This window comes from Arvicola amphibius, chromosome 1 (genome assembly GCF_903992535.2).
Source record: "Arvicola amphibius chromosome 1, mArvAmp1.2, whole genome shotgun sequence".
NCBI classification, from domain to species: Eukaryota; Metazoa; Chordata; class Mammalia; order Rodentia; family Cricetidae; genus Arvicola; species Arvicola amphibius.
In genome coordinates this window covers 15,054,629-15,126,017 of record NC_052047.1, presented here as the reverse complement: position 1 = coordinate 15,126,017, position 71,389 = coordinate 15,054,629, and the positions used below count along the sequence as shown (strand labels likewise).

Below are 71,389 nucleotides of genomic sequence, written 5' to 3'. Positions count from 1 at the left end.
GAGGTCAACATGGGAGAGGCCAATCACTTGTCACTGACTATGTCCTTTCATATGCATGTAAAATGTAGCAAATTCTATTTTGTTGGGACTGAATACAGAGATTTGAAATGGGGCTCCTCAGCAATGGTAGGGCTAGTACTTAGATGAGGCAGTTGAAGAAAACATGGACAGTTGTTCCTGCTAGACTCATGGGTCTAATGGACTTTTAGTTGATGTGGGAGTCCCCTCTGTGTACTGTGATTACCATTAATAAATAAAGAAACTGCTTTGGACCTATAGCAAGGCAGAACTTAGGTAGGCAGGAAAAGCTGGACTAAATACTGGGAGAAAGAAAAACAGAGTCAGGGAGATGGCATGGAGACGCCACCAGAGTCAGACATGCTGGAAACTTTAGCCGGTAAGCCACTGCCACGTGGCAATACAAAGAATGCTAGAAATGGGTTAACTTAACATTTAAGAGTTAGCCAATAAGAAGCCAGAGCTAATGGGCCAAGCAGTGATTTAATTAATACAGTTTCTGTGTGATTATTTCGGTTCTGGGTGGCTGGGAGGAACCAGCAGCTCCTCCTATATTTAGTTAAGAAGAAACTCTAGATGAGCTAAAAGCTCTTGTTTAGAACCTTGCAAGCTTTAGTTGATTCTCTTGTGCTTTGCAGGAAAAGGAAGGCCTCAGGACCTCATATCTCAGTATTGTGCTACTCTCTTGAGAGGCTTTCTCAGTTGGCCTTCTCAACTCCATTAGCAGAACAGCAGTGAGGTTTGACCTCCAGAATTTATGACATTCTCCTGAATGACTGTGATTGTTTCCCAGCCTTCCCTTCATGATCCTAATAAAAAGATTTCCCTGAAGCTGTAATTGCTCTCTTAGCTTCTATGTCAGTTTAACACAGAAATTAGAAACTCAGTAGTCGGACAGAGGAGAGTGAGGTTCTGTAGTGACCTGGATGGTGCATGAATGCATGATCCACTGAATGGTAGACAGACTAGAATTCCTCCCTTTTATCCTCTTTTCTTCTTGCTCCTCCTCCTCTGTTCTTCCTCTTTTCTCCTTCCCTTCTTCTTTTGTATATAGGGTCTCACTATGTAGCCCTGCCTGGCCTGGAACTCACAGAGCTCCACCTGCCTCTGTTTCCTGGGTGTTGGGATTAAGGGTGTGTGTGTGTGTGTGTGTGTGTGTGTGTGTGTGTGACCTAGCACAACCTCAGATTAAAATTCATTTAAAACATTTCAATGACTACATGTACTATTGGACAGTGTGTTTCAATGATGTTAAATAGGGAGTTATCATAAAGGGCCTTCTGAATGTCCTCTTTCCTTGTCTTAACTTGCATCAAATATCTTGGCCTACATCTGATGTATTGGTGGGGTAGACCTGATATTTTATGTTACATCTGTTCATGATTGAGTTAGATTAGGAGACTGAAAAGTATCAATATTAGTTCACCTGAATTGTCACAGTAATGACAATGGCTGGTATGCTGTTACACAGTACTTTTGCAAAAGGCTATTTTTTCATGGTTACTATTATTTTATTATAAGCTCTCCTGAGTGGTAACCTAGTCTAAAGCCAGAAAATACAGCCTAGGACACAAAGTCAAAGCAGTGCATTTCAATGTTCCCTAGAGGAGGAAGTCACTAAACACTGTGAGAATTTAATATGGCTGCTTATTTCCTCTTGAACCTAGTGATATTTTAATACTCATCAGCAATATTTATGAATAACCAATTTAATTTATTCATTTAAGTGATTTAAGCTTTCTCTACAATAGATTTGTGTCACCTTAACTCATAAAGAAGCTGTATTTTTGCTGCACATGATGGGACACACCTTTAATCTTGGCACTCAGGAGGCAGAGGTAGGAGGATTCCAGAGAGTTTGAAAGGCTGTATAGGGAGTTAAAGGCCAGGCAGGGTTTCCTAGCCATGAAGACCTGTCTCAAACAAACAAGTTATAGTTTTAAAAATAAAATAAACCTATGGTATGTTAATTTAATTCAGTAGAAAACAAAATTACGCTATTAGACAATAGTTTAGGAACATATCTGCTGTATTTCAATAAGGGTCTTGTCAAATAAAGAAACAGAAGTTTGTGATATTTAATTTTACATATTCGCAATAATTTAAAAAAGTTGTAACTCAAGATCATATAGGAGCATCCTCTTGACTAAAACAGAAAGGTACACATGCCTTTTGTATGAAATGTAGATGACAGAGAAGATGGGAGATTCAGAATCTTTGCAACTTGGGGGTCTTTAGCTGTGGTGTGCAATTCTTCCGTTCAGCCCCTCGCTCGTGAAGACTTCCATTTTAGAACACAGCGTCCGTTACACAGCAGACGTGTACGTGCAAGGGTTTGTTTAACTTAAAGAGATATAACATCTTACAAGTTCTCCAAACAAAGATGGCTGGTTCAAAGTTCCCTGGCCAGTGGTAAGTACACTGAAGCAATCAGCACGGCTCTGGTGATGCCCTGTTAAAGTGTCACTATGCGTGGGCTTCAGGGTTTGCTCAGGGAAGCCGCGATAACCTTGACTCTCTTTCACAGGATTCCAGGTGGATTAGTCTGAGACCCACATTCTTACGTTTTTCCAGCTGCAATGTTTGCCTGGAGGTAATGCAATTCGACTTCAGGTTACTTTGGTTCATACTGCTGGTTTCTTTGTCGGATGATCTTGTGTGTGCTTTTCTTGATGCTCCATTAATTTCTTTTCTTCTTAGAGCTCAGTTTTATTCAGTGCATTCCACTTGATGTACGATAGTCTAAGCCAATTGGTAGGGAGCATTGTAAACAGCAGGGTTACGTCTGTGACTTGATGAGGTTCGGCTTCTTCTTAGGTGACTTCTTAGTTGCTGAAATAGAAATAGACCTTACATTTAAATTTCCTTCATACCTTTTCATAGAATGACAACTCATCTGTTTCTAGTGCTGAATAATATATCCATTATATGGATATATTATAGTTTTTCCCCATCTACATTTAAAAGACAGCTTGGAGCTGGGCATGATGGCTCCCACATATAATCTCAGGATTTGGGAGGCAGAGGCAGGAAGATTGTCATGGGTTTGAATCTCCTAGTCTATGGAGTAAGACCATATATATAAACAAACAAACAAACAAAAAACAGTATCTTAGTTGTTTCCAGGCTTGACATTTAGGACTAAATCTTTATAAAGTTAGTGTTTCCTTATTGCTAAACCTTAAGGTTCAGAAACACAATTTTTTTGTTTGTTTATTTTACTGAGCAAGATCTTGCAATGTAGTCCTGACTATTTTGTGCCTCATAGTGTAAACTATGCTGGTCTCAAACCAACAGAGAGCCACTTGCTTCTGCCTCCTGAGGGCTGGAATTAAAGGCATGTACCACCTTGTCTGGCTTATTACATGGTTTTAGTAGTAATTCTATATGTTTCCCCCCTCCAAATTCTTTTATTTTTTTGGCAGTGACTTTTTAGGACCAAAAAGTTAATTTTATTGAAACTCAGTTTGTAATTTCTTTTATTTATAAGATTGTGCCTTTTGTGTAACATTTAAAATGTCATCACCAAACTGGAGCCATTTAGATTTTTTTCCTGTTATATTATTTCATAGCCATTCCATAGTTTTATGTTTCAATTCATATCTAGGATACACTTAAGGTTAATTTTTATGGAACTTATTGTTTTTGCCTGACTCATGCTTTTAGCATGTGGTTGTCCTGTTTTTAATGTGTTGAAACCAGTACCTTTTTCTCTTTGTGTTGTTCTTAGTCTTTTTCCAAAGATTCTTGACTGTATTCACTCGGGTGTATTTCCAGGCCTCTGTCCTGTTCCTGCAAATTCTCTGGTTAGTGCCTCATAGTCCCAGCCACTCTTGCTTCTAGTAAATCTTAGAGTGGTTTCAGTTTTCTGACTTTGTTCAATGTCGTTTGCTTACTGTGGCTCTTTTGCCTCTTCCTATAAACTTTGGAGTCAGCTCACCAATTGTTGCAAAATGACAAGTAGACTATTTATTAGTGACTGTACTGACTCTATTAACCATTTTGAATGCAACCAAATCAAGACAGTGCCAAGTTTTTCTATATCTGTATATTTGGTAAGTTTTCTGATTTCTTTCATAAATCTTATAATTTTCCTTATATAAATGTTACAGAAAATCTCTTGTTAAGATTCTTATGTTGATACAGCTGCAGCACATCCTTACCCCTAAGGCTCAGGAAAAATCATGGAGGGGGAAGAAAAGCCTGTAAGAACCAGGATGCTTGTTGCTAGATAGTATTCCCTAGAGATAACACGGAAGACGCACCTATGGCAACTCAACAATAAACTTGCCTGAATAAGATCAGTATGATGACAGCACCAGTTGACATGACAACAGGAATGGAAGAAATTCTACAAGATCCCACACGTTGATGACAGGTGGCCAGTGGTTGTTGAGAAGGAGAGAATCAATTTCCTATAGAAACAAACTTCCAGATAGGTTGTCCAATTGCTGGACATACGTACATGCAGACAATGCTTAGTAGGTTTCAGTGCACACACACACACACACACATACACACACACACACACACACACACACACACCAATAATAAAGAAGAGGCCATGAATTTGGGAGGAGGAACAAGAGAAGTAAGAGGATGGATGGGGGCTGAGAATAATGTAGACGCAGTGTTCATTTATGAAGTTCTCAAAAAGTTTACAAAGAAAAAATTATTTTCTTTCTCCTTCCTTCCTTCTTTCCTTCCTTCCTTCCTTTCGTCCTTCCTTCCTTCCTTCCTTTTTTTTTTTTTGAGACAGGGTTTTTTTTTTGTCTAATCTTGGCTAGCCTGGAACTCACTATGTAGGCCGGACTGGCCTTGAACTCACAGAGATCTCTGCCCTCCTCTGCCTCCCAAGTGCGGGAATTAAAGGAATATTCCACTGTGCCTGGTTAAAACCAAAATTCTTATTATAGATTTGTGCCTATAGAAATCTCGTTTGGAGTGGAAGCTAATGTAAATGGCATCATCTTTTAAATTTTAAATTCTATTGTCAATTGTTTATATGTAGGAAAGTAATTAATCCTTACATCCTAAAAACTTTTGTAATTGTTTATAGTGTGAAAAGAGTTTTTCTTGATTCTTTAAGTTTACACAAAAAAGTCAAGATATTTTAACTGATTTTGCAGTTTGTACTGATTTCTCCTTTCCTATTGTATTGTGCTAGGTTTCCAGTAAAATAATGAAAGGAACATGAACAGCCTAGTTTCTGAACATGTTCTTTTTCTTTCATAACACAAATTCATTGCTTTTCTGAACCTGTTGAAGTAGAGATTTTCACTTTATTACGCTCCTGGTATGCTTTCAGTGCTTTTAGATGTATCAAAAAAAAAATGATACCCTCAGTTTATAGCTGAGGACATTGGGGCACAAAGTTACTTTGTCCAATGACAAAGGCTCATTCCTGGTTGAGGGAAGCTCAAACCCAGCATTCCAAGCGTTGGTCACTTCGCTATCTTAATCCAGAAGTCAGTGTGAAACTTAATTCTCCGAATTAGTCACTGTCTCATATTAGTGAGAGACCGCTTTATTGCAATTATCACTAGAGCTTTCCAGAGCTGCAAACTGTCACCCACGTTATAGAACGATAGGGACTCCTTGTTGACTCATACACAACTGCTGGACTCAGCAGCTCTCCTCTCCCTAATCCAGGCTAGTCCTTGAAAGGCATTTGTGTGTGTGGACTTTCTGTAATTCATTTGCCCAGAGTATACTTTTCAATGGACATAGTTCACTCTTTGTCAATGAGTGTTGTGGAGGGTATTTGCCATCTGCTTGGACTTTGCAAATTTTCGGTGATAAAGGATTCCAGCACAACTCTCAGGTCAGCGGCCTTTGGTGGTGGATAAGCTGGTGTTGAGAATGACTGAATGAATTCATTCTGTAATACGTCCAGTGATATCTGCTGGAAACTTCTTGTACTTTGGAGGCATTTGCAACCATCAGAGATGACTGTTAAGTGTAAAATGTAAAGACTATTTTTATACAATACGAAAATTTAAAAGCACTCTGAATGAATGGAAGTGTCTATTGCTTGTAACCGGCGCTCATATCCTCCTGTCTTGCATTATAGGTTTTGTGTGTATGTGTATTTCCCCTCTCATCTTTGCTTTTAGTTTATAAAATCCTTGAAGGAGTTAATCCACTGTGTGTGTGTGTGTGTGTGTGTGTGTGTATTTCATAAAAGCTTGAAACTGTTTCTCTACAGCACAAACTGGAGAACATTTTTTGGACTAACTCTTTGCCCAAATCAAACAACTGTACCTATCAATCATATTCTTTGCACATGATATTTACTTTTAGGATCAAGTCATGTAGACACAATCACCAAAATAGACTCATGTTATTGGTTAATATGAAGTGACTTGCCTTGTTAACTGGGTTAATTGATTGATACTAAGCAGATTTATCTTCTGGTGATTCATAAGGCCTACAGAAAAAGATGGAAGCTCATTGGATTTCCTATCCAGGTTAATTTGGTTTTAATTGTGTGAACAATAGGTACAATCAGTTAATTATACCTAAGTGAGCTCTCACAATGGTTAAATATAGTTGTCTCCATTGCGTACTGTTGGCGATAGACAAAGTAATGTAGGCTCTCTACTGTCTCCAAGGTCCACACGAGATAATGGAATCTGTTTTGCATACCAGGTTCCCCACATCTGCATCCATACTCTTGCAGTTTTCTTATTGTCCCACATCTGCTTCTTTTCTTCAGGCTTTGTTTCCCGTCCTCCATGCCAAGTCCTCTAACCTGCAGAACTGAGGGTTCCATCTTCAGCGCTCAACTCTTCATTGTGTGTACACTTTTCCTGAGTGACCAGGACATTTCTAATAGAAAATTCTCCTTTCTTCTCTTAAATGTGGATTGTTTTGAGTAATGAGAATAATAAAATGTTGAATGAGAAGAATAAAATGTCGAAATTGTACTCAGTTTTCTGAGACCTCGATACAGTGGGTTTCTGATCACTTAGACTATAGAACTTTCTCATTTCCTTGTGTGGGTAACCTGTAAGACAGTGTGGCCACTGGGGTACTGCTTTGCTTTGTTACAGATACACAATGTTATTTCTTCTGAACACTTTTGAAATAAGACCCAATGCTGGTCTCAGTCTGCTTTTTTAAATAGCAGGGATGAGGAGGCTGGTTAAAATGTACTGAATGTTTGGTCTGGGGAGATGGCATAGTAGGCAACAGCACTTGTTGTGCAAGAGAGAAAACCTGGATTCAAATCCCCAGCACTGGGGACGGGATAGAAGGAAGGATCACTGGGCTTGCAGGCTGCCAGCCTAACTCCAGGTTCAGTGAGAGTCCCTGTCTCAAAGGAACAAAGTCAAGAATGATAGAGCAGGACATCTGATGCCCTCCTAGGCCTCTGTAGTGCATGCACACGTGTGCATATCTACACACATGATGTGTGCATGTACCACACACATGCACCACATGTATATACTACACATAGACACAAGAATCTTTTTTAGTTTTAAAATTTTCATGGCAGCATGTGCTGATATTCTTCACACTCCATATGCACCGCCACCTAGTGAATCCTTGTACATGTTCCATTAGAATTGTCCCTAAGAATCAGGCAAGCGCCATGGCACAGTGACAGAGTGATTTACTAATTCTCACCTAGTGAGTAATGATAGAGCTGCCATTTGAACTTGGGAAGTCCTTTCCCATGTCCGTGCTTAGCAAATGAGTAAGAGGTCTCAGGCAGCAGTGACGAGAGAGGATGAAGATGTGTGGCAAGTACAGGAGATGGCGCATGGTCACTTGAGTGAGCAAGGTGAATGAAGACAGGATGTGCACAGCAGTTCTGTGGGGTGGCCTCGCACCTGCCCCAGAAAGTCTCTCAATCTGCAGAAAGGCAGCTCCTTCCTCCCAGCGCTGAGCACCCTGTTTTACTCCTGCTCGCCCCCTTCACTGCACTTGCCTTGTATTTACCACCACAGGCCACGCTGCTTTTGTGGTAGGGAGCAGTTCTGGACCTGAGCGGCCAACGTCTTCCAACATTCCACAGATGTTTCACTTAACGTGCTTAGTTTGAACGGTAATCCTCAGTGCAACCAGAGTGAAACAGGCTGCAACAAGCTCAAGCCCCATCTTCTTATGTGGCAAGCGTGTGTGGGCTTGTCACCTGGGGTTAAAATTTGGAAAGGCTATTCTTTCTGTATATCTATTAGCAGTGACAACCCAATAAAGGGAAAGGTATACTTAACACTTATAACAAAGTGTTCCATGACTGCTCTTCATAAAAACTGAAAAAAAAAGGTATTTCATATGCACATATGTGTGCATGTGTGTATTTGTGTGGGCATGCATGCCGCGGGAGGGGGGCTGTCAGACAACTCGAGGAGTCACTTCTTCCCTCACGTGAATCCCAGGGATCGAGTGCAGGCTGTTAGGCTTTGTGGCAGGCACCTTTACCCACAGCACCCTCTCAATATTCCCTATGACTGCTCTAGAAAGAGTAGAGTTATATAAAGGAGTGAATTCTATTTTGGATCCATAGTGAGACCCCTCCCCCCCGCAAAAAAAAAGTAGACGCAGCAACTTTAAAGAAATTAAATTCATTATTGGCTAACAGACAAAAACGTAGAAATTGTACCAAAAGTGTAGCTCAGGGGTAGAACATTTTTACTACATTCGCAAGTCCCTGGATTTAATTTCCAGCACAGCAAAATAGTAAGTAAAGTTATACTTATTAATTGGACAACCTCTGGTATGTTGATGTGAGTATGCACTGTATAACTTTAAAATCATATTTATTTACTTGGAATTTTTCTTATTTAAGATTCTTTGTACATATGTGGTTATGTGCTGTGAATACAGGTGCTCATGAAGGCCAGGTATTTGGATCCCATTGGAGCTAGGGTTATGGGAGCTGCCTCGTTGGATGCTAGGAACCAAATTTGACCCCTCTGCAAGAGCAGTTTATGCTCTTAGCTGCTGAGCATCTCTCCAGCCCCACACACAGTATAATGTTTAAGTTCAAATATATCTATCTTTTCAAAGGTTTTTCATTTATTATGGTGAGAACTTTAAAAATCCCCTTTTATCTTTGAAAAATCTATCCTAAGCAAGTTGGTCATATATTTATGGGTTTATATGTATAAATAACAGCATCAGGTCAAGAAGAGGAGACTGCGAATTTAGTAGGTGTTAGGAGGACACAGGAAGGGTAGGAGAGGGAATGAAGAGATGATCTGATTATATATTTTCTTTTTTCTTTTCTATTTATTTTCATTGAGCTCTACATTTTTCTCTTCTCCCCTCCCTGCCTCTCCCCTCTCCTTCTACCCTCTCCCATGGTCCCCATGCTCCCAATTTACTCAGGAGATATTGTCTTTTTCTACTTCCCATGTAGATTAGGTCTGTCTCTCTTAGGGTTCTCATTGTTGTCTAGGTTCTCTGGGATTGTAATTGGTGGGCTGGTTTTCTTTGCTTTATGTTTAAAACCCACTTATGAGTGAGTATATGTGATAATTGTCTTTCTGGGTCTGGGTTACCTCACTCAAAATGATGCTTTCTAGCTCCATCTGTTTGCCTGCAAAATGATCTGCTTGTATTTTAATTGCATGAAAAAAAATCTGTCCATGTTGTTTTCTTTAACATCAATGTGCTGTGCTATTGCACAGCAGATCTTCCTGTTCCTATCTAACTTTAATGTGACAGCCATTGATCTGCCTTGCCTGGCTCTTACCTTTCTGCATCTCTCCCCATCTCCTGCACCTGCCATTCTACTCCATGAGATCAGCTTTCCAAGAGTCCACACATGAGCAGATCATGGAGCACCCGACGGCTTGTGCCTTAAAGTTCCTTCCATGGTTTCTCAAAAGACAGGACTTCATCTTTGGCTGAATACTGTGGAGTCACAGATACACTAGTGCTTCGTTGCCTGGGCTGTAACCAGTGTCTTTTTTTTTTTCCTCCTTCAGATTCTGTTGTATCTTCTACCAACTGCGTGGCTTCTTCCTGGGAATTTTACAGAGAAGGTTCAAAGCCATCTGTGACATCCAGGGACTCTGAGAACAAAGAATAAACAAATCACCGGACACAGGGTTCACCTGCATACCTTTTGGAAGAAGAAACACATCGCCTTTCCTCGGGAATTTTCCCATCGACAGCCAGGGATGTAACTTTGCTGATGCCATACTTCTGAGGGACTATCAGAGAACAGTCATACTGTTGGTTTTGAAATACCAGGAACCGAATTCAGAGCCCTGTGCATGCCAGGCAACTGTTCTACCGCTGAACTATACCCCAGGACCCTAATTTATAATCTGTTCTGTTCACTGGTTTGGGTCTTAGACATGTTACTAAATCTCTCTCATTCTATCTCAGCCTTAGCTTTATAAAACAAGACAATGATGATGTCCTGAAATAAAGTCCTCAGGGGGGAACGGGTGCACTGATGTGCGTAAGTACTGTTACGAGCGACACAGTTAGGCATTTTACTAATTTTTGTTAAATACATTACAATCCTTGGCATTGTTCCCGCCACACATACTCTGTGGGAGCTGTGAACCCCCAGATCCTTAATTTCTTGTAAATAACTTGTTTTCCCCTGATCTGAGTACCTACAGCTGCTCTGAGCACAAGACCCTCAGGAGTTCCTGATAGCAGGGGAATGGTTTCTGGTGTGTTTGGCTGGGGCATGGCTATCTATCCCTATATAAGCTGCCCCTGGACACAATAAAGGGGGCATTCTTGGGGCATTCTGGCATCAAGGGTGACCCCTGCCTCTCTCTGTCTATCTCAGTGTGTTTCAATCTCCAGCCCCTTGCCTGGCTCGCGAACTGTATGGTAGCACATAGAGCGCAGATGGGCGTCATGTGCTGCAATACTCAATGCTCTGTGGAGTTACTGGGGTCACTGTACTTCCCAAGGAGCGCAAAGGCTCTTGGGATGCAAGCATTCACACTCTTCCAAATGCAAAAACTAATAGAATAGATAGGACAATAGTTAAAGACATAAGATAGTTACAATTTAATAAACCATACAAATTGGAGAGCTATAACTAAGGATGGAAACAAAATGATGACTACACTAACAATCTAGGACTCGAGGAGAGAAGAACTAAAGATGTGTTTCAAAGATGGGAAGATTTGCACAGACTACATGGGAAAGCCGTCCTGTCAGCAGAGCTTGTGGTCTGGAAATGAACACACAGACTGGGGGAAAGGAGGTCACCTCAGAGCACCTTATACATTGCTTACCTAATGGGGTGTTTTTACATCTTGTTGACTTGCAAAAAAAGTTACAATATGGTGAACGATGGAATTTGTCTATGAGAGAGAAAGAAAGCATTATGCCATAGAGATCGTTTCTTCATCTCTTTTTTTTTTATCCATATCCTCATCAATTCCAGCAACAGTTGGAGCATGTATGGTGTGTCAGCCCCGCGCTAGCCAGCAGGGACAGTCTGAGCATGTGTGGTGTGTCAGCCCCATGCTAGCCAGCAGGGGTGCTGCAGTGACAAGCCAGTGCTGCTTCCTGGGACTTTATAAATTAGTGCAATCAGATTACAGACACTGTGAGTGCCAAGGAAAGAGACTTGGCGTTTACTTAATGAGTAATGGGGAATCATCAAGGCATGTTTTTAAAAAAGTGGCATTTTAGGGTTTTTCAGTTGATAAGGACTAGAGATGTGGACATCGTTTCTGAGCTGAGGGGCTTGGAAGTGAGAGCTTGAATCGGAACAGGCCAGTGTCCTGTGTGTAAGGATAAATAGGGGGTTGGAATAGAACCATTTAACTAAGTAAAAGTATATGGTGGATCAAAATCTTTAGGTGAAGTCACTCCAAAGCTATGGAGAATTAAGGTATCATATGCCAAATACCTCTTCCCCTCCATGCTCAGGGATATTTTGAAAGATGGGGTAGAAAGATCCTAAAAGTCAAAAGGAGTAGACGTTTCCAGCAAAACAGCATTTTTCAGACGTGAGTGAAGTTGTACAAAGGATCTCCCAGCAGCTGGGACTGAATGCAAAGGCTTGCACAAGGTCAAGACATGTATGGGGGAGGGCTCATGAAGCCTCACCTCTACCAGAAGATCTATTGATTGAGGGAGGCTTGAGTATGCAGGTGCTGGAACACTAACCATGATCCTATAGATGGTCCCACATATATGCACATGTGGGCAGCACTAAGAGGACACAGTGGGATTTAGGGGAGTGGGAGATAGCAAGAGAGAACACAAAGTTCAGAGAGAAAAAATGGGGTGGGATAGAGAAGAAATGGCAGGGGAGGGAATGGGGAATTAAACTCGTTATGTGTGTGTATTAATATTTGTGTATGTTTGTGTGTGTGATACTGGGGTTGGAACTCAGGGCCTTGCGCATATTCTATGACTATGCTCTATGCTCAACACGTTTTGATCAATTCGATTCTATCCTATTCATTTTACCTACCTAAAAACTACTTTCGCAAGACATGGGTTCACTTCATGATTGTGTGAAAACTGTCCTAAAGCTAGTTGGGAGTTGAAATGTTATTGCAGCATTATAAGTATTTTTGGGAGTAAGGAACTTGTAGAAGAAAAGTCGAGGTGGCTAGAGATTTTAGAGTTATGATTTAAAAACATGTTTGAGTTAACAGAACACACAACTTAATTTAGAATCTTTGGGAATAAGCAGAGCATCCCTCAACACGAGAGTCAGTTAAGTTAGACAGCCACTCCCCGGTGTGTGGATAACCAAGGACATTAGAAGTAGCTACATTTGAAACATGTACATTGAGATTTAAAACAAGTAAATATGTAAAGATATAATTAATCGAGTTTTATTACTTAGGGAAAGTATTGTCAACCATATCTGCCTTCCTCATTCTTGCAGGCGCACTTCTGATGTGATGTTTCCCTTGAGTACTTACAGCTTTAAGTGACACTGAGCATGAACCAAAGAGCCACATCTGGGCTGGTGTAGTGTCATAAGTGCCACTTTAATTTTACTGATTAAGGAACAAGGGCACGTATCTGGCGAGGGACCACAAACTTGTTTCTCTCTCAGAAATGGCTTTATATTTAGGGGGCCGAGACACTGGGGAGACAGTCATATTTAAATTTCTGTAGCACCACTTTTTCCTTACTAAGCTAAGCAGACTACCAAAGAATGTGTGTGTCAAACGGTGTTGTTCTGAGATTTAGACTTGGGTGGGGAGGGCAAAGAAGGCACATTGTAGTCCCCAGCATTTGGGTGATGGACGTAGTGGGGCAGAGCACTGAACTAAAGAGATCTCAGTATGCCCAATGGCCAGCATGTTGTTAGCCTCTTTAGTTGGTCAGGGGTGAAGTAAGACAGCTCAGCCTCTACTTTATCTACCCACTTACCTCTACCCTATTCCTCTAATAGTGCAAGTACTCCTTGATGTGAAATTGTTCACAGCTGCATGTGCACAGAGATACATGTGCAGGTATCTCTTCATTGGTCAAGTTAAGCTGGCAATCAATGAATATTCTGAAGGGCTGCTTGACCCTAGGCAAGTGTCAGCCTGAGTTAGGGATGAGCTCAAGACTTGGCTTGTGCATTTGCAGAACTCCTTATAGGCCTAATGTAAAACACAATTTGTAAATTTCAATTGCACGGAAACATTAATGCAGCAACCTTAGTGATTTAAAAAAAAAAGGCAGAGAAAACAATTTTGGAATAGCCCAAGAGAGACTCCAAAGTTTAACGGCCAAAGTTCAGGCCTTCGGCACTGTTTACCAGGGACAACAAACCTTCTGTCCTAGTGGACAGGACTTACATGGTGACATTTGTGGACCCATGGAACCATGGCTTCAGACGTGTTCCATCTTCAGTGGTATTCCATCCACCGTGTGAGGATACTGAGTAACTGCCCCTCTGTATTTTAGGGAAGGTTAGGTATGGTTTGCAGATATTACACCACTATATTTGCCAGGAAGTTTAGACATGGAAATTGATGTGGGTATGCATTAGAGAAAAGGCACACGGAAATTAGAGACTGGTTCATTGTGGAGAATCGGAGCCCACCCTAGAGGAGACTCCAAGGCAGCTGCTAGAGGCTGTAGATGGCGGGGGGGGGGGGGGAACTAAGGAACCATGATGAATCTAGTGAAGGGCTGGGAGGGGCCGAGGGGCACAGAGCAGCTCCTCTTTGAATCTCCCTTTCTGTTTGCTGCTTGTGGTAACACTGTCTTGATTTTCTCCCACTCCCCTGCCCCTGGCCATCTGTCCTTGAATTTTGAATCTTTCTTAAGATTGCATCATGGAGATCTTCTTTACGTGCCATTTTGCTTTCTCTCAGTGGTTTTTTTTTTTTTTTTCATTTTTGAGAATTAGTCTTACTGTGTAGCTAGGTTGGATTAGAACTTGTGATCCTTCTGCTTCAGACCCCTGGATGTTGTAAATACAGATGTATACCACCATACATGGCAATTTCTCCCTTCTTCATGACTCACAAATAGTGCTCATAGGTTAGGCCTTGCCTGGGACCGCTACATCGTTTAATATATAACCATCTAAAAGATATATGGCCTTAGAAGACTCAACTATGCCTGGAATTTAGTACAGACCCTGCCAGTCACCTTGCTACATCATTCTGGTTTTCTGCCAGTGCTTTTTAACCACTGAGTACCAGGAAGATACCCTGATGGAAGAGGTCCTTTCAGGCCTGAGAAGATTCTCAGGGTCACTTGGATAGGGAATTTCATAGTCAGGGTTCTTCAAGCACGGTCTAGCAGAGGAGGAAGATAGACTTTTAGTGGGCACAGATTATTGGTTTTGTTGACATAAAAACAATAAAGCTGAAGAACAAAGGGGATTTTCTAACATCTTGTAGAGACAAGGCTTTCCTGTTAGGTCAAAGGCCAATATTAAATATTTTCATAGCTGTCCATTTCTACCCCACTGAAAGAATTCAAGATCTTGTATTCTGCTGCTGGGATTATCACATGAATTCTCTGGCTACTTTTCCTACATGCGTTTCGGCTTTCTAACCTCTTTCCCACATTGCAGCTGGGGAAATCTTTCTGAGGCATAAATCAGACTAAATCATCGAGCCAACTAAGCCTGATTCAACAGCTTTTGAGTACAAGCTGAAACGCTTACTATGGTTAATCTAGATACAAAGCATCTTCTATATGATCACCTCATCTCACACCAGGCTTCCCATACCCCTGGGTGGACCTTAGGTTTTTCTTTTTCCTCCCATTTTAGTCTTGTTCTGGCTTTCTTTTACCTGAAAGGTTATTTTTCCTTCACTATCCATGCTCAGTAAAAGCTTTTTAGCTCATATGTCTGAGCCCAGGAGAACTTCTCAGGCTCCCAGGCCAATGGTGTTTCCAGGTTGACTATTGTTTTATCCTTAATTATCTGTGTGCTGTAGTTTATCTGTCATCGTCGATAAATCCATTTCCACAGATGATCTTGTGGCTTTCTTTAAGGACATTATCTTTGAAGGAGCTTGTACGAACAAAATAACCATATCCCCATACTCGGCTTGGAAACCCAAATAATTGAAAATTCTGCTTTTCTTTTCTGCTGCCCATCTTACCTTTCATTTTTTTCTTAATGTTCCTGCAGGAAGTTTCACTCATTTCCTAGGTGGGGCCTACATCTTTGATTTGGTGAGAGTTTTGAAAATAACCTCTTTTCATAACCATTTTTACCCCCGCCTCCCAAAATGTTGCTCCACAAGCACAAATTCATCCAGCGAGAGGAATTTCTAAATTTTCTAGTCATTTGAGTTGCACAGGGAGCTGAAGAGGTTGCAGCTCACACATCTTTAGGCGTGAGGTTGCCTTGGTTTAGGACCTCTCCTTTACTATCCTAGCTACGCTGTGTGTTCGTCATGCGCACGCATTGCAATGCTGCCCTATAATTACGTTCCAGGGCGCCCGTCTCATCTGTTGATCAGTGAGCTCCCCGAGGTCAAGAGTGTCTTATTCATTTCTCTTTGTTCTGTCTTATTCAATGCTTCCTCTCAGCCTAGAAAACAGCCTACGTCCCAGTGTTCCTCCAGTATCTGCTGAGCATGCGTAGAGCATGGGGTGACGCTGCTTGAAATTAGAACGAAATTACTTTGTGCCGCGTGCCCCGTCAGCAGGACACAGTGCTTGTTGATGCCGGGGAATGTTTGCTCTTAAATACCAGCATTCCTGATATGCTTACCTTGGCCACTTGCCCATGGAACTGCAGAAAGAAATTTGGACTGATCAATATAGCCATCTATCTGCCTTTAAAGCAATCTGAAAATGCTAACTTATATACTTTTCATACATGGCCATAGAAAGAGTATAGAGCAAAACGACTGAAATACCTATTAAACACATTGAGCTACTTATGCAGCCGGCTGGTGGGAAGGACACTAGAGCTGACACAACAATTAATCAGGCACATCTGGGAAGGAGTGGCCCAGTGTCCTAAGTTACTGATATTTGCTACACATTCTATTTGAATGCATACTTTTGCTATTGCATTATTCACTGATATTGTTTTGCAAAAAACCCCTCCGAATCCAAGTATATTATTTTAATAAAGGGATTTTATGTCAATATCATTGAAAGTCAATTCAATTCAATCATAAAAAGCATAATTCAAGACTTATGTACTCAATAATATTTTACAATAATCTTTCAAACATTTACATTATATAGCTTACTATAATTAAGCCACAGAGGCATGTCTCTTTAATACTCTACAAAATACCATAGATAATTACTTATGTGACATATGAGAAATTTACTAGTGATTTGAGAGCAAATAATACACTTCTCATTGCTATCCTGTTCATAGTTATTTGCAAAACTCATAGACATTTCAGAACTTGAATTTTAAGTTTTAGCTGGATGATAGGTTGGGAAATTTCAGGTGTGAACTGGCCCTGGGAGATTATAAAACAATAAATTCTAGCTAGGCAGTGGTGGTGCAGAGGCAGGCGGATCTCTGCGAGTTCAAGGCCAATTGGTCTACAAAACAAGTTCCAGGACAGTTAGGGCTACACAGAGAAACCCTTTCTCAAAAATCAAACCAGAAACAAAAACACAAACAATAAGTTCCAAAGCTTTATAAATTACCCTTTAATGAAAACATTCTAAATCTGAACCACAAATATTTCAACATAAAAATATTTTAGCTGGCTGGGCAGTGGTGATGCACGCCTTTAATCCCAGTTCTTGAGAGACAGAGGCAGGCGGATTTCTCTGAGTTCGAGGCCACCTTGGCTTACAAGAGCTAGTTTCAGGACAGCTAGGACTGTTAAACAGAGAAAGCCTATCTTAACAAAACCACAAAACCAAAAAAAAGAAAGAAAGAAAAAAAGAATTTTTTAGCTATACAATCTGTTTTTGTCTGTCTGTCTGTCTATCTATCTATCTATCTATCTATCTATCTATCTATCTATCTATCTATCGTTTTTCAAGACAGGATTTCTCTGTGTAGCCCCAGCTGTCTTGGAACTCTCTCTGTCGAACAGGCTGGTCTCAAACTCAGAGAACCTCCTGCCTCTGCCTCCTGAGTATTGAGATTCAGGCATGCACCACCGCCACTCAGCTACAGTTCATGTTTTATAAGAGATTATAAAAGTTTGGTTTTGTGACTTTAAGCTTTTTGGACTGCATTTGGAAAGCTCGTAGACTGTGGACAGAAGCTCAGCAGTGTATTTACTTAAGGCTGAATTTTATCTGCAGCAATAATCATGAGCAGTTACCAGTATTTCTATTTTATATGTTTTACTTGCTGACCTATGAAAAACAGATGACTATGCGGGCATTTGGTACGTTTTTCCTAAATTTGAGAAACATTAAATAGAAGAAAGTGTTTTTAAATACAGTTTAGATAAACTTAGCCATCTTTTAATTTCTTAAAACATATTAAGCTGATTTAGACAGTGAGGAATACTTGAAAAGCAGTGATAATAGCTTAGCTTGAACTAGCTCTCCAGCTTGGAAGGCCTAATTTCAAGTGTCCTTTCTTCTATTTCAGGATACCTTCTTATTCCATAGATTGTCACATAGGAAGCATGGAATCATAAATGGTTCAGTATAAATACATAAATAAAGGAAGGACCTTAGGGATAATTTTATTCCAGTTGATATACATGGTATGGAGACACTAACAGATCTGCTGGTCCAAGGCTGTAGCAAGAAACTGAAACTGAACTGAATTAAGCTGCTGTCAGTAACTAAGACATTGGAAGAAAATAGTCAGGAAAATTGAGTTGCATAGGCATAAATTCCAAGGGGCTCAATCTCGCAAGAAGGAAGGGCACAAAAGTACATTTTTTGCCATTGAGACTCCACTACATATGCAGGGCTTTAATTTATAAATTCAGAGTGCAGCCCCTATCCACCTTAACATTTTTTTCTTTTTCTTTTTTTTAAATAAATTTTTCATTGTAGCAAGAACAATGTCAAAATAATCCAAATAACTGTGTAACCATGTCCTCTTAAATCTTGGAATGCTTTTCTTGGTAGAAACTTTATACCTTGAGGGAAAACATACAGCTTTTGACCATTCACAATTACACAATTCTGGCAGGGCACAGTAATTGAGAACATCGGGTTGTTTTCTGAGCTAGAACTCCACAACAAATACTATTTGGCAATCTTATTTCATTTTATTTTCTGGTTAGATAATCATAACAAACATTAAATATTCTTGTATCATCACTGAATTAATCATTTTCTTTATCTTAGCTGTTCCAATTACATCAAAATGAGAACACCTAAGCCTGAGTAATTTACTAAATCATTTCCTGTTTCCCTCTCAACTGCTGTCTCCTCTCACCCTGTTGTGTCTTGGCTCAAATTTTCTAATCCTATAAATAACAAAAAAAGTGAGTGTTGAAGTGTAACCATAAAGGGAAAAAGGAAGGAAGGGAAAAGAGATGAGGGACAGAGCCAGAGCACCTAGAAGGCTGACAAGGTACCGCCATGACAGGGACATCAGTTAGCCAGCTTACACGATAGATTTGAAGTATTGTTTTCATCCTTAACGACATGTGGAGAAATTTGTCTTCTATAAAATGAAGGGACTGGCAATGTCAGGACAGATGAGCCAGCCTGCATAATATTTCAAAATAACTACTGTTACTTTTTCCTATTAGAGAGCTATTTTAAAAGGGCACTGTCAGGACGACCCAAATCAGAGAAGTCTGGTTGGCGTTTGAGCTTCACCAAGGCCGTGTTGTCATGTTTCAGGTGTGCTGGCTCAAAAGAACTCTTATTTCCACTGATGGGGTGGATCTGTTCTGCCTGAAGTTATAGAGGCGACATTAAACCAAGAGTGAGATATAAGAGGTGATGACTGAATGAGCCAATGAGCCGACTCCCAGTTTTCTTTCTTTTCTTTTCTTTTTGGTTTTTTGAGACAGGATTTCTCTGTGTAGCTTTGGAGCCTGTCCTGAAACAAGCTCTTGTAGACCAGCCTGGCCTCAAACTCACAGAGATCCGCCTGCCTCTGCCTCCCGAGTGCTGGGATTAAAGGCGTGCACCACCATGGCCCAGCCCCAATAGTTCATAGACTTAGGATATAGTGAAGGACTTAGTTATCATATTAAAGCTGGAGTTCATAGTTACTTTGACTTTTCTCTGAGGTATAATAAAACTCTTATTAGTGGAGAACTCTACAGTAATTATCCTGTGAGTTCATTTCTAAAATGACCTAGGATCAGAATACAAATTCTTCCAAAATTTCATCCCCAAGACTGGTTCAGTAGGAGGAAGGAGGAGTGTACACAGATGACATTATCAGAGAATAATCTATAAAGCTATCTATCTCTAAGCATTTATCCTGTTAGATAATTCTGTTCTGCTGCATTTGGTTAGCAGGTATGCACACATGCAGTGAATTAATGTCACTCACTCAACTATAGCAACAAAATTTTGCTTTTAGGAGTGTAGACAAGCATAGAATCAAAGAAGGTGACATTCCTCATGTGGTGCAGCTTGATCTATAAATAGCCTCACATCAAGTCAGTACAACTTTCCATACAACTAGTTACCTACCATATAAGAACATTCTAGATAAATCTGAAAGTTCTGGATGAAAAAATTAGAGCATTCACCAGCATAATTATTACTTATCTAAACCAAAGAAATTAAGTATTATCTATGTACAATGACTCATTGTGGTTAGTCAAGCAAGAAGAAAAGGAAAAATGAAAGCTCACTTCATAAAACATTGAGTATAACACAGTAACAAAGTACAAGTGTTCAGAGCACTTCATACAAAGAAGTATTTGAAACACCAATCTCAACAGTTTTTTAAACTATCAAACATAGCTTCAAAGTGTGATGGAAACTTTCCCAATAATATCTTAAGCGCCTATTCAAACTAGTGCTTGAATCTCAGCCAAAACAATGAAACAAAACAGAGAAAAAAAAAAGGATATGGATAAGAAAAGAAGCCAGGCTGTCTCTGTGTGATTCTAGGTGGAGAAAGACCTGAGGACTCCATCTGAAAATTCTTAGACCTGATCTGTACTTTCAGCAGGGTGCAGGAGAGAAAATTAATCCACAGCCATTGGGTAGTCTGCCTTTATACAGAAAACATGCAAATAAAATGGGGAAAATAGCCCCATTCTCATTTGCCTTAACGAAAAATACCTAGGAGTAAACCTAGTTAGGGAAGTGAGGTTCCTTTACAATATAAAATTTAAAACACTGAAAATATCAATTGAAGAAGACACTAGTAGGAAAAAGCCTTCTAAGTTCATGGCTTGGCTTTGGTGTCCATTGACAGAGAAGACGGAGAAGGAAAACAAGGGATGTGCATAGAGTGGATTCTTTTCTCCAGCTATAAAGAATGAAGCTACATCGTTTTCAAAAGTTTGGCTACAACTGGAGACAGTCATGTTAAGTCAGACTTGGAAAGACACATATGTGTTTTCTCTCATTTGTGGTTCCTAGATTTTATGCAGATGTACAAAATCATGCATGTATATATGACATCAAAGCAGAAATGACATCATCCAGAGGAATAAAGGGGACCAGTGGGAGGGGCATTAAAATGGATGACAGGGAAGTGGAACATATAGGCAGAATAAACTCACATTTTACTATATACCGATACAAAGTGTCCTTATTGAAGTTAGAACAACGTACAATGAATGATGTAGGATTCCCCTTTGTGTGCTGTGAATATGCTTTATTGCCAACGGTTAATAAAGAAGATGCTTCAGCCCTTAGCAGGGCAGAATAAAGCCAGGCAGGAAATCCGAACAGACATGTAGAGAAAGTAGGCAGAGTCAGGGAAACACCATATAGCTGCTGAAAGGGACAGATTCTGGATCCTTACCAGTAGGTTATAGCCTTGGAGTGTGTTCATTTAACATGTAAGAGTTAGTTAATAAGAAGCCTGAGCTAATAGACCAAGCAGTGTTGTAATTAATATAGTTCCTGTGTGATTATTCGGGTCTGAGCAGTTGGGAAACAAACAAGCACCTTCCGTTTACAAATGAAAATGTGTCAATCAAATATCCACACACAGACACACAGACACACAGACACACACACACACACACACACACACACACACACACACAACAGTTCCAAAAGCCACTTAGAATATTTTTTTACTTTTATGTATTTATACCATATGTATAGAATTTTGTTCATTCCCTTTCTTCCCTCTAATCCCTCCTTTGTTCCCACCTTAATCTCTTTCAAATTCATCTTTTTTCTTCAATTATTATTGCTATATATAATATATATAAATGAATACAAAATAATACAACTTGCTGAAAACTTCCTCACTGGCCTGTCCTTGGAGGCTAGCATAGCATAGTCCATTTGCATCTAGGTCTACATTCTAGCCTCCTTCCCTGGCCAGCTGAAAGTCAGTATGTAGTCCTGAATGTGGTTCACCTGTCTCAGGTGAGGCTTTGTGACATATACTCTTAGCTCCAAGAAAACCTTTAGCACAATCTGCATTTCTCAATAATTCTGGTGGATATTTTGGGAGCGTCAAAAGGCAATGATGGAGGATGATTAGTGTTTGAATCGCGATGTGTATTTGCACTTTATTTAAGCTAAAATATCTTGGACGGTTTTTGACTTTCATTGGAAATGTATCTTCATAACTGAATGGGAAATTAAATAGCTCATCTTGTTTCAGTTGTTGACTTTTTGCATAATGATCTTTCACTTTACCTACTTCATTCTTTATAAAACATTTCTGGTCCTGTAGACTAGGTAGGATCTGTATATATCCACCAAAAAAAAAAAAAAAAGTCTTTTTTATATAGAAAAAAGACAGATTTTGTGTCTCAATTTTTCTTTCAAATTCAGCCAAATTTTCTATATTTTAGAATGGATACAGATAATATCACTATTTCTAGAAGGTTTTATGGCAAAATCCTGAGGACATTATTAGATATTGCTATCGTATTTTTCTGGACACGTTTTACTTCCAAGAGGAGATCCGGAAGTACTACAGGATCCTGCAGGATGAAACGTGCAACCTGGACCGAGGCTGGCAGATAAAAGGCAAGGCTGGCTTGAAAGACTTTCTGAGAAGTTTCAGAAGTCAGGAGGGAGAGAGAGAGTGCTGGTTTGAAGGTTATAATTGGAGTGACGAGGAAGTAGAAAACAGTTCCAATGAGATAATCCATCTACTTTGAAACCATCCTATCAAAATGAATGAAAGCAACAAGCATCCAACAAGACAAGGGGAAAACAAGGGCAAAGTATTGAGGCTCAGGTTTCATTCTGAGTGATGTTTGCATTTCAACAGGAGAGGGTTCTTTTTTTTCCACTTCTAAATGATGAATGCACAATTACACTTTCCAAACAAAGGATTTTCCCAACCGCTCTTCATTTTCAAAGTTGTCCCATGAGCACGAGAAAACACTTAAAAATCATCTGAGCCATTTCCTATTTACTCAGAAAATAGATTCTCTAGGCTGTATCCAAAACTCAGTTTCAGTTTTGCATGGATGGTCATGCCAAACTCTCCTGATGATTGACTAACCATAGAGTTTAAAATCTTGTGGAGCAGGACATTTAGAAATAACTAACAGCCATATGGCTTCCTTCCTCTCAGTACAGAATATACATACTGAATTAATGCTGGGATTTTCAGAAGAAAGAGTATAAATTCTTTCTTACCAAATGCAACTGTTCAAGCATTTCTTGTAAGCATAAAAATTAGTGTTAAGGATTAAGTACTTTAATTCTTTGCTGCTAATGATTAATTATTAATTAATGTTTTACATGTATATACACATGTAAAACACCAAATTAATACTGTTAAGAAAAGATTCAGTTGTTATTAATTTATATTTTTAAATTATTGGAACCCCATCAGTTAGTAAATCAACTCAAGCTCTTAGTCCATTATGATGAATTTGACTTTTATTTTTAGATTTTGGTACTTATGATTATACTATAACATAAATGCAAAGTAGATACACAGATTTTTTTTTTACTCAGTTGTCAAATGAAAAATATATGTTCATAGTATACGTGTGAGTAAGAAAACCCTGGATTTGTGAGTTAGCAATACAACTAGATTCAAGGGCTTGCACACTCCTTATTTGTTTATGCTTCCAGACTCACACCAGACAGAGCTAGGTGTGACTGTGGACTTCAGATAAATAATTACCACTCTTTCTAGGAAGCTTAAAGACAAATTTCTAATTTGTCCAAGAAAGGATTACCTTCTTTCTTCAGTCTCTTTCTTTTTTTTTTTTTTTTTTTTTTTTTTTTTTTTTTTTTTTTTTTTTTTGCAGTTTTTGGCTCAACCTCTACCCCTGGTGGAATGAATTCCACAGGCAGGCATTCTTTTACATTCTGTCCATCTGTGTCTTTGGAGATTAGTCTGTTACTGCTTTTCAGGACACCTTTGAGTCATAATGCAAGCAAGGAAACGCTGGTTCCTTCTCCTTCATTATTTGTGTTTGGAATCTCCTGTGTTCGATTATATAATCCGTACACCTTCCTGAAGAAGAGGACTTAAAATGAGGTCACAGAAAGTAGATTTCTTTCATTGTATAACTAGATAAAAAAGGAATGCTTTTCTGGCCACTCAGTAGTCTCTGTACATGTAGGTTCCATGGGGGCTATTTGGATGACAGTGCTAACTAACTCATCCTTTGAGGTGAGTGAGAGAGCTGGTCTGCTATCATTCTCTCGTGTTATGTTGTAAAGACCATCATTACTATCTTTTCTAGTGTCTCTTCTTAAAACTAAAACCCAAGAAAGAGATTCACGTCAGACGGAAATATCCACCCCAGGCCTGTTTCCCACATAGACAGAGCTGGGATGGAGACACAAAACTTCTAAGCATCCACTGAAATTCTTACTGCTCCGGCCTTTTCTCTGCTTACATTGAGGCAATGTGAGCTTTATAGAAGATTATAATTTCGAAAGAATGAGAAAGACATGAAAATCTTATAATCATCACCCCCCCCACCATGCAAATTTTTTATTACCAGCAGTAAAAGCATACTTGGAATGAGCAATACATGTAGTTCAGTACTTAGCTTTTAAAATAAGTCGTGTTCCCATGCGAAGGCCCAAACCAAAATGCTCAAATGGGAGACAAAGAACACAGTAAGGGATAATAGGTTTGAACAGTTTAAACTCTTATGTAAAATTTGATGTTTTACATAACTTTAATGAATTGACAAAGTCTTCTGGGGAAATAGCTCCAGATGGCAAACAGACGCAAGGGATCTAGTCAAACAACTTTTTGGCAAGGATTGTCTGATTTTGTAATAGGGTGAGAACCAATGAGATGTGAGATGAGTCTGGTTAATGGTCTACCGTTATTGGTTAAAGAAGTATATTAGAGCGGCTTTCTCCCCATCAGACTCACCTTTCCTCTCAAGCCCACAAGCCTCTGGCACAATGAAGTGGGTAACCTTCCTCCTCCTTCTCTTTGTCTCCGGCTCTGCTTTTTCCAGGGGCGTGTTTCGCCGAGATGCACGTAAGAATCTTATGCCTTTCTTGTCCACTCTTTACCGAACTTTCCCAGCGATGGAAGCCCTGGAGCTTTAAAGCTTAGCTTTTCCTCCAGGTCTTCTCTCCAGGCTTTGATGCTATTTTGCACCTGAGAACCCTTGTGTGGTTATATTACTAATATACTTTAGACATCTTAGGTGACAACAATGAGGGGATTCTTTTAAAGCTTATTTTTAAATTTCTCTTAATTTTGAAGAAATGCTAGGCAGAGTGACTTAAGTTCTATCGAATACAGCTGAAGTCAGAATTTTTCCCAGTTGCAACGCCCGTTTACTGTACCATGTTATACTAAAAACTAGAAGTGTGTGTTGTAGTTTCTAATTGGAGCTTCCAATTGTATTTCCTTTTATTTCAGGTTGTCTTAGTAGACAGAGACATGACAAAAGCATCGAATCTTAGGTTTGATAGCACAGCTATAAACACTTAAATTTTAAAATAATATTTTGGTGAAAGGACAGTTCTTTTAAATGCAGAAGGAAGGAATCATTGACAGCTTCGGATACACACACACACACACACACACACACACACACACACACACATATATATAGCTATCAAAGGCCAGTGTCTTAAAGCAAAGGAATAGCTTAAGTTGGGGATAGAAGTATGAGAAGCAGCATTATAATTAGTTGTCTTCATCAATATCTCAATATGTTTTGTGGCTTTTCTCTCCCTGTTCCCACAGCCAAGAGTGAGATTGCTCATCGGTACAATGATTTGGGAGAAAAATATTTCAAAGGCCTGTAAGTTAAAATGTTGAAAGTCAATTCGATGTTTCTGGTAGCATTTCAAGTTCTAAAGTGACTTTTCCCACCTTAAGTGTGCCAATTGTAGGGTCACACTGTCTAATAGAAATGTCTCCACTGGAAAGACCTGTGCTGGGCAATATGGCAGCCAGAGGACACATGGTTATTGGATACTTGAAACATGGCAAGTCTAACCAAGGAGCACACATTCAAATGATATTTAGTTTTACTTAAATGTATCTAGCCTCTTGTGGCTAATGGCTGCTTTACTGGAGAGCGAGATTCTGGAGCTCACATCAAACTTATGAGAAATGGAATCTTATTTTTCTTTCTGGAAAGATCTAAGATGTAGCTGCTTGGGCAGCTAACTTGCTAATTATTCTTTACACAGGACAATCCCATGATCTCTTGAGCAGACTAATTTTTCTTTCTGTAGTACCAGGGCCTTACACTCATATGATGCAAGAGGTCTATAATTAAGTCACACCTCCAACCTCAAAATTTTTTTAATGTGGTGAAAAATGAGAAGTTAGCTTATTTTTAAAAGGTCAATAGTATCTTATATCTCCTATTACCAGAGGTATATGGATTAGAAAAGAAATAACTCCAAGGACTTGGGTAATGTCTGGCCTTGACCATGAAATGTACTTAGAACGTAGTTTGTTTGTTTGCCCCATGGTCGTAACTCTACTGACACACATAAGCATGGTACAAATCCATATTCTTTCTGCTTGGAGAGGCACATCTTCCTGGTTAGGCCACAGAGAAGAGCTGCCCGGAATAGGTTTTCTAGCTAGTTGTGAGAAAGACATACAGTGTGCACTTTCACAATTTGCTCTTCAGGGAAGTCAACTGCTCCATGCGAGAGCTTTATTTCTATGTCTGTTCTTCAGAGTCCTGATCACCTTCGCCCAGCATCTCCAGAAATGCCCGTATGAAGAACACATAAAATTAGTGAATGAAGTAACCGACTTTGCAAAGGCGTGTGTTGCCGATGAGTCTGCCGAAAACTGTGACAAGTCACTTGTAAGTGCATTCTGATTTTGAGGACCTCTTTTTCTCTTTTATATGATTCTGAGTGTTTCGAAGGTAAACAGATACTGTCTCCCACACCTAAGGCCCTGAGAACATTGTGGGAGAGGGGGCAGAAAGAATGGAAGAGCCCGAGGACTAGGGATTTTGCTCTGAGATTGTCTCCTAGTAATGTCAGAAGCTACACCCCAAAAAGTCTCACCAACATGACTGCCCAAATGTGAGCTTAACAATGACAATGACAATAGCTGTGCCAAAGTGGATGAAAGACCATGAAGTTAGATGACTTTTCTAACAAACATTAATGAGGAAAGGAAGAATTAGTTAACAAATGAAGTCCCTTGGGGTCATTGTTTGTAGAATAAAGAGGAGATCTACATTTTAATGTAGTAATTACTTATAGTAGATTGTGTTATTCCTCAATTCTAGAGGGAGTCTGCTAAAAACTTGGGCTTGTTCAAACGGAACACAGAACTTCCTGTTCCGTTCCTTCTATAGTCAAATGAGAAGCCGCGTGAACACATGGCTCGAGTATAATTCACACTCTCCTTCCAGAGCTAGTTTCCCTTGATTTTTTTCATCATCGTGACTTTTTCATCCAGCTTTTGGTGCCAGATAGAAGACATGTAGGGTAGCATCCCTTAAGGCTGCTACCTGTCTGCTCCTCTGCTTCATTCACTGTACACAGTACTGTGGCATTTGACTATTATGAAAATTATACAAAAATAGGCAAATCAAAGGAAAGTCAATGAAGGGATTTTTATCATTTTCCTTTTGCTTTATGGTTTTAACATATGATTTCTTTCATTAACAATTTTTTTACACTTACATTTATTTTAAGAGCTATATAAAAGCATAAAATTGTATATGTTTCAAGGAGTCATGCGATGCTTCAACATGGGGACACATCATCTTTATACCTACATACAGGTCCTTATTTTCCTAACCATGTTTTCTCTGTACATTCTATTCTTTGCACTGCTCTTTGGTTATGGAGAAAGTCAGGTGCTGGCAGGAATCTGACATCGTCTGTTTTCCCCCTTAGCACACTCTTTTTGGAGATAAGCTTTGTGCCATCCCAAATCTTGGCGACAACTATGCTGAGCTGGCTGAGTGCTGTGCCAAACAAGAGCCTGAAAGAAACCAATGCTTCCTGAAACACAAGGATGACAAACCCAACCTGCCCCCATTTGTGAGGCCAGAGGCTGAGGTCATGTGCACCTCCTTCCAGGAAAATCCTGCTTCATTTATGGGACAGTAAGTAACCAGAGACCTCTGCTTTAACTAAAAACCTGGGAAACAACTCTTCCAGGAACACCTATGCTAATGGTCATTCAAAGCCCAAATATCCAGCATGGAGCCTGGGAAGATTTTACCACGAGGTGATTTTTAAAAACCTAATATTTGACACCACAAAACTATTCACAATGACAATAAGAAGATCAAGGATATTTTGATCTTGAAGACATGTATGGCCTGTGTGAAAAATCTGAGATTGAGAAGTTGCAAAATATTCTGAAGTGGTATGTGTGTGTGTGTGTGGGGGGGTGTTCATGCCCTCGGGATGAATTTTGTTTTAGTCAGCAACATTACATCACCCAAATTTAACTATTTAGAAAAAAATGCACACGTGAATATTTGCACACAGATACACAAATTCAATCTCCCTTTCCTCACTTAAGAACAACAGAGATAGGCCTTCACTCATGGCCGTACTGAGTGAAATTGGCCCATAACAAATCTTTGGGTTTAGGTTGACTCATCATTTCTGCAGTTGTGTGCTGTGGGAAATGATTGCCTACTCTCTTTTTTTTCCCTACCTCAGCTATCTGCATGCAGTTGCCAGAAGACATCCTTATTTCTATGCCCCCGAGCTCCTTTACTATGCTGAGAAGCAAAGTGCCATCATGACGGAGTGCTGTGCTGAAGCCGACAAAGCCGCCTGCCTGGGACCAAAGGTAATCATCCCTGGGCAGACGCGGGCCGGAAGCACGGTGCATTCCCAGCCTCAGCTTTTGGCCATTTTAGGGCCAGATTTGGGACTTCTGAATCTCTGGATGAAACCTTTTTCTCTCTTAAGTGACCAATGGACTTTTGTTCTCATACCTTTTTTCCTTTAAGACCTAGTAGTGATGGTATGAGAGGGAGTTCTTGTGTTTACTTATCTTCCCATTCTTTATGGTGGCATCTTCTGTTGTATAATAGCATTTGTTAAATTGGACAGCCAGGGCTAGGGTTTTTAAATTTATTTTTATTGTTTTAGTCATTCTATGAGACACTTTCCTGGGGGCAGAATTTAAAGCAGAGAATTTTGCTGGGGCTAGAAGTTGGAATCCATTCCTTTCTTCCATAAATATTTACTATGTTAATCATTTGTTTTTCTTAGGCACTTACCCATTTTATGAAAGCTGATGCAGTAGGGAGTTAGATGAACTAGTTACAAAATTAAAGTTAATACAGATCTATATGTATATGCCCTGGGATATTATTAAAATTAAAAATTATTAAATTAAATTATTAAAATTTTAAATTATTTAAACTATTAAATTATTAAAATTAAAGTCAATACAGAATATATATATATGCCCTGGGATTCAGTACCTCTCTCTGGCATTGTCTATCTAGAAACCTCCACTATGACCTGATTGATTTTCTTTCCCTTAGGAATTAAAAGGGAATATTTGTGAATTTATGTGCAAATTTTTTAAAATTCTCATTTTGATGGAAGGTGTATCTCAGTAGTAGAGTTCTTGCCTGATTTAAACTCCCCACCCAAACAAATGATTTTGGCATAGGGCTGTCTGAACGTTTGAAGTTGTATGCATGTGTGTAGAAATTGTCTTTTCCAAATTTTTTCAACTAGATTTCTTTCTGTAGCTTGATGCTCTGAAGGAGAAAGCGCTGCTCTCATCTGTCCAGCAGAGACTGAAGTGCTCCAGCATGGAGAAATTTGGAGAAAGAGCTTTCAAAGCATGGTACATATTTTTTATACCACAGTTCGCATCTTTATAATGATAATTGTTCAGTCTACAAGACGGTGCATTTATAAGGTACTTTATGAAAGGTGATAGAGGTGAGATCAGAATAACAGTAATAATTCGACAATTTTGTCTCCGTTTTTTGTCTTAAATCGTCAAAGAATTTAGTTTTTTTGTCTAAAAGAAGAAAGGTATTTAAATTCCATTTGCTTTGCTCATAAAGACTGGGAATTTCATTTTAAAACCTTAAAGATATACAATGAAAGTCAGGGTAATTAATTTACTTATCTTATTTCCCCTCGGTCTGAAAGTGACTGTTTTCGTGTCCAGATAATTGAATTCAGCTGTCAGAACTTTCTGACAACGCCAATTCTGTTCCTAATCTCATGTGTTTGCTCCACCCTCTCTTTGCTTTTTGAAAATTATGTAGTTGAACCTGGGAACGTCCTTTAATATATAAGCTTGGTCTTCGAGCATCTCGCCTGCTCGTCAATAATGAATCAACACAATAGGAGAGAAAGTGGAGAAGGCAGACATTGTCCCTGTTTTCAGGACTCTGTCAGCAAGAATCATCCTCACCAAGTCATCCTTACCATGCAAATTCTTGAAGCCAATCAAGTCAATAAATATAGCAACTCCAGCATGAAACAACACACCATTACATGGGTGATGGTTGGTTCTTGCAAAGGAATCTATATCGAAACTATAGAACTGAAAATTGTTTTGAAAATAATGAAGATCTTGGCTTTTTACATCCTGACATGGAGCTTAGAGGTTCTCTGCTGGACCAGTTCCTTGGCAGAAGGATGCATGACAAAAGCTCTCTAATTCTCTAGACATCAGGGATTTTTTCCCCCTCCACAGACCTTTAGAATTCTGAAAGGTGTATCTTAAGACAAAAGAGGATGGACCTTCATTTCCAGATGAGAAAATGCTTTTGTACCATTACATAATTTAACCTCCCAGATCCTTTGATTTAGTATACTGTAACAGTATAAAAGTTAAAGCCTACTTGGGGTCACACTGCTCAGATGTCATCAAGCCAGATAAGGGCCCTTTGGGAATTCCCCTTTGATTTTAACTTTTTGAGGCATTAGCTTTCCTCAGACCGCACCCATTCTTTCAGTAGATGATTCTGCCCAAAGAAAACCTATTATGTCAGAACTAACATTACAAGGACTGGTGAATTTTTATAATTATCTTCATTTCAGTTAGTTTTGAACCTTGTTATAGATGATATCTTTTCACTGCTTTCTTACAAATATAATATGATAGTAATTCTTTGATGGGGAAATTTTCTTTTTAGGGCAGTAGCTCGTTTGAGCCAGAAATTCCCCAAGGCTGAGTTCGCAGAAATTACCAAACTGGCAACAGACCTCACCAAAGTCACAAAGGAGTGCTGCCATGGTGACCTGCTTGAATGCGCAGATGACAGGGTAAAGAGTCCTTGCATGCTAGAGTCAGTGGATGCACCTGGCTGCATCGGTGAACACAGATGGTGTCTGACCTGGGCTCTGGGCTCTGGGCTCTCCTTTACTCTACCAATTTCCTTACTTTGTGGCATTTTCCAGTAAAACAGGCAAACAAACCAAATCAACGCTCCCCCCCTCCCCAAAAAACCCCCAAACCAAACCAAAACAAAAACAGTTTTCTGAATTACTAAATGATCCGAAACTCCTTTGTTCAGCTGCACTCTGAGAACACTTAATTGGAAAGAGAGCAGTGACAAATGTCAGTTTATAAGATATTTTGGGGAGAGAAGTGGGCTGGAGATTGCACAGACTGGAGAGGCTTTTCAAGAAAGGATGCGTTTATTCCTCCATAGTCTTCCTCCTGATTTACTGTCTGTGTTAAATACATAAATATTCTCTGTGATCTCACATTCTCCAAAGTTGTGCCATTATCTTCTTCACTTTCCCCTTCGAAAGATTAAAACAATAACCCGATGCCAGAATTTTCTTCTGCTGTGATAACCCCTAGAAATCTTAAGTCAGATATTGCATGTACGCAAGCAGGGCCTATAACTGTGCCCATTGCTCAGTATTTAATTATGCCTCATATTTTAGTGAGTTCTTTAGTTTTAAAATGCCTACCCATAATTTGGAAGGAGTAAATCGCCCTCAATTTCATGGAAGAAAACGAACCTGAATCGTTATCTCAGTCACAGAAAAAGAACCTGAAATATCTCAGTCATAGAAACATGAAATTAGTAAGTAAATAACTTGTTCCTGACCAGTCAGTCTCTCTTGAATCTGACTGGAATGTTTTAGTCATGACGTCTTGAGTCCACAGGTCTGACGCAGTGCGTGGGTGAGAATGTGTGTACAGAAGCCATTTGGTTGTGTATGTTCCAGAGCATGAGAAGTGTGCTTTCCCCACACAACAGAGGTGTGAAGGGAAGACGTAGCAAAGACCATTTCTCTTAAACATTTGTCTTTCTTTCTCACAGGTGGAACTTGCCAAGTACATGTGTGAAAACCATGCAACTATCTCTAGCAAACTGCAGCCTTGCTGTGACAAACCCCTGCTGCAGAAAGCCCATTGTCTTGCTGAGGTGGAGCATGATGAGATGCCTGCGGATCTGACTCCACTAGCTGCTGACTTCGTTGAGGATAAGGAAGTGTGCAAGAACTATGCCGAAGCCAAAGACGTCTTCCTGGGCACGTGAGTAGATGCCTTTCCTTTCATAGCTTTGTTGTGTTTCGTTTTGTTTCTAAGACAGGGTCTCACTGAGTGGCTCTGACTGTCCTAAAACTCACTATGTAGACCAGGCTAACCTCTCACAGAGATCCACCTGCCTCTGCCTACAGAGTGCTGGGAATATGGTATGTGCCACCTCACCCAGTTCCTTTCATAGTTTTAACAGAGCTGCATGGCTTAGGAAGCCACACCAGGCTTTTCCTTTGGAGTAACCGTGACTTCTGTGGCACTCAGTAAATTTGTTCTCCTTTGCCATTCTCAGCCTTTAAAATTTACCTGAAAAGTAGTTTAGGTAATTTAAAATATTGTTATGAAATCATACATGCATATAGCATAATTTCAATGTTCCTTACTTCATAGGGATATTTCTAGAAATCTTTAGAAATATTTCCTGAATATATAAATTATATGTATCACTTAAGCATAAGTTTAAGCATATTTCTTAAATGTATAATGTATTCAAGCATATTATTTATTATTTTACTATCTACTTACCTATCTATAATTATCCATTTCTGTGATGACAGCATATACATATAAACTCAATATGACACTAGCTGTTTTTGTACTTGGTTGAAAAGACCAGAATGTCACAGTGTGGCAAGACAGAATCCAATTAATAACAGATGACTGTTTTAAAAAACAGCAACAATTAATTTTATCATTTTATTATTAGATTATGACCATATCCTATGCACTAAATAGTGCTTAATAACAGATTTCACTCATATGTAGAAGCAAAAGAAACTTTTAGTATTGTCTGTATTTACACATTTCTTGAGCTATTTTGGAGACATAGTTCAAAACAAAATAGATATACAGTAAAAATAACTATGAATCAAATATTTAATGTGTACCAGTCTCTGTGTGCTTTTATAGAGAGCGCTATGGATTTATCCCAACCCAGCCTGTGAGAGAGATGCTATCCTTCTTCCCATTTGACAATGGAGAAAGTTAATGTCCTGACAGTGTTGATATAGTCCCCATGCAGAACACTAAAATACACTGTAGTGGCAAAGTTGAACCTGGGAAGAGTTATCTCTGGACCCCAAGTTTTTGCTGCTTAGTTTCCTACATGGAGCTCATTCCAATGCAGAGTGCCTGGAATGTGACTCGCTACTGAAATTAGTTGTGTGAGTCTATTGCTTGCTCACATATCTAACTCAGTCTATGCTCCTCTTCACTAGGTTTTTGTATGAATATGCAAGAAGGCACCCCGACTACTCTGTTGCCTTGCTGCTGAGGCTTGCTAAGAAATACGAAGCCACCCTGGAAAAGTGCTGCGCTGAAGCTGACCCTCACGCCTGCTACGGCAAAGTGGTATGTTTCTGTAAGCCCAGAACACAGTGGCGCCTGGCAGCGCTTCCTATAAGGAGGGAGGAAGCGATGCGCTAACGGGAATGGACACGCAGGTCAATCCAGATGTTTTCTTGAGACGGGGGCAAGCCTGAGGTCTTGAAGTTCTCAATCGTGATAGGATAAACACTCTGGGTAAACGTAAGGAAACCTGGAATAATCACTCTAGAAAGAGAAGGTTTGAAGAAAGGAAGGAATCTTTACTCGCACAAAGTCCTTATTGTAGTTTTTCCTTTTCATGCTCTTAAGGATAAGAGAGTAAATTCAAATGCCAACTAGAAGAGATTTATTTAGTTTACATTTAAAGACCGTTAACCCAACCCCCCAAATTGTCAACTGTTAGCATTAATATCTCAAAGGAATTTGTATAGTTTATTTCTTTAAGATAGTTTCAAACATTTTGGAGAAGGCTTCGGAGTAGTTTTAGGAGAAGTTGTGCTGGCAGGTTTCTTGTGGAGGACTTCAGGCAGGGCTTCTGTAAGCAATACTGGTCTCTGAGCCATTTGGGGCCAGGAGAGAATCACAATTTACAAAGGAGTTACTGAATGCCAGGCAGCACTCTGTGACTTGAGTCTGCGAGTAGACTGTTTCATCTCAGAGACCTTGAGATCCTACTAGAGGGTTTGCCTAAAAATGATGGCCATGGTCTATTGAACATCTGCTGTGCACTAGTGCGATTTGAATTTCATTAATTCAGCTGGTTAACAGAAGAGTAGTAATTAAGTACACTTGATGTCACCATAGAGAGAACCAGTCTGGAATTTAGACATAGAAGAACAGTTGCAGGATGAGAAAATGACTCAGGTGACCTGGCTCAAGCACAGCCCTGAATTCCAGAGCCTGAAGATTCTTATTACCTTGTACCAAACGACCTTGCAAATAAAGAGAACAATTTAAATGTAGTATGACAGACATGACAGGGAAGATCTCCTAAAGCGTCTTTGGACTGAAGGAAGGGAGAACTGCAAATGACCTAGGTTGGGCTCTCAGGAAGGGCGCTACAAACAGAGTTCTTTTCTGTTGCAGTTTGATGAATTCCAGCCTCTCGTAGAAGAGCCTAAGAACTTAGTCAAAGCCAACTGTGAACTTTTTGAGAAGCTTGGAGAGTATGGATTCCAAAATGCGTGAGTAGTTATCTATCAGCTACTTTTTTCCTCGATTAATTTGTAATTCTTTAATATATATATATATATATATATATATATATATATCTTACCCAAAATATGACCTTAGTAATGAAAGCACGTTATTTATAATCCCTATCTATCAAAAATTCCGGAGAGGATGTAACTTACATCACAGGATGGAGAGGACTGGATCGCTGTGTAATATAAAACACCGGACTCTTGGGTGTTGTGAGAACTCATAGCAAATCTTGACACAGTGCTCTGGGAGTATCCTTCAAAGGTTAGGTGGAGATTGTGAGCAAACAACAGAATAATATTTGGTAGAACAAGAAGTGGCACACATTGGACAGCAGAAGTTCAAGACTGATAGAAATGCTGAACGCAAACATACTGCAAAAGACTCAGATAATACGTGGCTGTCACGTGAATGAGGGTTCACCTGGGGAAACGCTGGAATTTGGGAGTCATACCTGAACTTTGGTAGTTGGGACCTTGTATTCCTAGAAGATAGAGACTGAGCAGCCTGCTATAGTCATGTCTTAGTCCCACAGAGGTAAAGAGAAGACACTGAAGACTCACGTCTTTCCTTAAAGGCCATCTACACTTCTAGCTTCTTCTGACTCCAGAGTTCGGAGTTGACGTCTTTTCTTCACTTGAGGAGATTCCAGTCCTATGCTGACTTTTATTGCTTACGGTGCATTATTAAATACTAGACGTTAGAAGATGCCAGAGGATGTACCAGGCAGGCATTGTTTCCATTCATTTGATCCTTCACTGTCTCCATTAAACCAGCTGGCTTTCCACCGCTTAGCTGATCACACTGCTGATCTGTGGAAGATTGTGTTGGTTTTATTTCAAGCAGCACTGAGTCCAGCGATGCCATTAGATAAAGAAATATAGCTCACTTCCTTATGATTTTAGTGCAGATCTAAGACCAAGATCATGTGCTCAAGGGAGTTTTCATGACCACTGAGTTCTTTTCTCAGGACAAGGTCTTCCTCCAATACTATGATATCATCCTAGAAGAGAAAAAAATCGATTAGTGGGGAAAAAAAATCTTAGTCGATTTCGGGTCAATTTTCTCTTGTTGAAATATTTTACAGCAGGCCAGTTTCCTGCCTGGATGCAACCATATAAATTATTATTTTTTTAATAACAGGCTCCTAGTGCGTTACACTCAGAAAGCACCTCAGGTGTCGACTCCAACTCTCGTGGAAGCCGCAAGAAACCTAGGAAAAGTGGGCACCAAGTGCTGTGCGCTTCCTGAAGTGGACAGGCTGCCATGCGTGGAAGACTATGTGAGTCTTACAGAAGTTACACAATGTTAGCGGTGCTGGGGTTTTGTCTTTAGACACTGACAAGTCTAACTTTCAGGAGCAAGGGTGTACTAAAATGTGTGTATGTGTGTGTGTGTGTGTGTGTGTGTGTGTGGTAGCTGGGACGTGACCACCTTTATTTAAATAAAAGAGAGGCAATGTTTATAAATCTCTTATGTTTGGTTTCAAAGATAAATAAGTCGCTGTGCCAATCAAGGCCAAATTCATAGCTGTTAAATCAATATGGCAGTTCCTCCCGGGCACCGGAAAGTGGGTGTCTGTGGAATCCTAGTGACTGTTCTGCTCCTCTGCCTGCACTTCCATAGCTCTCTGCCATCCTGAACCGTGTGTGTGTGCTGCATGAGAAGACTCCAGTGAGTGAGCAGGTCACCAAGTGCTGTACTGGCTCTGTGGTGGAAAGGAGACCTTGCTTCTCTGCTCTGCCAGTTGATGAGACCTATGTGCCCAAAGAATTTAAAGCTGAATCCTTCACCTTCCATGCCGACATCTGCACACTTCCAGACAAGGAGAAGCAGCTAAAGAAGCAAACGTGAGCCGTAGTTTCTCATTGTGGGTGTCTGTAGTGTTGAGACTGAGAGCTGTCAACTGGACGGGTCTAGTTTGATGCAGTGTTTGTATTCCTGAGAGAGAAGTGGTTAGGTGTTGGCATTACTGGGTTGAAAAATGTCAAAGCTTTTTTCTATTGGAAAAAAGACTGTATTAAACATTTTCATATAGATTATCTTTAATACTGTGGATAAACACCACAGAAGAATAAAATTCTAGTCGAGGCACAGTCAATAATGCTAAATGGCTAACTGGCGAATTTGCATAGGTATAAAATTGGTGATAGAAATCATAGGAGAATTTATTTCAAGAGATGAATAATTAGCTGAAATTTTTCCATGATGAAGCCATACCAGATGCAGGACAAAGCCACAGGTGTGACTTCTGAGGGTAGGATAAGAAACAGCTGGAAACACACATAGGAGGGTAGCCTCCTCATTCTCTAGGGAAAGGTCCCAACAGTATGAGATGTACCAGGAGGTTGTCATCACCTGTGGGGACCTGTGATTGTGGTCTGGATCGGTTAACAAAACCCATTCCCCACAGAGCTCTTTTTCTCTGGTACTGTTTGTTCTATAAATATCAATGACAGAGACCCAGCTTGGCTTCTTTTCATTTTTATAGCATCCCCATTATTAATGAGTCAAATGGGGCAGACGTTAGAGAGAAAAATTCCATATATGAAGTACAAAGACAGAAGTCTTTCAGGAAATCTCCTGCAACTACATAAAAGACAGCGTGACTTGCGCCAATTATTCCAGTTGATTCTGGCACAATTACTACCCTCACACGCAGTCGAGACTATTAAGGTTCGCAATGGCCTGCTTGGTCCTCAAAGCCAAAGTCACTTGGCTCCAAGATTTGTAACTTTAAACTGTGACCTCGCCATCCTTGCTGTCTTGTGTTCCTGCGTGGGAGTAACCGTTCCCTTGCTGTTCTTCCTTTCTGTCCGAATGCAGCGCCCTTGCTGAGCTGGTGAAACACAAACCCAAGGCGACCGGTGAGCAGCTGAAGACCGTGATGGGCGAGTTCTCAGCTTTCTTAGAAAAGTGCTGCAAGGCTGACGACAAGGAGGCCTGCTTCTCCGAAGAGGTAACAGAGCGGTTTTGCATTTTGCTTTATTCAGTTTCCAGTCTTGTGCATTTGGTTGGGGCTTAGAAGCTCTCATGCTGAATAACGTGCTCAACCTAGATTGTGTTCGCTGCAGAACTGTAACACAAGCTGACTTACGTAGCTCTTAATTTTTATCTCCTACCACACTGTGGCGTATTGAATGCTTATCATGGCCATTCGGTTCCAAATTTATGACACTTGTGAATATAGTTAGAAACATTTGTAAAGCCCAGAATCATTAACTCATTTCAACCTTGGCCTGAAGTGTTACATTTCGAATCGACTTATTTCACACATGAGGGAAAAACATTTACAATTACATGTCTGAATCATTTCACATTTCCTCCTATGGCCCAACAACAGTTTACTTTATTCTTTTGGATACAACAGATGTCAGTGAGCTTTCTTTTAGGAATTCTAGCTGAACTGTACATAAATGGCACAAGGCTTGTGAATTTCCTGGTAACTGTGGCAGTGCAAATCTAAGTGTCTTGTTAATATGTTTCTAACATCTGTCATTTCTTTGTGCTCAGGGTCCAAAACTTGTTGCTACAAGCCAAGCTGCCTTAGCCTAAATACATCACAAGAATCTCAGGTAACTATCTTTGGGGTTTTGAAAACGGACCATAATCATCTTTTCTAAGATGGCCCAGATTTGTTGACCGTTTGCCGAGAGTTCCGTAGACTAGCACCAGCCACCACTCTGAGGCTCTCACGTGTGTTCGCCCATTTGGGTTTCATTTGCAGATAAGAAAATGAATACATGAAAGTTTAGATTGATACACTTTACCCAAGGGAGAGAAGGAGTAAAAATCCAGAATTCAAACAAGCTCCGAAGAGCTAATTATGGTTCTGCTCTGACTTAAATGATGCACTCCATGGAATCGCCCACTTTAACCCAGCCAAGGGCATCCTCAGAATAAAGCTGAAACCATATGAAAGGGCATTTCTGAGGAGTAAAAACAGTTGTGTATTATTGATTCTGCATATTTTGAGCCAATAATTCTGTAATTCATTTCACCAGTAGATACAATAGAGCTATCTAATGGGGTTCTTGTTTCATAAGAAATGATCTGCTTCCGAATCTCTTATGTGTCACATGCCAAACTTTGACAGAATTTATTTTAATATTTCAAAGTGGCTTCCTTTAAAAATATAGATAATTGAGCACAGCTATGTTGCTCCATTTTGTTTGTAATATTTTAGAAGAGAATTTTAAAGATATATCAACAATGGAATAAGACGGCATAGCTTATATTTATCTCCATATGAAAACATACACTTTCTGTGAATTCAAACAAAGGACCTACAGATATAGGGTTATTAGGTAAATTAGGTAATAAGTAGGTCTTGAGGAATGGTGAGACCTCTGACTTCAAAGCTTGAGGCCTCTGAGGGGACCAGTGATAATGAGAATGGTCACAACACGCATCAGTGTTCCAGAGTGAGGGAGTTCAGCTAAGTCCAGGTCATGCTTAGGCTGTCTGCACTGGTGAAAATTGCAAAAAGAGTCTAAGAAATTCAACATTTCTAAAAATATATTTGGAAAATATACTTCATTTTACAAAGATGGCTTAAGTTTCTTTTTTTCCCCCAGTCTACCCTGAGAAGAAGAGAGACCTGAAGACTCATCTTTTGTGTTGGTGTAAAATCAACACCCTAAGGAACACAAATTTCTTTAAACATTTAACTTCTTTTCTCTGTACTGCAATTAATAAAAAATGAAAAGAATCTCCTCTGTGGTCTGCGACTGTATTTTCCAAAGGCATGCTCCCCCTGACAGCTTCATCGGCTTTGGAAATAATGGGCACCCTTCCCCCTGACAGCTTCATAGGTATTGGGAAATACACAGGCATGCCTCCCCAGTAGTCTTGTAGGCTCTGGAAAGGACTCAGTTTTCTCCCTTTCTTCCCTTTAGCAGAGATGCTAGATCCTATGGGCAACACGATGCCAACAAATGTCAACACTCTCCCGAGTTATGGGCAGTGAGCATAAAAATGAATTTCAGCATTATAAGAGTTCCGAATGAGACTACGAGCTTATGAACCATGGCTTTCCCTTGTCAGTGGGTCTCTCAGACTGAGCTGGGGACAGAGGCGATAGGAATGACTTTAAAGGTGGCTAGTTGAACTAACAAAGTTATCTGAGAAAATTTTACTACAGCTCAGGATGATAGGATAAAGATTCGAGAAGCAATATTGGAAGAGAGGACTGGGTGATCTTGAGGGCTGCTGAAGCACCCGGGACTGGTGCTGCACAGAACAGCTTGAAATTTGCAGGCAAATGGATGGAGCTAGAAAACATCATTTTGAATGAGGTAACCTAGATCCAGAAAGACAATTATCACATGGACTCACTCCTAAGTTGTTTTTTAAACACAAAGCAAAGAAAACCAGCCCACAAATCACAATCCCAGAGAACCTAGACAACAATGAGGACCCTAAGAGAGACATACATGGATCTAATCTACATGGGAAGTAGGAAAAGACAAGATCTGAGTAAATTGGGAGCATGGGGGCCATGGGAGAGGGCTGAAGAGGAGGGGAGAGGAAGGGAGGGGAGCAGAGAAAAATGTAAAGGTCAATAAAATCAATAAAAAAGAGCTGGATGGTGAAAGACTGAAAGAGTCATGTAAAAATCTAAAAGTTACATTCCATGCTGGATTCTTTTCTCTGTTCCAGGAAGTGATTGCTCATATATACTTTGGCCTATGAATTTTTAAGACTTATCCAAGCATTGCCTATGAATTTGCATATATATTCATTTATAGCCATATGAAAATTTTATTATTACAGACTTGGTTTCAAATTGTGCATATTCTTCTTCAAGTGGCTCTTAATATTCCTTTATAGTTTCATTTTAAGCATGATTCTTGAAAAGATGATGACACCACATTTAAAGGAAGGTCCTTTTCAATCCTCTTATATTCTGTAATGAGGAGCGGCGGGCTGCATTCCCGCCGCCCTGCTCCCGGCCTCCTGGCTCCCCCATAGCTAGCTTAAAACCCGAAATAACAACACACAAATTTTATTCTTTTAAACACTGCCTGACCCATTAGTTTCAGCCTTCTACTAGCTAATTCTCACATCTCTTGCTTTAACCCATATCTAATAATCTGTGTAACACCACAAGTGGTGTCTTACCAGGAAAGATTCAGCATGTCTGTCCTGGTGGTTGGCTTCATGGCGACTGTCCCAGAGAGGAGAGGCGGGGCAATTGTCTGAGCCATCTACCTCACTTCCTTTTTCCTGTTCTGTCTATTCCACCTATCTAAATCTTGCCCTATCAAAAAGCCAAGGCAGTTTGTTTATTAGCCAATGAGAATCCTCCATCAATATTCCACACTCTCCTCTCCTTCAACCTGATGGAAATATCAGAGGTAGGAGAAAGACTGGAAGGACAGAATGAAAACTGGGACCTGGCCTGATGGAAACCAGGAAGGATAGTCAGACAATTTTGAGTAAGGAGTTGCTCTTCAACTGGGCAAATAAGGGGTGAGGTTTAGATGCACTATCCAGAAGGCACTGGTTACCTTCAAGATAACCAATCACTCCTAGATACCAAAGGGAAACTTAAAACTTTGAGAGAAGTATGCCCCCAAATGCACTATTTCCTGAACCTCCACATCTCCAGCTTCCCTTAGAGTCAACATCTGAAACTAACGCGTCCAGGTCAGTCTGGTTTTGCCAGCCTTTGGGGAATAATTCCCATCTGTTTGTCATGTAGCTGTTTGTCACTGCATTCTGCTTCATGATTCAGAAGTCTAGGCTACCAGAATATTGCAGGCTTACTGGTGTGTGTGTGTGTGTGTGTGTGTGCTTGCATGCACATGTGTTAAAGTTGGTCTCATAACACACTGGAGACATGATATGATGTCAACATCATTTAATTCTGAAATGTTAATTTGATGACATTTCTTTAAAGGTGGTGTTTACCAAGTATCTTCACTGTGAAGTTATTACTTTTCCCTTTGCACAGTCTTTTTAGGGAAGCAAACAGTCATACATCTTACCCACAAAATGAGGCATGAAAGGTATCAAGTTTCTGGAGGGGTGAAGATGGACGCTATAAAATAACCCCCACTAGCTCAGAACTGAGCATAATAAAGGGTTATTTATTTAGGGGTAGACTCACAGATCACAGTCCTCTGCAAAAATGGGGAACAGGAACCGAATCTAGAAGCTGGGACAGAGAACAAGCACATGCTTTGTGTCAGCATTTTTTGTATAAGAGGCCACACCCAAGTGGGCTGGTATCTTAAAGACCACTGGCTGAAGGAGCTCCCACAGCAGGAGGGGAGACATCTATATGTTTTATTAGAATTCTTCGGGAGAAAGGTTTGCTTCACAGTTATTCAATTATTTATAACAAAATGAATGCAATATTCATTCTGGATTTGGGGCAATAATTCAGTTATATATTTTGTTACTCAAATTATTACAGCTTTGGACATTCGGGCTCCTTTCAGCTTGGCTATTGTATCCCTTCCAGGTGTCTGCATCCTTCATTTCTATGTATCTTCCACTTCCTGACATTGCAAGATGCTGCAGATTAATCTGTGTTTTCTATTCCTCACTCCTCGAGCAGCCATTTTCAGGAGACCTGGTTCATGTCAGTGGAGAATGGTATTAGAAAGGTCTGAGTACTGACTATGCTCCTCATTAGTGAGCACTTACTGTTTCTACTACTTTGTAAAGAATGGAGCTAAGAAATATTAAGTATGTGGACAAATGTATATGGATGAACACACCCAGTCGTCTATTATCTATCTATCTATCTATCTATCTATCTATCTATCTATCTATCTATCATCTATCTATCTATCCACCTATCATCTATGTGCATATGCATTCCACTTGATAACTCTTCTTCAGAACCACAGGTCTCATTCCAACTTTCATTTTGCTGATCCACACACAATTCTTCTCTTTTTTTTCACGATTCTTCTCTTGATAGTGAGTTGTCTCCCACTATCTGTCATTGATTTACACATTTGTTCAGTCCCAAGATACATGTTCAGAAATGTTAGGATTATTGACACATCCTCTCCATGAGAACTATTAACAACTAGAGTACAGTGTTTACATGCAATTTCTTTTGTCTTTTAACCTATAGTTTTTAGTTAAAACTTTTTTTCCAAAGTTATTTAGGCCAATTCAATTTTTTTCCTCTACAGTTTTCAGTGACTTTATGAGTTGCTTTGTGTAGAGTCACATATCCACTGGGTACAAGATAGATTTAGGCTCTGTCTTGACTGATTTTTTTGGCTTACACTGCTCAGATAGGTCCACTATGTCTCTTTCCCTCGTTTCAGTTGAGAAGCTTCTCTTGGTATAAAACGGTGGCAGAGATGGAGGCAAATATCTGCCCAGTTCGCTCTCTGCATTCATTCCAATCTCTCCACAAACCATTTCAATTGTCCCCCAGTCATCAGGAGTGGCGTGGCTATTTCTTCCCAGAGCTTTGGAGACGATTGCTCTGTCATTCTCTTGGGCCTTTTTTTCCTTGGCCCTGTCTTGTTTACATCAGGGGTTTACGTTTTGTTTCCTCATGTTAGTATCCACCCTTGCAGGAATCTAATCGCTTCTCTCACCTAACAGTAGGCCTTGTAGCTTCTTCCTTTTAGTGTCTGTAAGATAGAGGTGTAGTGACCGATGACATTGAACACAGTGGAGAAGTGCAGTGACTGTGGATGAAGACTTTAGAGGTAAACACGAAGAGACAGTGTATTGCTAGAGGTTTCTGTTAAAGAAATCTGAATAGAAGAGATTTGCACTATGGTTTTCATCAAAGACACGTAACAATAACATCTAATGCAGCTAACAGAAAACAGAATTTATAGTGACATAATCAGTGGTGTAGAATAAATAACGATGTTATGGACATAAATTAAAAACATAATAAAAAAGAATATAGTGGCAGGATGATTTATTTATGTCAATATAGACTCCTCAGAGTCATTAAATCATCAGGCATAACATTACTAGATTTATCATGAGGCTGAAGATACAATAATTGGACAAGAATATGATGTATTTGACACTAAAGAAGACAGTACAGTCGTGTGTTATTTATTGATTCTGGAATCAAGGACAGAGTGTGTGGAATGGTGGTCTCACAAGATTAAAACGACATTGAAAAATTCCTTTCACCTGGCAATATAGTGACAAGCATAGTTAATCTTTTGTATGGTTGTGCTACCTTTGCCTCAGTTTATCTGATCCAGAATTATCTCAATTCCATTTGTGTTGTGAACAACTGATGAGCAAATAGAGGAATACTTGCATGACACTAAAAAGAGAATTAGTATTTTGAACTGTCTGGAGAAAGGAAGAATTCTTTTTTGACTAATGAAAGAATTACCATAATATGACATTTGGTGGTTGATGGGTAGGTGGGGTAGTAAATGTTTTGTTCATCTATTTCATTTATGAAAACCTTGTTGAATTTCTTCAACCCTAGACTGTAAACTTTAGAGTGGCCAATCCTTTAAAATATCATATGCAGCAGATTATCACTTTTCCATAATTGCTTTATGTCTTTACTCAGATTACTTCTGTTTTCCTAAATATACTGGACTGATTCCTCAACAATTTGGTCTTAAGAATCTGAAGAAAGGAGCAGAATTAAGGAACAGTTTCACAAGGTTTGTATTGCTTGGGTGTCATAAGTAATAGAGATGAGTCCTTACTATTTGACGGAGAAGAAATTCTCATTCATTCCAACTAGAGCAGTTGAATTTGTGATCAGGAGGGACACAGCTGAGAATCAGGAATCTCAAACTTGCTAATGAATGAAGCAACACAAGACAAAGCTGTGGGATAAGGTTAGGCCATGTCTTTGAAAAACTGCAAAATAAAGCTCAGAGTTTGGCCCCAACAGCTGTCAAGAAGGACACTTTCCCAAGTTAAGATGCTTCAGCACTGTGGGGATTATGGTCTCTTCTTACGACGTCCTCACACACAGAATGAGCAACTGCTCACATGTCTCTTGTTATGAGGGCACTGTTGGGGAATTTCTTTTCTAATCCCCTGTACCAGGAAGCTGCCACTCAGCTTTGCTATTTGCTACAGTTTGAAAGTATGTGTAATTTCTAAATTCTTATGCGGAGACCTAATATCCAAGGTGATAGTGTTTTTAAGGAACTTCGAAAATTATTAAACCACAGGGAGGCCGGGCGGTGGTGGCGCATGCCTTTAATCCCAGCACTCGGGAGGCAGAGGCAGGCGGATCTCTGAGTTCGAGGCCAGCCTGGTCTACAAGAGCTAGTTCCAGGACAGGCTCTAGAAACTACAGGGAAACCCTGTCTCAAAAAAACCAAAAAAATAAAAAATAAAAAAATAAACCACAGGGACTCTGTTCTTATGGATAGATTGGTGTTTTTGTTTTGTTGTGCTTTGAGAATTGGTTTCACTATGTGGCTTAGGTTGGCCTCAAGCATGTGGCAATTCTCCTGTCTCAGCCTACTGATTTCTGGGACGACAGGCTGTCACAGCCAGCTTCTTAGCATCCTCATAAAAGAGGTTAAGGAATGTTCCCAGTCCTATTTGCGTTTCCATCTTTTCTGCCATTTATTGTGTTTGAGGAATGGATCTTCACCAGACACTGAGTCTACAGGGACCATGTGATCTTTAACTTCCAAGCCTCCAGATTAGAAAAACACATTTCTACCATTTACAATTTTCCCTACCCAAGTTGTATCATGAGAAAAGGAAGATACCAGGAAAAGGAGTATCCAGCAATGGCTAGAACAAGGCCAAACATTGTTTTGATAGTTCCTACACCCTGTCATGGCTATAGCAGCTGGGAAAGGTGTGCTCCATTCAAAAAATGTACCTAGAAAGGAATGTTTATGTATAAGCCATTGTTCCAGACAGGATGTTTCCCCCAAGTGGTTTATAGTTTGACTGTGTGGACCAACTTTCTACTTTTGAAGGCTGATACCCAGCCCTTCCATAGCAACCAATCCAAAGAATGTACTGCTGGCACAATGTACATTTCTGTGAAACTGATTTTCAGTGTCAGTGGCCCTCCACTGACATTGCTGTATCTCTGCTTGACCTATATTGATGTCTGAGTTCACCTTTATTGACCTTGACATATTTCTGTCCTTTTAAGTTTGACAGGTAGCTCGGTTACTCAATCTGTCTCTGAACTCTTTTACTTTGTTCCTGTGTGGAGGAAGAAAAAAATATTTTCTCCTCTAAGCAGAAAAGATCCAAAGATAAAATGCCTTTGATGAAGAAAAGCAGTCTTTTTCCCATTTTGATTTTCTTTTGAGCCAAACAGGTTAACAGAAAGTATGAATGGCGAAGCCTTCTCCTTGAGAGCGGGGTCTGGATCAGCTCAAACTAAACAAAAGAGGGAGACTTGACTAAAACCAATTAAGGGAACAGATATGTGACAGCTAGTGCTGGATAGAAGGGCCAAGGATGAAGCCATCAGAATACACAGGACACACTTGTTATGGGCAGTTTGATGGTGTTCACACGTCATCAAACAGCAAAAAGGTCTTTCCATGTGATCTTCTAGTTCCTTGCTAGAATCCTATGTTAGGGGGTTCCTAAAAAAGTATGGGGAGGTCCTCATAAATGGGTTCTAGAAGCATGTATAGCATAAATAAAGATAATTTAACAGCATTAGGGAACAGGGAAGAAGATGTCAAGGCATAGTTTGAGCTACCCTCTTAATGTCTGAGTTCTCAGAAATATGGAGACTCTAATGGCCATGAGTCTGCTTTCTGCCCAGACAACATGAGTAGGGGTAAGTGGAACTAAATCTTCAAAATAAAGGGGGCCATAGTGACCTGGAATACTACTTATAGATGGAGTATGTCTGCTTTGCGGGATTCATTTTAAAGTCTGGAGATAACAACCATTGGCTTCCGCTCAAGGTGCAGTCTGGCGTCCCCTTCTCACATATTCCTGTGCCTGTGGAGACCTAGCATTACATAAAATAATACACGAAAATTCCAATATGCTCTGTTCCCAGGACAGGAGGGGTGCGCTGCTTATTTGTGTTAAAGAGAACGTGAAGACGAAGAGGGCATAAATCCTGACCATAATTCGATTCAGTGACATTTGATTTCTAGTTTTAAAGTTTATGCTCTGTTTCAGATGTTGTGCTAAGCACCATGGTAAACTCAAGAAGTTAACTATAGGAAGAGCTGGATAGCTCACAAAAGACTGGGATTTAAGGTTATGTATGAAGTTCCATGAGAAAACAATCTAAGAATATTAAAGAGGGACCTTCTTTAGTAAATTAGCATATATGACTATAAATCACAGAGCATGATATGATCTATACCTTGAAGGGTGGTGGTACATTATTATGAGCATCGATGGGTAATAAAACACTAGAAGTGTAAGAACACACACACACAAATACAAAAGGCAAAAAAAGATCCAAAAATAGTCATTTTCTGCCAACTCACATGTGTGGCCTAACTGTATATTCTAACACAAATGACCAGTCCTAAAAGTGATAATATTTATCCTTATCTTTTCAGAAATGTTTGTGGCTGTGCAGCATTCAGGATACATCATTTACCTACACGTGAAACTAAATTTAAGGGGAAGTATTGTTCTGTGACATAAACGACAAAATCCAGAATCATTCATAATTGAATTATTTGCTGAATTCTGTTGGGCTAATAATTGGCACATCCAAGATTAGAATCTTTTTGATGGCAAAGTTCAGTTTGTCAGGCCATATTGCACCTAGGAAGATTTAAGGATTTATGGCAAAGTCAACAGAACAAGAATGCGAGCAACAGAAATGTGTTTGTCAGGAACTCTGTACTTAGGACTAAACTTTGAGCAATGACACGCCAGGGTTAGCACTGTTTGCGGTCAGCATACAAACTGGGGTTCAAAGCTCCTCTTTATCTTTCCTTGCAGCAGTTGCTGTCTGTCTCCGGTTTTGCTTTCCTCGGCAGTTTCTCATCCGCTGCTATGGTCGCCCTCTGGGAGCTGGAGCTATCCCGATATCCTTCCCCCGCGGGGCTGGAGCTATCCCGATATCCTTCCCCCGCGTGCAGTCCTGGGGAGAGGAAGCAATATGCCAATGCCCACTGCCAATTTCTTCAAACTGAAAAACCGGTGCTGTTCCTACTATACTCCTGAGTCCTGAGAGTGAAAAGTAAATCTCTCTCTCTCTCTCTCTCTCTCTCTCTCTCTCTCTCTCTCTCTCTCTCTCTCTCTCTCTCTCTCTCTCTCTCTCTCTCTCTCTCTCTCCTGCCTCCTTCATATTCCCATCAGCAATAATACTCTCACCCAGGAGTCTTATTGGGCCACACTGCAGGAGTTTCTTAGCTGGTCTTGTCTCCTTTGACAACAGCGGAGACATTTTCAAAACACAAAGATGATTTCTGTCAGCTTCCCTTTGTAGTCCTCCCATTGTCTTAGGATGAAGTGTAAACATGATAAGGTCCCTGAGATATGGCTTCTGCCAGCCTTACAAAAATAATTTCCCCTATTAGGTTGGTGAAATGGCTCAGAGGGCAAAGGCACTTTGTCCAGCGACCTGAGTTCAATCCCGGGGTACCACATAAGAGCGGGAGAAGAGAAGAGAGTCTAAAAAGTTATCTTCCGACTGCCACATGCGTGTGCCAATGTCATACATATGCCTTCTTTCTCTTTTTGCCTCTGTAGCACACACACACACACACATACACACACACACACATACAAACACACACTTACACAATAATAAAGTTTAAAAAATTTAAACTCACCTCTGCAGGGTGAGTTTCATCATTTTCTTTCCTCTGTGTTATGGGGGAATTGAACTCAGAGTCTCACACAAGCTAAGTGAACACTCTATCACTCTGCTACAATCCTGCTGAGTTGTCATTCCTGAACTCTGTGTTTCATAGCACTGCCTTTCTTCCCATTCCTTAAACACCTCTCCACTACATGGGCCTTTCTTTTCTTTTACATTCCCAGAGGTAAGCCTTTTTATGAGCCTACTTACCTCATTTTTCTAAGGTTTCTCTGAAATGTTACTGCCTCCAAAAATACTTTGCTTGACCTATACAAAGATGCCAGGAGCTCCTTCTGTGAACATATCACTACACCCATCATTTATCCCAGTAGTGTTGGTGTAGTCAACTGTCCACATACATGTCACAGCATCTGTCATATGACCTGGTAGTGTGGATGCACTCGTCTGTCTGTCTACATACATGTCACAGCATCCATCATACAACCCGGTAGCGTGTGTGCAGTCACCTGTCCACCTACACCTGACTGTTATTGCTGACTCTTCCCATCAGAGAGCTGAGTCTTGTATGTAGACTTCACATTTTTATTCACTGGATAAATAAACCCCCATCTATAGAGTTCTACTCCATGCCAGGGCGCATTCTGAGCTATTAATTCTTGATAGTTTGTTTAACACTAATTTATTAAGAAGGTACTAGTTTTACCATAATTTTATTGATGAATATGTTGAAAATAAAGCCTGTGTTGAGTTGCTTGCCGAATGTCACCTGACTGACAGTAGCTACAGTCAAGGCTGGACCCTTCCTTATACCAAAGTCCAGTTGGTCAGGCCATGTTGGTTTTGCGTGGTTCCATGGACTTAGGAAGAAGAGCAGGGGACAAGCATCTGGGGCGAGCTCAGCACTTGTGACTAAGCTTTGAGTAAAGGCACACAGAGGCTTCCGCTTGTTTGCTTTGGTGTTAGAAACCTCACACAAAGTCAGGAAGTAGATAAGTGAGGGGCAAAATTCAAACCCGGTCGCCAAATCCACGAGTTTAACTGTGACCCTGTGTCGCCATTCTGGTCACATGCTTTGGAACTGCAGAGTTTCACGCCACAAGGCAGAGTGCATAGATGGATTAAAGGACGATGTGAATCCAGCAGGCCCTGGGCTGATCTGGGCCGTTCCTCCTGGTTTAGGTGTAGGAGCATGCCAATGACTTTGGTAGCCAATATAACATGCCTCTGCCTTGATGTGTACATATTTTCTGCAGTTGTTTGCATATTTATGTGCATCCTCATATATAGCATGACTTATAAAAACCCAGATACAGATATTGGGGTTCAACCTGAAGACAAGAAATCAAAGCAGTCAGCCACTGACTCTTAAACCTCCCAGCTCTTCAGAACATCCTGTCTCACAGAAGAGACCATCAGATATGCTAGGCCTGTAGGCCAAGGATAGGTGACCCATGCAAATGCAGCATGATTAATAAAAGCCCAGATACAGATATTGGGCTTCAACCTGAAGACAAGAGAAGCACTGGCTTTTACCTTCACTTCAGTCCTAAAATGGCAATCCTGCCTCTAGGATTCATAGTCTTAAATATCATATTTACCAGATCTTATTACACATGATCTGTCTAGCCGTTTTGAAAAGATGATGAAACTGGGTGAGTGGCCTTGCGGATCATATACATACTAGTCTAAAACTTGTAATAGGATGTGTTAAGGTTGGAAGATCTCAGAGTGGTCAGGAGTGCTGGAGCACACCTGTAATCCAGGACCTTGGAAGCTGAGGTAGGAAAACCACAAACTCAAAGCCAGTTTTCCACAAACAAATCATTCAAATAGTTGACCAGCCAAGCGACCAAACTAAGGAAAACATCTCAAATCATATAAATCCTGGAAGTTATCAAACAGAAACTCTTATTCTACTTTAAGCCCTTGTTATTGGCTAAACACCTTCATTATCCATTCAGAAAGGGTTGCATTCTGCTTTGACACCACGCTCAGGAACACAGGTTTATCTGAGTTAGGGCAAGTATGTAGTGTTTGAATCATTAAACCGTATTTCAGTTCTTTATACCCAGTGCTTTACGGTCTGAGCTTTCAGTTCTTCAGAATACTGTTGTCACCACACATGTGTGTAACATCCGGTGTTAGGGCATTGCCCTCTCCCTGTGCCAAAAGGCTGTACAAGGAAAGTCTGCCCCTTCTTAGAGGGTACAAGCTGGGTCTGTGTCTGAGATCAGATTCCTCTAGAGATGAAGCATAAGGTTATCTGACTGCAGGAAGTGAAAACAAATGGAATGCTCAAGAAGCTCAAAAATCAGCACTGCTCATGCTATGATAAATGCCTTCATTTGAACTGCTGTTGGTGAGTTAAGCCTTTGAAAAGTGAATTAGGTCACTTGATACATCATGCACAGTCTAAAATATACCCAGCTTACTTCAGTCACTTATTGCTATTTTATTCAGTGAGGAGGGAAGGAAGGAGAGTGAAGGAAAAGGAGAGGGAGGAAGGAAGAAAGGGAGGGAAGGAGAGAGAGAGAGAGAGAGAGAGAGAGAGAGAGAGAGAGAGAGAGAGAGAGAGGGTCTTAGTCACTTGCAATCTAGAAAGCTAACGCTTAGATGCCATGATATGTCATTGCTGTGCCTTAGTCTTCTTATTTTGAGTAGAGTAAGGAGAACAGGTGTGGCCTAAGAACGATGTCATTCGTTTTTCCTGCTTTCGATTAGTGATACATTATGAGAATCTTTTTTTTTTTTTTGGTTTTTCGAGACACAGTTTCCCTGTAGTTTCTAGAGCCTGTCCTGGAACTAGCTCTTGTAGACCAGGCTGGCCTCGAACTCAGAGATCCTCCTGCTTCTGCCTCTCTGAGTGCTGGGATTAAAGATGTGCGCCACCACCGCCCAGCACGAGAATCTTTCCATTGCATTAAATATTGCTCCACAAAATTGGTTCGATAGCTGCCTTTCACTCCATTTTATGAGTGTACTATATTCATTTTCTCGTACAGATCATTTGTTCCAGTAACCATCTTTATAACAATAACTGCTCATGGGCTAGACAGATTGCTTGGTAGTGGCTGCACCCCCTGCTCTTCCAGAGGACCTGGGTTTGATTTTTAGTACCCACACGGCAGCTCACAACCATCTGTAACTCCAATTCCGGGGGATCTAACACCCTCTTCTGACCTCCTCAGGCAATAGGCAAGCACATGACATACATTCAAACGAAAACACTCAAGCACATAAAATACATGTTTAAACAATGAATTAAAAAGAATAGAAGTCTTAGAAAGCACTGATGCCTGGATCTTAACTGCACAGCTTCTGACTTGTTAGCTTGAGTTATAGTTTAGGTAAATATTGGTAACTTTTAAGAGTTTCCAGTCAGTCTAATGTGTGGAGAAGTTAAAAGTTACCACAGACTCTGTGACATAGGGGGAGAAGGTACGAGAAGAAGCACTCTTAGGGTCAGATGCATATCAGTGTTTATTATTTAGTATGCCCATAACCATCTTGAGCTGCCAAGTGGTGATGGAGCTGACCCACTTACTTGTGGTGTACATAAATATAGAACTGTCGATGATAGAGCTGACCCTCTTACCTGCGACATACATGCAGAATTGTGGATGATGAAGCTGACTCACTTACCTGTGACATAAATACAGAATTGTGGATGATGGAGCTGAACCACTTACCTGTTGTATACAAACAGAATTGAGAATGGTGGAGCTGACCCACTTACCTATGACATACATTCATTGTTCTTTGGTATATTAATTAGAATGGGACTTATTTCATCAAGGTTTATGCTGTCAGTTTTCTGTGTCAAATCATATACAGCACATTAAATAAAATATACCTTATTGACAAATGTTTTTGAGTTAAATAATAACACTATAATCAAAAATATATTCATTAATGAAGAGTCTGAATTAATCAAACAATATGTTCAATGACTAGCATATGATATGTATTTTAATATTTTTAAAAAATGTATTTTGAGTTACCTAGTAAGTCTAGTATCTTTCCTTTATGGCTATATCAATGTTTTAAAAATTGAAATAAAAATTATTCTTCAGTTTAGGGGACATTATCTATTTGAACAGGTTAGTTGGAGAAAAACATTTGCAGCGTCTGCAAGATGTTTTTTTCTTTTTTCCACTCTGAAGTGGTCTGTGTCCTTGAATATAAGACACAAGTGACCCCTGGGCTGTTAATTATTGGCAAATTGCCCCATCTCAACCTAAGGAAGTAAAGTAACATGTTTGCCAGCCGATGGTTACTAGTTAACAGGCATCACTTAAGAAGCATATAAAAGGCCGCCAGCAGGACCGCTCTGCACGTTCGGCTTCCACCACTGCCAACGATGAACAAACCAGCCACCATGAAGTGGAGGGCGCCCATTCTTGTCGTCTTCCTGCTAAGTTTTGCTGACTCCAAAGTGCTGCATAGAAATGAGTTTGGAATAGGTAAGATGTTATATAACTTAGGAGCTATTTTTCTCTAACAAAATTCTTCAAAACTCTCGCATTTGCATCTCTTCAGTTGTCTTGATTTAGGCGTCGTATTTGCTGTTGTGGACGAGGAAAGTATTTAACTGGTGGCTAGATCCGGGTGAAGCATAAATGTAATTCCACAAGAGGCTTAGAAAGCCACAGCAATGTTTAACACGATTAGCTTTTGGGTCGTCCATGCTCAATCATTCTTGATTTATTTAATCTCATATGTGTACATATATATGAAAAGACATGAAAGCAGGCCACACTCCTAGTTCCTTGAGATTGACTGAAGCATAGCGTTTCTATTCTCATCAAGGTTTGACTCTATTCAAAGCATTGCTGTGAATACGCCAACTGTAGCGTAATTATGCTCAAAGGCTACTAAAATCAGCCAATGAGAACGCTGTACTGTTAGGGTGATAAATGGTGTCAAGTCTGCAATTGATCAGTCTGGTTAACTTCGTTTCTTAATCTTTGAGTTTTCCCAAGTGTAAAATGAAGATATCTGGGTTTAAATTCATCAGTGCTTGCTCTCCCAGGTGAGATAATCACTTGTCAAAATATCTTTTGTTTTCCAGCTTCCACATTAGATTCTTCCCAGTGCTCAACAGAGAAGAATTTACTTAGCCTGTAAGTTTTGCTTGCATTACAGATATGCCATGCCAAAAAAAAATTTAGATAATTGAATATTAGTTTTTGGGGGGGACAGGTCTAGACAGGGTTTAGCTTTGGAGCCTGTCCTGGAACTCGCTCTGTAGACCTGGCTGGCCTTGAACTCATAGTGATCCGCCAGCCTCTGCTTTTTTAATGCTGGGTTTAAAGTGTGTGCACAACCAATGCTCAGCTCCGAATATTAGTTTTAAAATTACGAGAGAGAATTGGGCATTTTTAAGGCTTCACTTATGCGGAATATCAAACAGATATGTAAAATGTTGAGTTTTGGGGCAATGTCTTGCGTCTTAACCTGCACATTGCCTGGAATTCTATGAAGCAAACCAAATCAGGTTTTCAAAACCGAAGATTAATTTCTCAGCAGTCAGTAAGAGCTTTGCATGAGTGCAGGAATCTGTCTTATCAGTACCAGCAGGAAGAGACTGGAGCATTCTCTGGTTTGCAGACTGTTCAGTATCAAGTCACAGGAAGTAGAAAATGGTTATTTTTGTTATTTGTGGAGGACGTTTTATTCCTTTAAATCTTGCCTTCATTCTACCTGTTTGGAATTTTACAGTAAAAAACTTAAACCTATGTGTTACTGGTGATGTTTGCATGCAGAACACACACCACTTTGAGTCAAACTGAGAATACCACAAACTAGCACTGAAATTCAGTCATGATGGGAGCAAACGTAGCTGGAGGTCTAAAGACTTAATCTTTGCTTAAATTAAGAAAAAGAAAACTGTAAGGACTATAGGTTTTCCCAGTTACCAATGCATCACAGTGAGCAGTGGTCCAAAAAGGAGGACATACATTTTCGGGAAATCCGTTTACTTTGACTAGTAAGAGTTACACTTTATTTATGGGTGACAGAAAGAAAAGTGACCTTTATTTCTGAGTGGCTAGAACTCCATCTCACATGGATCTTTAGTGGGGGCGCGCCATATAAAAAAAAAAAATCAGGACGTAAGCCACCCAGAGAGAAAGCTGTTCTTGGGAGACAAGTGTGACCGTGTCTGGTCCCTAAGCCCCTGTATGTGGTTTTATTTCAGTGCCACCATCACCTTTACCCAGTTTGTTCCCGAAGCCACTATCGAGGAAGTAAGCAAAATGACGAGCGACGTGATGACGGCGATTAAGAAACCCACGAGCGAAGAGCAGCATGGAGGGTGTTTAGGAAACCAGGTGAGTGACCTAACCACAACCCAGGCTGTGGAAGAGAAGATGCCGCGAAGATGTGGTTTAGTTATTTGAAAACCGCTGTATGAACGCAGGGTTCGTTTGGTTCTGGAGTCCTGAACAGCTCTGATGCAATGCAAGTGGCTGCTAAAAAGAGCCACGATTACCATGGCGACTCGGCTAAGGTTACAGAGTGAGGTTCTCTGAGTGACTGTGAACACACTCTCTTCTTTGAGAATCTACACCATTCAGGGTGTCATTAAGTCCATTTAGAGTTGTCATGGAGATTTATGTTAACTACGAATAGAGGTTCATTTTCTCTAGGCACACAGTGTTGCTGACATCTTTCTAGGAATTACTGTAAACACAATGCTAATCGAAACACTACATGGAAGATGTTGTCCACCAATCGGAACATCTGTCCAGTGAACTAAGAGAACTTGGCTGCAGCTTATTGTCAGAATCCCCATCTTATTTATAAATTCTAAGTCATCAAGTTATATAATAATCTCTATCTTTTATGTAATCAAAATTTTATGTAAAATTTTATATTATATTATATTATTATACAGTTGTTAATTGTAGAGTAGCAATTAGCCTGGCTACAGTATATCTTTTGGTGCAACACAGGCATAAATTCACAAGGGTGGACCATGGTGCTCTGACTGGATTTCAGGCCTGTTTTCACGGTGTGAAATTCATGCCTGGCACTGTGAACTGAGCCAAAGCCCCACAGTTGAGTATGTCATAGACCCTAAGAGAAAACCTATATCTATTCATTTTATGGGATGGACATACTATCAGACTGCCTTCTAAACACTCATCACTCAGCAAGAGCCTAGTGCAGCCCTCAGCCTGCATCCCTGAAGCTCCTATTTGCAGGGGCTGCTGATTCATACAGAGATTCACGCTGATCAAAGTGCAGGCCAGTGACTGTGGCGTGTTCAACCCTAAATGGGACACCTATAGAGAGGGGACACTCTCTACCCTCAAGGGTTCACGGTCCATTGGGAAAGAGGGAGGGGGAAAGATTGTAAGAGCCACAGATTGAAGGAGAACTTCTGAAAAACTGTTTTCAGAAGAACAGGGCAAATTGTCCATGTGAAGTTACGATGGCTGCGGTTGTCTGTACAAGACCTGCGTAAAACCAAGCTAGTCGAAACTCCCGCATGGATGCGAAGGGGCTCAGAAAGCGCCAGCCTTTGCAGAGGAATCACTGGAAGTTATTGGCTGCTGGAAGACAGCAGTTGGTTTTCTATAGGGTGTGGCTCTTGGCACATGTGCCCATACACATGCTGGAAGACACCTCGTATTGCAACTTTTTTATTCAATTAGAGTTCGGGATAACATTACAGATTGGGTGCTTTGACCCTGCAAATTGAAACTGTTTCTCTAAAAGGGTGGATTGAAACAAGCATAGTGGTACACTCCTGTAATCTCAGAGCTCAGAAGGCGGGGGCAAGGGAATCCGAGTTTGAGACCAGTCTAGTTTACATGGGGGGAGTTCCAGGCAGCCAGGACCACATCATGAAGAGAAACTATCCTAACCAACCAGAGAACATCAATAATCAAAAGTGAATATTGAGAATTAGGGTCTTAAGTAAGACTGTCAAGATTTTAAGAATGTTAGTAATTATAATAGTTAAAGATTTTCCTAAAACGAATGAAACATGCATTTTTAGAGGCTTTCTTTAGAATACCAGTCTTGTCTAATCTCAGTGAATTTAGGCACTAAGGAAGAAAGCATCTTAAAGACATTGCAGCTACATCTGTAATTATGACTAATGAAGAGCAGTCTTATTTTTACTCCGCTTTGAGGTCATTCCCATTTTTAACTGAAAATAATATCCAATTTTAGACTCTTGTCCTGTTGTTAGAAGGCCAAAGGGAATGAGCATCTATAAAACCACAAGGAAAGGTTTTATTTTCTGGCGGCTAAATTTTTCATGAAATAAGAGAGTAAAATCACTTAATTTAAAATCAAGGTAGGAAAGATAAACAATCGCATGGCCCCCTTTTCTTTTAACATAAAATAACTATGTCTCATGGTCACATGTGCTACCCAAGGATGTAAGTTAGAAGCCCTTCACCCTCAAAGCTACCAAAGAAAGTGATCACTTCAGATCAAGAGGAAACCTCTTGAACATGTACAGGGGACTTTCTTAATTTACTGGTTTCATTTCGGATATTGGAAAACTTTACACATCTCTTTCAATGGAGTTCATGGCTTTTTAAAAAACACAAAAGACTTCTTTTCCCAGATGTCTGTGTTTCTGGACGAAATTTGCCATGAGAAGGAGCTCTCTGACAAGTATGGATTCGCAGACTGCTGCAGCCAAAGTGGGGAGGGAAGACACCAGTGTCTGCTTGCCCGCAAGAAGACAGCTTCTGCCTCTGTCTTGCCCTTTAACTTCCCAGAAGCTGCTGAGAGTTGCAAGGCATACAAAGAAAACAGGGAGATGTTCATGAACAGGTAAGGGCCCTCCACAGGGCAGTCAGTGTTTCTGCCGTCTACAAGGGTACTCCAGAGTGTGTAGAAGTCGGGAATAGTAGCCAGGGTGTGTCTGCTGAGGACTACACAGAGAATACCTCCAGGGCTCCTGTTATAGACAGGCCGTGAGATGCGGGACAGACCACATGCAGACCCAGCCTCCGGGGACGTTATCTCTTTCCCATTTCAGAGTAGTTGCCGTCCATTTGTGTTAGCAAATTTTCATGTGCTGTCACCTCCACAGGGTCATCTACGAAGTGTCAAGAAGGTACCCCTTCATGTACTCACCTGCCATTCTTTCCTTGGCTGCTCAGTACGACAAGGCAGTCCCAGTATGCTGCAAAGCTGAGAACCCGGAGGAATGCTTCCAGACAAAGGTGGTAATTCTGTGCAGCTCTGTGAACCTAGATGGGATCTAGCTATGACTCGGGAAAGCAGAGTTAAAAGTGGAAATATGGCTCATGTGGAGAATATCATCTTCAGAGAGTGTGCCGTTCTTTTCCATCCTAGTGAATATCTTTCCCATTATCAATGAAATCTCCTTTTATATTTTTAGTTAAAGTTAGAAACAATATCCCTAATGGTAAGGCACAAGGGTAGGTCAAAGTAAAAATGTGTGTACTTTGTGGCTCCATGAATCAGCAAGTACTGAATCTTTAAAGAAAGTAGAAGTAATAGCAATCTACATGGAAGAGGTGACTTAGTAGCTATAAGCCGGACAGAAGATGGAGCTGTGTTTCTTCTGCAGGGCAGAACAATGACATGCTCCCTATAGCTTCTCATTCAAACATGAAACAATATTCATACACAATCAACAACCCCATGGATAACTGACGGCACACTACAAGTTCAACCAGAGTTAAAGAAGCTGAACACTGGTGGTGGTGGTCATACATCAGCCAAAGGGAGCATATTTCAGCTTCGGGTTTTTGCTTGCTTGCTTTCCTTTGCTTTTTGAGACAGTCATGTTATATAGCCCCAATTGGGCCCAGATTCCTAAGAATCACATGACTTTCCTCAATACAGATTGTGATGCAATCTTGTGTTTTTTTTTTTTTTTTTTTTTTTTTTTTTTTTTTTTTTTTTTTTTTTTTTTTTTTTTTTTTTTTTTATGGAGCAGGAGTCAGCAGGCTTCTTGCCTGGAGGCTGGAAAGGCAAAGCTGTCCATATGGTTCCAGTATCAAAACTATGATGTTTTGTTTTGAAGTATTTTAAATATATCTCAGCCATATATACATAAGAATTCATCTAAAAGTCATTAAGAAGTAATGTGTTTAAATGTCTGGTGATTCTAAGTTTAGTAAAAAAAAATTACTCAATGCACGTTCATGTGTTGCCTGTAATCACTGCTTTCTTGATTATTAGAAAGAATACATGCGCTTTCTTTTTTTTAAACACTTCACCTCTTCTGCATCTAGAGAGCATCAATTGCCAAGGAACTAAGAGAAGGAAGCTTGCTGAATGAGCATGTGTGTGCAGTAATAAAGAAGTTTGGATCCCGAAACCTCCAGGCCACGTAAGTTTAAGCTTCTATGGAGGCAATCAGTCAGGCGCTGTAGAGTTGTGTTCGTTTTTTCTCAATGCCACTCTTGCAGAGTAAAGTCCCCTTTGGTGAGGTAGACTGTGATTCGTGCAATCTCAGGATCAGAAGGAAGTCATCAGATCAGTTGGCCTTAGATTAATTACAAAAGCCTCACTGGCATGATATTCGAGAGAGAATTTTAAGGTTTATTTTGTTCACCTGTTCTAGACACTTCAGTTTCTAACCACAGTCAAACGATACCACCTCATTAGACCATATTTTCCTAGCTCTTCCAAAAAGTAGATCAACCTTCATGGAGGGGCATCTCAGACTTGTTGCCTAAGAAGGAATTCTTCATGTTCACAGTGCTTCCTAATCTGCTCCATTGTCAAGAGCTGCTTCTCATTAAAGTATTGCCTTGAGGCAACAGCTTTAGAACCTGGCAATGACAGGTGAAAAGACAGTTCTAAATGACGTGAGTCATGAGTATTGTGCGCAGCTGAGTATCAGTGGGTGTTTTCAGTCATGTAGTGAGTTTTAAAGACTGGCTGGCACTTCCTGGAAGAGGCCAGACTTACTATTCAATCACCTCCCGATTCTGCTAGAAACTTAGCAGTCCATTCATGAAGTACTTTAAAAATCCGCCGTAGGAGTAAAATAGAAATGAAGAAACAATTACAGCAGCGGCATAATGTATCTATCAGCGATAAAAGCCGCATGCTCCCCTGTTACCGCCCCGCTCCCTCTTCATCAGCTGCAGTGACTCCAGCATCTACTCAAGGAAGCAGGACATTTGCGCGGATAGCCCTTAGCATGAACGGAGTGCCTAGCTGGAGGCAGCTTTATTTTATACTGTCCTTCCGCCCTGAGCTGATGGCTTGTCGCCAATGTTGCATCTTCTCCACTTCGTTCATGTCACTGATTTCTGCATCTGCACCCCTCCCTGGTTTCTCACAAGTATTTATTTCTATGAAAGGAAAAGCAAGTGTTATTTTCAAAGAATTTTTCCGCCCCTTCATCAGTTATTCTTTCATAAAAATGTCTATTTGAGGCAGAATCTGATAGTTGAGGCTGGATTCAGATTCCCCATTCTCCTACCCCCACCTCCTGCCTGCTGAAATTATAGACAAGTGTCACCATGTGTGCCACAAGGGCACCAAATGCTGGGGTCAGGGAAGAGCAAACAAGGACACCACGGATCTTGAGTCCCTAGAAAATCTTTGCGATGCTATAAGTTACTTCCAAATCGTTTGAGCACCTAGCCCACAATCTACAGAGCTTCTACCTAGAGAGGCGGGGCCCAAGATGATGAGATCTAAGACATATTTCTTGTAAAATAAGGCAACTCAGATCTTTTCCCCTTGGAGGTTTGCTCAACAGATACTCTATAGAAAATGCAATTTTATTCTGATGGATAAACAAGATGATTTTTTTAAAAAAATCTTCCTCTCCCAGAACCATTATTAAGATGAGTCAGAAGTTCCCCAAGGCGAATTTTACGGAGATTGAGAAGCTGGTCCTGGATGTGGCTCACATCCACGAGGAGTGCTGCCTAGGGAACGCGCTGGAGTGCCTGCAGGATGGGGTAGGAGTCTCTCTCTTCCTCTGAGATGTTTCTGTCGCCTCTCTTCTCACTTCAGCTCACTCTAAATGAAGGCCACCTGCCTGGGCCAGGCAGGGCACAGGGCCCGCTGTGGCTCAGTGAAGTGACAGATTTTCTCAGGGTAGAATTTAAGCTACGTTCTTGATCTCGGCTTTCACGTCAGGCATTCGCAATCCCTGTCCCCTTTTGTGAGACTAAGGCACATTTGTTTCTTTATTTGATTGAATGCAGCGAGTATCTTCTACCAGCTTGCTAGCTAGCTTCTGGTTCACCATGAGAAACACTTCTTAGGAAAACATAAATTGGCATCAAAGAATGTATACTTTAACCAGAGAGATAAGACAATGGCCTTCTTGGAGTTAGAGACTGTCTTTTGTTGGCCGATATCTCTACAGGACAATGCCTGCCATATTGAGACATTCTGTCAAAGTTTAATGACAGATTTATAAGTAAAAATAACCCAAGAAACTTGCACGGGGAAAATGTCCCTTCGTGGCAAGCAGAGGTGTGAAAAAATGGGTCTAAGAGAGATAGAATCCTAAACTCTTAGCAAGAGAATCCATAGGAAGTGTCATGAACATGGTGTGGCAATTTGGGGCCAATACTGTGCTTCCTAGACATGGAACGAGAGGTCAGCACACACTCTATCACGTCCCCTCATCCCTGTGACATGAAAGAGACTTAAAAAAAAACCTCTGTTGTTAGAGGTTCAAGTGACTTAGAGGCAGGGTCAGGAGAGGCTCATTTCAGCACACTGGCATGGGGTTTCAAAGAGGTGGTCAGGGAAGTCAGCAGGTGGCAGGGGCTGCCAGGGGACAGAGCAGGACAGACACTAGAGCAGCAGGCACCCCCGTCGTGGTGGATGGACCAGGAAACACGGGTTTTAGTAGTTATGTGCTTGTGCGCCTTAAGAAATCATCAATCACCAGGCGGTGGTGGTGGTGCACGCCCTTAATCCCGGCAGGAAGGAGTAGGAAGAGCTCTGCGAGCTCGAGGCCAGCCTGGTCTACAAGAGCTAGTTTCAGGATAGGCTCCAAAACTACAGAGAAAAACCCTGTCTCAAAAAAAAAACCAAAACAAAACAAAAAAAAATTGTGTTTTGTATTTCTTTAAGCACAGCTTTCTTGGTTTGTAGGTGAAAATTTTATTGATTTTCATAGACAGTTCAAAAATTAGCTTTTAACTTTTGGAGCGCCTAGGTACTCTTTCATTGAGAGTAGAAAAAAAATTATTTCAGTATTTTAGAGAAGGCTTTAACAACTGAATATTAGGTTTCAGCTGTCACTGGTGATAATGTCCCTGAGCAGAGACGAGAAAGTTTTCTCTCCAGGAATTTTCACCGTGGGTTCGTTGTCTAGAGACTGCCCTCTGGAGGTCAGAGTGGCTCACTGCATATCTTACTGATCAAGATATGGAGGGGAGCAAGGGTAGAATGCCTGCAAATTTTGTCCATTGGAAAATTTCAGTACCAATAAAAAGGCGCTATCTGGTTTGAGCATCGCTTTTTTCTTTTCTTGGAGACTTTTTTTCTACTAAAACAAAAAGTAGGACTTAGATGAAAACTACGGGAAGAGGTATGCAATAAATTGGAAAGCAACGAGGGAAAGCAAGATTGAGCAGAATAAAAAGGGAGAAGAGAGAGGGGGTAAAGACAGAAAGGGAGACGAGGCAAAAGCCTGTGTTGATCCTAGGTTTTTCCCTTCACCTCTCCGTTTATCTCGTCTTCCACTTCCTTTTCAAGCTTCAAGTCTCTACCTTAAAGGATAAATCTTTGAGTCTTATATTGTGTTATTCCCATTCCAGGAAAAAATCATGTCATACATATGCTCTCAACAAGATATTCTGTCAAGCAAAACAGCAGACTGCTGCAAATTGCCCACACTGGAGCTTGGCTATTGCATAATTCACGCAGAAAATGACGACAAACCTGAAGGGTTGTCTCCAAATCTAAATGAGGTTATGGGAGATAGAAATTTTGGCCAGTTTTCTTCGGAGGAAAAAATCATGTACATGGCAAGGTAACATGCCCTGTAAATGTGTGTTCACAATGATATAGACCATCTGGTAATTAGAAGGTTTGATTTGTGGGAATGGGGAATGATGGCTACAGGTTTTGAGCTCCGTTGAGGCTGTCTGTGTAGATGCTGTGAGCCCAAGGATTCACAACCACAGAGCTAGAGCCTAGGGAGTGAGATCTATGGTAGAGAGACCAGACTTCCACATGGACCACTGTTATTTGGCTTGCTTATGAATCTAAATATTGTTTTATATTTTCTCTGAAATGAGGAATGACATTCTCTTTACATATCTCATATGATAGCCACCGTGAACTTGTAAAGATAATCTAGATATACTTGTAAATATATATTTAGATATGGATAGTAAGGAAAGCATAGATTGTCAAGTTGGCACAGAGGGTAAGAAGTGCTTGCCACACAAGCCTGACCGCCTGAGTTCAAACCAAGGATTGGAGTGATTGAGCCAATTTCCAAAAGTGCTACTTGACAACGCTCGCATGCTATGGCATATGTGTTCCTCCTCCAGAACTAATAGATAAAGAAAATTAGATTTAAAAACAAGAAGAGCTCAAGATCATGAATAGAGTCTCTTGCAATACATGCCTTTAAGAACTGTTCCCCTAAATATAACTCCATAGCTAGAGCCAGATATAAAGCCTTTCATTGCAGCAGGTTGCTTGATATTTATTGACTTTTTAAGCCAATGAAAACGTGTTTAGAGATACTTGCACAATGGTAATTTTTGTAGTATAATCAATAGGCATGTACTCATTCTATTCGCTAACAGTCAAGTTAATACCTTTTCCTTTATTGTATGTACCTGTGGATGCTGTTAGAAGAGGAATTTGTGCGGCTATTAGAACATTAAACTTAATCACTTCCCAGGGCCTTTCTCAATTTAAGAGCCTGGTTCTAATGCAGCAATGAAAACGATGGCTCGATTTTCTCCCCAGTATTCCGAGAAGATGTAGCTCTTTTGTTGTGTCAAAATCAGGCATCCACACATCATTTGTACTGCTAAATAAGGCTGTGAAAACCAAAACAAAGACTAGATTTAGGAGACACATCTAGAGATTGTTTTTTGTTGGTATAAGTAAACACTACCAATGTCTATAATTCTGGAGCACAATTTATACTAAAGAACTATCCTTAGGTTTATATATACATACAGATCTAAAAAAGCTAATGATTTTCTTTATAGAAACAGGCCTTCAGTGGCAAAGAAATTTCAGTGGAAATCTCAGCTAATCAGGATCTTCCTCCAAGGCCTTGCCTTTCCTCCACGCACTCCTCTGCCGCTGGATCACTTACCCAAAGGACCACAAGCTTGACCACAAGCCAAATCAGTGACCACGCCTCTTTGGGTGCCAGCCCTCTTCCTGTCTTCCATCTCGCTTTACTTTCCTCCACTGACTTATCCCTACCAAAGACAGATGACCCAGTAAAGCTTGCTGCTGCCTCCTTACAACAAATGCTTGGGGGAGGAGAGGAATTTTCTCTTTCATGGTGTTAGCTCTTCACTGTTTAGAGCAATTTTAGCATCCAGGACAGCCTGGAAAACATACCTGTTGGATGAATGATTATAAATCGCACAGCTAAAGAGCCAAAGTGGGATACGAAACAAAACAAAATAGCATTATTTGCAACATTCTTCTTTAATTAAACATCATTTCACATACATGCATACATAGTTTTAGACCTACGTTACATATATGAGAAAATAAATAGACATTGTTTACCTGACTCTGGTTTATTCACTTAACCTAATGATTGCCAGTTCCATCTATTTTCTGGAAAATGCCATGATTTCATGAAAGGACATTTTACAGGGTGAGTTAAGGGAATATATATATATATATATATATATATATATGAATGACTGTACTAAAATTTTGCTGTTCATAGAATTCAAATTGTTTGTTTTTTCTGCTTCACTTGCTATTTGATTTTTTAATATGCTATGCTCTGACTACTATATTGGAATACTTAGGGAATGAGTAGTGTAACTTCGTCTCGTTCCAAAGACATGATATTTTTCCTGCATATTTCAGATTTCTTTATGAATATTCAAGAAGACACACCACGTTTGCCGTCTCAGTCATCCTAAGAATTGCTAAAACATACCAGGAGATAATGGAGAAGTGTTCCCAGGCTGAAAATTCACCTGCATGCCAGAACAATGGGGTAGGCTGCTCTAGAACTTAGGGGATAGTCTCTAAACCTGCACTGCCCGGAACACTGACAATACTGTTTGTGAAGTGGTGAGATGTCTCATGGCTCAGCAGGCACCTGCTCTGTGAGCCTGGGGAACGGGGTTGGGGCATTGGGGCCATGTAAAGGGAGAAGGAGAGGAAATCTGCTCCACAAAGCCGGAGTGGCTTCCACACGTGCTCTTTGGCAATGCTCCTCACCGAATAATAAAACACAAACTATTTTATTAGAATAGTTAAAATAAAATTAGCTTTATTAACTAGCAATTAGCTAGTTATACTTATAAACTAGTAATCTAACCATTAAGTAATTATGCTAGCCACTAACCGATGGCTTATATAAGAGAAAAATAGCCGGGCGGTGGTGGCGCACACCTTTAATCCCAGCACTCGGGAGGCAGAGTCAGGCGGATCTCTGAGTTCGAGGCCAGCCTGGTCTACAAGAGCTAGTTCCAGGACAGGTTCTAGAAACTATAGGGAAACCCTGTCTCGAAAAACCAAAAAAAAAAAAAAAAAAAAGAAAAAAAAAGAAAAAAATATTAGTCAAAAGCTCTATGGTGAGTAGAATAGAGAGAATATTCATTATTTGACAGCTCAGAGAAGACAAAGTCTTATACGGAAACTGCAGTCCTCTACCTAGTGCTTATGTCCTCTAGAGTTCATCTGTTTTTGATTCTCACACAGGTCACACTCTGTCATCTTAATGCTCTCTAAAGGCTTCTAAGATTGGTCTTCCAATAGAATGAGATGCTGGCATAGAGAACATTCTGTGTCTGGGAGGGGGGAGAAATGCACGTGACGCTGTCTGCATTTTTAGGAAGAAGAGCTTGAGAAACACATCCAGGAGAGCCATGCACTGGCTAAGCAGAGCTGCGCTGCCTTCCAGAAGATGGGGCCCTACTACTTACAAAATGAGTACGGTTTTTCTAGTGTTTTCAGTCATTTAAAATTATTAATAGGTGAGGGGAACATGAATTGAAATTCTTAAGCCACTGAGACTCACTTCCATCCCCAGTTGGATAGTAGTCAGTATAAATTCAATTACGTGATTCCTCCCAGGTTGTTCCCCCTTAATTGACAAGAACATCTGTGCAGTCTGGGCTGTTGAATTGGCCGCGGGTTCCCCAAACCCTGCAGCTTTTTGCAGGAGAGGTGTTCGTTCTGCTCACAAAATTCCAACAACCAAAGGTCACAGTTGAAATCAAAGTGCTGAGGTTGGGAAGAAAGCAGTCCACTGCGCCATCTGTACCCCATAGGGATGCGTGGGGTGGTCAGGGGTAGAGAGGTGGTTGTCAGAATGGAGACTTCTCCATCTCTGGGCCACAAGCCTCATGTCTTCTGACACCAAAAGTAGGTCCTTGAGGAGGAGGAAGGAATAAAACTCGTGACGACACTGTCAAAATGCCTTTCAGGTTCCTCATTGTTTACACGAGGAAAGTCCCTCAGTTGACCTCAGCTGAGCTGATAGACCTCACCAGGAAGATGGTGGGCATTGCTTCCACGTGCTGCCAGCTCAGTGAGGATAAATGGTCTGCCTGTGGTGAGGGAGCGGTGAGTATTTCCATGCCAGGAGAAATCGTGGAAGCCTATGTGGAGAAGGCGTCGCTTGGTTTCTTTAGTGAGCTCAGCCGGAGGGGGGTGTGATAGTGCTGTTTCTCATTGGTTTGCCTTTAACGGGGCTTCCTATCCTAGAACACCTGGTAGAAGTGTGTGTAGTCGCTTTATTTAAGAACATAAAAGCAAGCTTTATGCATAGGAAGGATAACAGCCAATGTGTTATTCAACTTAATACTTTTTATTCTCTAAAGTCTCACTTTAATATTGAAAAGAAAGGCAAAGCTTTGTTTATAATAGATTTCAAAAAGCTGTGCTATTTTAGGGATCTGCCTTTTGCAGGCCAGTCTTATCATTACAATGATATTTGGGGCACTTTGTTTCCAAGGTAAAGTACAGGAGTAAGATCCATGTTCTGGATAATAATAACCCCTTCATTTTCATGTCACATTGAAAGGGGACTTCTGAGGTGTTTGTGTTTGATATTTGAGAATAAAAATTGTACCATTTTTGTAGGATGACCGTTTTAGAGTATGTAATCCAAATGATTCACATAGGCTTAGCCTGAGAATAGTAAGCACACAAATACGCTAAAAATTTATAACTAGGTGTTTAAGAGATATCTTAAAAAAATATGTGAAATAGGAAGAATCTATGTTAAAGCTTAAACACACACCCATTTTTTCTATTAGTTGTGTGTGTGTGTGTGTGTGTGTGTGTGTGTGTGTAGAAAAAAAAACTGCAAAGGTTGGATTTGTTCTATTCTTACCTTCAGAAAGTGATTCTTTGCATCAAAACCCAAACTCAAGTTGAAGAGATAGCTTGGACAATTAAAAGAGTGTACTGCTTTTAATCCCAGCACTCAGGAGGCAGAGGCAGGCAGAGCTCTGAGTTTGAGGCTAACCTGGTCTACAGAGCAAGTTCCAAGACAGCCAGGGCTACACAGTGAGACCCAGTCTGGGAAAAAAAAACAAACCAAATCAAAACAAAAAAGTGTGTGCTGTTCTTGTAGAGGACCCAGTTTTGGTTCTCAGCACCTACTGAAAATGGCTCTCAAACACCTTTTCCTCCAGATCCAGAGATTGGGTGCCTCTGCCTTCCGCAGGCACCCACACTCAACTGCACTTACCACCCCATAATTAAAAATAGAATAGATATTTAAATAAAAACAAAACTCAACCAGATACACACAGAAAATGACTTACCCATTGATTTGTACACATAAAGATAGAGATATTTTTCCTTTTGGAAAGTCTGTATGCAGCTAGAAGCATATTTTGGACAGTCACATAGCTTTCATCAATATCACATGTGTTAGCATCTGCTGCTACATAGTAAGTTTTATCCCAGGGCAAATATTTAAGTCCACACATGCTGTTAGTATGGCAGCAATGCTACACAGTAAATTTTCCTGTTATATCAGTGATAAGTTCCTGGACATTGGGTGTCACTGCATGAGAATTCTGGAAACGGGAGTCAGCTTGGTAGCTCATTTCATTTCTCTGATTTCTTCTTTTTCCTTCTCCCAACCAGGCTGACCTTTTCATTGGACACTTGTGTATAAGACACGAAGCAAACCCTTTGAACCCCGGTATCGGCCACTGCTGCAATTCTTCCTATTCTAACAGGAGGCCATGCCTCACCAGCTTGGTGAAGGATGAAAGCTACGTCCCTCCACCATTTTCTGAGGACAAATTCACCTTGAGCAAGGATCTGTGCCAGGCTCAGGGCAGAGCCCTGCAGACCATGAAACAAGAGTAAGACATTTTTATTTTCCACCATGGAGCTGGGACTCCTGCTTGACATTTCACGGGTTCACCAGACTATAAATGCCCTTGAAGCACTAAAGAATCTCTTTAAAATTAGTTCTGTTTCAGAGTTCATACAGCCTTGTGGGTGAAGTTGGTTTGGGGAAATCCACTAAGGCAGATAATTTTCTGTTATGAAAAATTGTCTCTGTCATAACAATTGTGATGTATTTTGGGTAGAAGGAAAATGGATGGTCTATTCTGAAAGATCAGGAGAGATCTGTGTAGTGAGTCTGTGACTTCCGTTCCAGCTATGGGGAATGTGTGGTTATAAGCAGGTTAATTATATCTGACTCAACAATATTGTTAAAAAAAGGAATAAACACACATTTCATTCATGACAAGAGACATTCTGTAATGATGGGGATGAAGCCAGTAAAACTTACATTCTTCAAATGCCCTTGCATTTTAATTTAAATTTCATAATTGCTAACTTTCTACATGGGATTCCTTCCTTGGGAGGTCCCATTTTTCTTCACCCCACCCCGGCCAGAGGAGTGTTTCAAGAGGTAATCAGAATGGTGTTCCCCCCCCCCCCCCGCAAGCCTTCTCTATGGCCTTCCTGACTCTAAAGCCAACATGTAATCAACACTACGTGAGGAGGGTAGGCAGCTAGTGATCCTTGGGTTAAGGTGTAACAATGGCCGGTGTCAGCGTCTAGACATCTGGGCTTGTGTGCACGGATATACCACACTGCAGACGAGGGAAAGGAAAGGATAAAGTAGGTATGAAAGACAGCGATCACAGTTCACTTGGTAGAAGCATGTAGGATCCTGACATGGTGCTTCATCTGTCACCTGTGCCAGGGGAGGCCAGCACCTTGGCATGTTCTGAGCCTCAGTCTTTCTGATGAGAGATGTGAGAGTGAAGTCCTACAATGGTGACATCAAGGAGTGGTGGCTGAGGGTGGGGGCCAGGGCTCGGAAAACCTTCTACCAAAAGCATGTTGGGAAAATGCCGATGTACGACAGACTCTCCTGTATCTCCTTTTGTTCTAAACCCCAGGCTTCTCATTAACCTTGTGAAGCAAAAGCCCAGCATAACAGAGGAGCAATATGAGGCTGTCACTGCTGATTTCTCTGGCTTCCTGGAGAAGTGCTGCCAAGCCCAGGAGCGGGACGTCTGTTTTGCAGAAGAGGTGTGTGTTTTACTCCCCAAAGTCTTGGCATGGAGTAACCTGCAGTAAAGAATGGAAATAATAGCCTACAATTCTGTAACTTAAATTTAAGTTTTCTTTGGAAATGTTATGAGGTTTAGAATAATAACATTTTTTCTAAGTACTAGGGAGAATTAAAAATTTAAACTATATTAAGAGAACCAGTAATTTTGATTTATTTCCTAATAGAGAGAAATTATATATATATGTATATATATACATATATATATATATAATTGACGATAATGTAGACTGTTTCTGAGCTAAAGTTAATCAGTTTTCATGAACTGGATCTAAAGGGTCTAATCACTAGTTAGTGTTACGTAACCGAGACATCAGGAGAAAATGTTTAGGACATACAGTTGAACTCATGAGGAGCACATTTTTGTGCAGCCATGGTAGAAATAAGGAATCGTCTGAGCTGACCTTGTGACTGGCACCATCTCCCATTCCTCTCTCTGAATATTTTTATGTGTTCTTGACTTTCAGGGTCCGAAGCTGATTTCAAGAACTCGTGCAGCTTTGGGAGTTTAAACTCCTTCAGGTAACATCAGTTTCAGACTAGGCTACAGAATGGTGCTGGTTCTCCTGAAATAGCAACCCGCAGTGATGAGAACCCTAGGAAATACCATTAGTTTTCTTTCAAATTAATGTAATATAATAAAACAGATTGAGTCTTAAAATACTGGAACAAGAGATTGGAAGACTTCAAAGGCTTCAGAAGACACCAACCTCAGGCCTTCCTATGTTCCTATCAGCAAAACATTTTTATCTTCTCTGCCTACTCACATAATAACATAAGCTTTTTTTAATATTTCACAGGGAAGAGAGGACCAAATGAGTTGGTGGTTTAGTGAGAGCTTCCTGGCCTCCGTGTCACTGAGAGTACTTTAACGACATGGTGAAGACTTCCATGTGAGACTTCTCTCCCTAAGAAATAAAGACTTCCTAACTGGTTTTCTTCTCCGAGTCTGCTTATTTATGAAAACATAATTTCTTTAGAGAGACCTACATGTCATGGCCTAAAACGGGTCCTATTAAAAGTCACAAGAAGTGGCATTGTGAGAGATGAAAGCCACCCACAATGGATCTATCACACTAGAGGCTGGATAACTTGGTGATCTGAGAACGCATTCTCAAGATAACCACTTTGAGATGCCGCCTGGCCCCATTGCTCCTTATATGACTACTTAGGTGTCCTAGTGAAAGATGAAACAGATCATGAGAAACGAAGTTATTATGCTTTCATAGGATACATGAAAATCCAGCATGTATTTCTTCTTAATCTTGTTTGCTTCTCTATTCACAAGCATTTTAAAACATGTCCACCGTGCTGCAGTTGAGCACTGGCTGGCAGGCAGGCCCTGTTTCAGGAATAGTCACTCTATGGTCGCTGATTCCCTAGTCACTGGTTGCTTTGGTAGAGAGTCAGAGAGAGAATACAAAAGCAATGGCACTAAGCTGTGACCTTAAAGAGGTGATAACAAGCTGCCGAGAGAGAACCACAGGGTGGGTGAGATCAGTTTGTCGGAGTAATTGGCACAGTCATTGAAGACTGGGATGATGAGGGTAGGTTCTCTAGTTCCAGCCCTGGCACAGGGCTTTCCACAAAAGAGGGAAACACAACAAATGGACTGGGTGTGGCAAAGCAGCATGGATGGCTCCTGGGAGTACATCCAATACACTTAGAAGCAAACATTACAAAAGGCATGAGTAGGCTGTATACAGAAAACTACAAAACAGTGTTGAGAAAGGTTAAAGAATCCCTTTAAAAGTGACGAGGTGTGCATTGTTTGGAGGATGGAAGATGAAATATCAGGGCCATAGTACTTTATTTTAAGGACATTTATAAACCTACAGTAACAAAGATAGAACATTTATGTAAATGCAGATAAACAGGCCAGCGCGACAGAACTAAGTGGCCAGATTTGCACTCACACAAAGATGGATAACTGATCTTTGTTGTGTGACAAGTTAACCACAGGCAAGGGAAAAAAGGCTTTCTAATGCATGGCTCTGAAACAACTGGAAATCTGCCCTACATTCTTGGGGAACTGAGAGCTGCGCTTTACACCACACACAATGAACTAAAG

General features: G+C 40.4%; 2 protein-coding genes and 3 long non-coding RNA genes across 8 annotated transcripts; 4 read left to right on the top strand and 1 right to left on the bottom strand.

Annotated features, from left to right (window-relative positions):
* Window positions 1-1,711: 1,711 nt before the first annotated feature.
* On the bottom strand, window positions 1,712-4,254 carry LOC119803974. Its single transcript, XR_005283773.1, has 2 exons — window positions 3,724-4,254; window positions 1,712-2,850 (listed from the first exon to the last, which is right to left on the bottom strand). It is a non-coding gene; the product is annotated as an uncharacterized LOC119803974 (long non-coding RNA).
* LOC119803970 lies at window positions 2,436-10,436 on the top strand. Its single transcript, XR_005283771.2, has 2 exons — window positions 2,436-2,611; window positions 9,960-10,436. It is a non-coding gene; the product is annotated as an uncharacterized LOC119803970 (long non-coding RNA).
* Window positions 10,437-24,753: 14,317 nt separating this feature from the next.
* On the top strand, window positions 24,754-39,614 carry Alb (albumin). Its single transcript, XM_038317763.2, has 15 exons — window positions 24,754-24,913; window positions 25,634-25,691; window positions 26,588-26,720; window positions 27,772-27,983; window positions 28,552-28,684; window positions 29,604-29,701; window positions 31,011-31,140; window positions 32,154-32,368; window positions 33,592-33,724; window positions 34,787-34,884; window positions 36,047-36,185; window positions 36,530-36,753; window positions 37,730-37,862; window positions 38,417-38,478; window positions 39,481-39,614. Exons 1-14 carry the CDS (start codon window positions 24,835-24,837, stop codon window positions 38,456-38,458), a joined length of 1,827 nt encoding a protein of 608 aa, XP_038173691.1. The 5' UTR covers window positions 24,754-24,834; the 3' UTR covers window positions 38,459-38,478; window positions 39,481-39,614.
* A 1,739-nt stretch (window positions 39,615-41,353) lies between these two features.
* LOC119805977 lies at window positions 41,354-50,608 on the top strand. Of its 3 annotated transcripts, none has more exons than XR_005284050.1 (3): window positions 41,354-41,554; window positions 44,433-44,529; window positions 47,783-50,608. It is a non-coding gene; the product is annotated as an uncharacterized LOC119805977 (long non-coding RNA). The 3 variants fall into 3 exon arrangements; XR_005284048.1 differs by having other exon boundaries at window positions 47,392-50,608; XR_005284049.1 differs by lacking the exon at window positions 41,354-41,554 and adding an exon at window positions 41,870-42,220 and having other exon boundaries at window positions 47,392-50,608.
* An 812-nt stretch (window positions 50,609-51,420) lies between these two features.
* Window positions 51,421-70,249, top strand: LOC119819157 (alpha-fetoprotein-like). Of its 2 annotated transcripts, XM_038337211.1 has the most exons (15): window positions 51,421-53,071; window positions 53,680-53,731; window positions 54,808-54,940; window positions 57,196-57,407; window positions 57,670-57,802; window positions 58,844-58,941; window positions 60,403-60,532; window positions 62,354-62,568; window positions 64,620-64,752; window positions 65,596-65,693; window positions 66,191-66,329; window positions 67,866-68,089; window positions 69,146-69,278; window positions 69,786-69,840; window positions 70,119-70,249. In XM_038337211.1, the coding sequence occupies exons 1-14, from the start codon at window positions 52,969-52,971 to the stop codon at window positions 69,828-69,830; spliced, it is 1,848 nt and encodes a 615-aa protein (XP_038193139.1). In that variant the 5' UTR covers window positions 51,421-52,968; the 3' UTR covers window positions 69,831-69,840; window positions 70,119-70,249. The 2 variants fall into 2 exon arrangements, with proteins under 2 accessions (XP_038193139.1, XP_038193147.1); XM_038337219.1 differs by lacking the exons at window positions 51,421-53,071; window positions 53,680-53,731 and having other exon boundaries at window positions 54,871-54,940; window positions 57,182-57,407.
* The last annotated feature ends 1,140 nt before the right edge of the window (window positions 70,250-71,389 follow it).

Bases quoted from the DNA above. Each gene is read 5' to 3' on its own strand.
- LOC119819157 (XM_038337211.1), top strand. From the start codon at position 52,969: ATGAACAAACCAGCCACCATGAAGTGGAGGGCGCCCATTCTTGTCGTC. The intron at 53,072-53,679 runs GTAAGATGTTAT...TTTGTTTTCCAG, and splicing joins TAGAAATGAGTTTGGAATAG to CTTCCACATTAGATTCTTCC. The intron at 65,694-66,190 runs GTACGGTTTTTC...AATGCCTTTCAG, and splicing joins CCCTACTACTTACAAAATGA to GTTCCTCATTGTTTACACGA.
- Alb (XM_038317763.2), top strand. From the start codon at position 24,835: ATGAAGTGGGTAACCTTCCTCCTCCTTCTCTTTGTCTCCGGCTCTGCT. The intron at 29,702-31,010 runs GTACATATTTTT...TTTTCTTTTTAG, and splicing joins GAAAGAGCTTTCAAAGCATG to GGCAGTAGCTCGTTTGAGCC. The intron at 31,141-32,153 runs GTAAAGAGTCCT...TCTTTCTCACAG, and splicing joins TTGAATGCGCAGATGACAGG to GTGGAACTTGCCAAGTACAT.